Source organism: Hyperolius riggenbachi, chromosome 1, assembly GCF_040937935.1.
Source record: "Hyperolius riggenbachi isolate aHypRig1 chromosome 1, aHypRig1.pri, whole genome shotgun sequence".
NCBI classification, from domain to species: Eukaryota; Metazoa; Chordata; class Amphibia; order Anura; family Hyperoliidae; genus Hyperolius; species Hyperolius riggenbachi.
This window is the reverse complement of record NC_090646.1, coordinates 257,958,914-258,031,002: the sequence shown is the minus strand read 5'-3', so window position 1 is coordinate 258,031,002 and position 72,089 is coordinate 257,958,914. Positions and strand designations below refer to the sequence as shown.

At 43.8% G+C, this 72,089-nt stretch overlaps 2 protein-coding genes across 2 annotated transcripts in view; both read left to right on the top strand.

Annotated features, from left to right (window-relative positions):
* The window catches only part of JCHAIN (joining chain of multimeric IgA and IgM), a 19,244-nt gene extending 11,322 nt beyond the window's left edge, over positions 1–7,922 (top strand). The window contains exons 2-4 of the mRNA XM_068271119.1: positions 1,269–1,398; positions 6,141–6,221; positions 7,586–7,922. Coding sequence (XP_068127220.1) covers positions 1,269–1,398; positions 6,141–6,221; positions 7,586–7,784 — 410 coding nt within the window. The 3' untranslated portion in view covers positions 7,785–7,922. The remainder of the gene's footprint in view (positions 1–1,268; positions 1,399–6,140; positions 6,222–7,585) is intronic.
* A 33,912-nt stretch (positions 7,923–41,834) lies between these two features.
* Positions 41,835–49,891, top strand: LOC137547781 (permeability factor 2-like). The gene is made up of 4 exons (XM_068271118.1): positions 41,835–41,926; positions 42,042–42,165; positions 46,858–46,950; positions 47,591–49,891. Exons 1-4 carry the CDS (start codon positions 41,869–41,871, stop codon positions 47,637–47,639), a joined length of 324 nt encoding a protein of 107 aa, XP_068127219.1. The 5' UTR covers positions 41,835–41,868; the 3' UTR covers positions 47,640–49,891.
* The last annotated feature ends 22,198 nt before the right edge of the window (positions 49,892–72,089 follow it).

Here is a 72,089-nt window from a genome sequence, read left to right as displayed (position 1 = left end):
GTGTGCAAGTGATTAGGGAGGCCGGCTGGTATCTTACTATTTTGGCAGTTAAACTGCTGTTCAGGAAACGCTGTTGAAAACATAGAAAACCAGGGAACACACTTGACTTTCAGTTTTCCGCGTGCGTTTTTCTGCATACTATTTCTGCACACCAAGTGTGTTTCCATGCAGGAAAACGCATGCGTTTTTTTCACAGCAGCTGATGTAAATGATAGTGGAAACTGCCAAAATGTGCAGAGTCATCATGCAGAATGTCAGTTTTTTTTCTGCACGCGAACAACACAGTAAGTGTGCACTAGCACATTGATTAACATGAGTTCTCAGTTTTTCTGTGCAGAAAACGTGCACGAAAACAGTCAAGTGTGTTCCCTGCCTGAGAATCCCCTATAAGGAAATGGACTGGCCCAAAACCTGTCAGTTCTGTCAGGCTTTAACTGCCTACTTTTTTCATGCTAGTGGTCCTTTAACCCTCTTCTCGCACGACAACTTATAAACCTACCCCCCCCCCCCCCCATCGCCGCAATCTCTGCCAATATTAGTACTGCCTTCAGACATTAGATACTCCCTCTGCCGATATCTGTGCTGCCTATTACCAATATTTATTAAGTGCCGCCAGCGCCCAAATTTCACATTGGGCATGGCAATAGCTACGGTTAACATTGTGGTTTATTCGTCGCCCATTTTACCGAACAGTCGATGGTGCCAAAAAACCTGTTTTGTTTCCGGCAGTTCAGTCTCTCATCTGCCAGTCATCGAGTGCCTTCTGGCACTTTATTGCATCCAAATGGCAATGTTGGTAACATGTCAGAAAAGTTAACTTGATGGTGATTCTCTTGCCTATCCTACATACTACATATATAGGCTTTATTTGTTGCTGGTTTTGATCCAGTTAGAGAGTTATTCACTTCCTGAAATGGAGACAAATTCTTCCACATAGAGACACAGACATAAGTAAAAACTCATAAAAGACTTTAACCTCTTGAATCCTTCTAATCCATACATTTTCAATATAGTTATAATAAACTACATTCCATGTAGCATTATTCTTAACCTCATTTACGGGACTTAGATGACTAGTTTAGGCGGGAGAACGACAAGTGAATTTAGCTGTTTTCACTTCTCTTTTCTTTGAATGCACTGTATTGATATAAAAGCACTTTTTTCTTTAATTCTCTAGCCAGAAAGTCCACTGGGAATTGAAAATGAACCATATCGCCTATGCTTGTGAATTTCTATGGAAGTAAATGTTAAAAATGTTATATTTGCAGGTTATTTTTATGGTGATCCTGAATATGTTCTGGTGGATAATAAATGCAAGTGTGTTAAGGTGACCTCAAGATTTGTCCCATCAGAAGACAACCCAAATGAAGAAGTTTTACAAAGGAATATTGTAATAACGTAAGTTTTAGATGTGTGTAAAAAAAATGTTGTGTGACTAGTGAAAAAATACAAAAACTAGCCTGATGTTTTACGTGTCTGGTACAGAGTAAAACATCGGAAGAACATTAGGTCGGAAGAACATTGTTTAGTAGTGACTAAAAAGGGGAAATAATGAGAAGGCTGAAGAGGAACACTGAGATCATAGCACCAGAAGCCACAAATAACTTGACAACTGTGTTGTGCAGGAAAGCAGACCAGAACAAAGTCTGATTATTAAGAACTCAACTGAGTTTGAAGGATTTTTTTCCTTGAAATTACTTTGGTCCTCAGAAAGTCCCCAGTAGTGTCACAAAATATCTTTTTACTGTGTTAAGCAATAAAATAACTTATTCTTTCACTTTCAAACATGAACAGGTCATACCTTCTCGGCGGCTGCTTCCTCTACAACAGCCCCCATCTCCCTTTCATGCCACCACCGCTCACCGCTACAGAGATCTCATATCAGAGCAACATACTGTGCCCCTGTGACAGGACAGCGGCTCCCATAGCAGCGCATATACAGGAAGTAATTAGGGAGGAGAGGGAGGGAGGAGCAGGCACTGGAGGCCACTATACTACCTATTCTGGGGCAACTATACTACCTATACTGGGAGCAACTGTACTACCTATACTGGGGCAGCTATGCTAGCTACCTACCTATTGTAACAAACCTACCTAGTGTGGTCTCTGCAAGCTGCTCTGATAGTTTGGAGCAGCTGGAGCAAGCTTCCTCTTTGATCAAAAGCATCCCCTGCTTTCCATAGACGTGAATCAGAATGATGGCATCCCCGGCTCCCCAATAGATTTTGGTCGGCGTGTTGGTTCTGGCGGGAGGCGCGCAGCTCAGAGCTGTCTTTATAGGCTGAGGAGGCGTGTCTGATGGGGTGTCAGCGGTCATATCATCAGTTGACACCTTTTTGCAGGAGGTGCTGTCATTTCTGGGGGCTGGGCTTGTGCTCTGCCTCCTGTTTAATTAAGGCCAGAGTATTCACTTGCTCATTGGCCTTGATACTAATCAGTTCACTGGTTCTTGGCCTAGCTAGTGAGATTCGAGAGCTACATTAATATATTGTGTAGACGCACAATATATATGTACTCTAGTTAGTCAGTCTTGTATTTTGTAGTTATATTATATATTATCGTAATATATTGAAGTAACATCTTATTGTATATTTATCTGTGTACTGACTTTTGCCTGCCTCTTGACCTCGCTCTTGTTTTGTTCTTCTGTACCACTGCCATCTGATACACGTGTTTGACTAGGCCTGTCCCTGACTTCGTTATTGCCTGATCCTTACAATACGACTGACATCTGACTTATGTGTATGACCCTGCCTGTTTATTGACTACGATATTGCCTTGCTACTCTGTACCTCGATACCTCTGACTTTGTGTACGACTACGGCCTGATCCTGACTACGCTTTACGTACTACTGTTTGTGTATACACTTGTACGTTACCTCATCACGTATCAGCGTGATACCTATACTGGGGCAACTATAATAGCTACTTACCTATACTGGGGCAACTATACTAGCTATACTGGAGCCAACTATATTAGCTACCTATACTGGGAAAATGATACTACATATACTGGGGCAACTATAATAGCTACCTACCTATACTGGAGCAACTATACTACCTATACTGGGACAACTATACTAGCTACCTATACAGGGGCAACTATACTGGGGGCACCTATGCTAGCTACCTATACTGGGACAACTATACTACCTATACTGGGGGCAACTATACTAGCTACCTATACTGGGGCAGCAAAAAGTCTAGAACTGGCTCTGACAGTGTGTACACCAGGCATTTAGCTACTTTATGAACTGCACTTCTGCTGCAAATCCCATAGTTCAATGCAGAAAAAAAACCCAGAATGCACACACTTAATTGAGGATGTTTGCCACGACCCAGATACTGCATGTAGCATTCTTTCAGCTAGCCTCCAATGTGCTGCCCTTAACCTTGAACTCGACTTGCCTAATCTCCATGCTCCCATCCAGTGACTGACTAAGCATTACCTTGTATTCATACTGTGCTGCATGATCTGGTTTTTCTTGTATTCCTGTATTGTCATATTGCTGTATGTCACCCCTAAATATTGTCTGTAACCTTAACTAATGTCCAGCGCTGCGTAATATGTTGGTGCTTTATAAATACAATAAATAAATAATAAGTAAATAAATAACCTCAGATATGTGTAGGGTACCATAGGTTAACACACTAGCTATTTTAGAGGGTGGTAAATTGCTGCCTCAAAACTGTTCATGTAAATTAGTACATTATCATTATAAAAGTCCCCAGACCTGGTGAGTGATAACTTGGCTTTGTTGTTCTCTATGAATATTATTGTGAGAAAACGCGGAAAAGCCGCCGCGTGTACTGACAGCAAGGCGGCTGTTTCCGCGTCCAACGCGGCGGTTTGCACGCAGCAGTGTGTGTCTGGTGTGGCTGGCTCTGTTAGTGTACCTGGATGGAGAGCTACGCCCGCCAGAAGTCAGGACCTTTATACCAGTTGGAGATGGATCAGCTGATCAGGACGATCAGCTGATTCCTGCTGGACTCCTGATTGGCTGAGTGGCTCGGGCGGGGCGGCAGAGTCCTGCAACTATATATACAGCTTGCTTGCCAGTTGCTGGTTGTCTGCCATTGCGAACACTTACGTGGAAGCACTCAGACCATAGTCAGATCCTACAGTGTGTTTGAACCAGGTGGACCTGGGAATTCACACTGAGCCAGATTACTTTTGTTTATCATTTGTGTTATACTCCAGACTAGTTCCAGGTTGCTGAGACCACGGACCTCGCACCCAAGACTAGGGAACTGTATTATCATTTGTGTTATACTCCAGACTAGTTCCAGGGTGCTGAGACCACGGACCTCGCACCCAAGACTAGGGAACTGTATTATCATTTGTGTTATACTCCAGACTAGTTCCAGGGTGCTGAGACCACGGACCTCGCACCCAAGACTAGGGCACTGTATTATCATTTGTGTTATACTCCAGACTAGTTCCAGGGTGTAGAGACCACGGACCTCACACCCAGACTAGGCATTGTTTGATATCTGTTATGACTTTTGCGTTCCTGACTACTCCTCTGTCCTCTGATTCGGTACCTCGCATATCTGATACTCCGTTGCCAAACCCTGCTTGCCTTGGATACCGAATCAGTCTTCTGTCTTTGTACTTTGTCTGTCCGTGTGTTGCCGACCTGGCTTGCCCGACCTCGAGAGCTATCTCTCCCATTAAGAGATAGTCTCCAGATCAGTCAGTGACATCCACCGTCAGGTGTCACTCACTCTCTGGTCCTTCCTACTTCCAGCCTGACTCCACCCCTTGGAGAGTCTCAGGCTACTGGAAGGTTTCTGTACTCTCAAGTGCAGTATTGCTCATACTGCCTTCAATCACCTGCTCCACAGGTGCATTACTCAAAGTATTACTGTTACACCAAGCACTCACACATTTATAGGTGTCCAGAGGTTAGCAATATATCTGTATTATCGGTGATTCTGCAGATCATCAATAATCAGGTATATATCTGCATTCTTGGTGATACTGCAGATCACCAATAATCAGATTCTCTCTGCGTGCTGACACCGATCGTTACAATTATCTTTAATATTGTGCACAGGCATTTTTCCTTTTGTATCTGTTCTTCTAGCATTCTGTTTGTAAAATGTATTATTTTCGGGGCTAAAAGAAAATCTACTTTATAGTATAAGAGTAAAACTAACAAACAAATAAACAAAACAAAAGGGACACAACACTATACCTTTGATTCAATAATATGGACTTGTTTTTTTAAACATAATATTTATTTATAACACTATTTATGTAGCATTTTACAGAGAGCATTCACATTAATGTCAGTTGAAAAGTGACTTTGAGTATTAACTAGATAATTTAAAGTGGACACATTAAAACATCCTGTTTGCCCCTTCTTTATGGCAACAGGACATTTTAATGCGTCGCTTGCCACTGCCACTGCCGTGCATTAATGCGCCCCCCGCTTGCACCCACTGAGACTCACACATCTCAGATTGGTGAATGGGAACATGTGTTGCCTGCGCCAGTAAAAGTGCCTGTAAGTCAAAAGGATCATGAAGTCAAGAGAAGCCAGTGATCTCTCCTGTAACAAAATACACAAACACTGCCTGTGTGCTCTGAATTCTGAATAAAGAACGTGGGGGACATCTATTGGTAAAACAAAAACAAAACAAAAAAAATACTGGTACACACTTTACAAAACTTAAATTAAGTAAAACTACATTAATCCCTTCTTCCACCCTTCCCCACCCACCAAGTAAGAGCATTTAAAAAGTTAAATAAATGAGAATGTTTTACAGACAGTACTGAACATTTTAATTTCCCTCAACTCTGCAACTAAATTAGTATTTATTCAACTTATTGAAAATAGTTTTGTTTATTCATCAGCATTCATAAGTGGCCCATGACACTCTTTCTCAATATTATTCCAGTGGTGTCATATGTACATTTTCATAGCAATTACCTAAATAATTAAAAAGGGTTTAGTACCATTAGTAGCCATTCAGTTATCATGCTGCAGCATAATTTAGCTTCATCAGTCTGATAAAGGCAGATAATAAAACAAAAACACATTTAAACTTTAATGGTAAACTAAACATGAATACTAAGAAAATGCATGCTAAAGTATGACTGAAATATAACTCTGTGTTTTATTTTTTTACAGGGTTCCACTGAAGAGCAGAATTAACATTTCAGACCCTACATCACCACTAAGAACGCATTTTGTATATAACTTTTTGGACCTGTAAGTTCCAGTTGTTCTAAAAGAAAAAAAAGGAAAATAACCTTGTATTTATATCATAGGAAAAGAAATAAATGATGCAGTAGAAAATATCGAGGCCCCTTAAAATATCGAGGCCCTTATCCAATTACTGTAACATTTCTCTTGAGTTTTCTTCCTTAAGATAATTTTTCATCTTATCTAAAAAATACATATTCAGCAATTGAAAAAGTACTAAAAAGTAGGTACAAAATTAATAACAAGTTTATTTTGAGTAATTTCTTGTTTGGTGGGATATATAAAGGTATTTTATTGGCAAATGGCAAGGTTTGAAAGTATCTCCTTGGAGAAAACTCAGGAGAAAAATTAATAGCATATGGGCCATAATGCGCATCAAGTTTTTGAAAAGTGACTTTTTATCATAGTTCAAATACCTGCACAGGTGAGAAAGGGTACTTGGCACTGTGCGGTTTTGTTGCTGCTCTAATTGCTGTCAGTGTTCACTAGAATGGCCCTTGAATAACACTTGAATTGTTAAATCCCTATTCCTCACATCTTTTTTATTTATGTTTGCGTGGAATATATCCTAATTTGCACTGCACAATGTTTTCTGTATTGCACATATACCATTTTTACATTTTTTATTGTTATAATAATCTGGCCGCAGAGAAAGAAACTTGCACTTTGTTGTAAGATCTATACTAGAGATTTCTGAGTCATATGACTGACTTTTCAAAGAGAATTTCCCTGGAACAGCTGCATCAAATATAAGCACTGTGTAAAGTGTGAGTAATAGCAAAGTTTCCAATTCACTTTTGCTAACAATGAAACGTATAAGAGGTGAACTAGCATTTTAAAGCTGTCAAAAAGATTTAGCTGCAAAAGTTTTAAATATTCTCAAAGCATTTCACTAGCTAATTGTCTAACCAAAGTTAGGCAAACACTATTAGATCAGTTAAATGATCAATATGTCTCCTAGCACCTTGCATTACTTGATATTAGATCAGATCTTAGTAGAGATCTGTTGTAATATTATTTACTGCACTGCAAGCTTTACACTGCCTGATGAAGTGCAAAGCTAATAAGCCATCACTTGCATACCACTCTACCTGTCTCCGCACCCTTGCTTCAAATACCTTGACCTCCAGAAGGTATGGCCTTTGTCAATCAATGTTTAATCCTTAACCTGATGGAACATTAATGAAGAGGGACTTAATTACTTTGCATTAGGGTAATGTTTTTTGTAAATCTAGCATCCAATCTTTGAATAATGTCTACAAGGGTATGCCTCCTTTAATTATAAGCTATCACCGAAAAAAAAAAGCATTGTGCTATCTCTGAAATTTTGAATATATCTTGGATATCTGATATGTGTATTTTTATTCTAGGTGCCGAAAATGTGATCCTGTAGAAATTGAAATTGGTGGTGAACCTGTTCTGGTGTCTCAGGACAACTGTGAGAAATCCGAGGATGTCTGCTACACGTATGACCGAAACAAGTGTTACACAAGTGAACTTACCTTCAGAAACAATGGGATGTTAATAAAGAAGAAAGTGCCTTTAAATCCTGAATCATGCTATGAATAAACGTAGAACATGCAAGGCTGTTGATTAATGCTATTTCTTTAAATATGCTTCACTGTGTTCGCTTTGTATTTTGTTTCTACAAGAACATTTGATTTATTTTAGGCTGGAATAAATCAATTTACATGCTATGCAAATAAATGTAGTAATCTACTCCATTATTTCATCAGGGACTGTGAATTCACGTTTAACATGTCAATGGCTTAAAATGTGTTAAGCCCCATCTACACTATACGATTATTTGTGCGATTCGATTAAGATTCTATTTACGATCCGATTAAATCAGACATATCCGATAGGGATTCGATTTGATTCAATCCGATTTGCCATTGCATAACAATGGCAAATCGAATTGAATCGAATCAAATGCCGATCGAACATGTCGGATTTAATCGTATCGTAAATAGAATCGTAATCGAATCGCACAAAGAATCGTATCGTGTAGATTGGGCTTTAGATTAAATACTGTAAAATGAGTTCCATTGTTTGCAGGAAGTGATAACAGAATTACACCCCAGCAAAGCATTTAAATTGGGAGCACGCTAGCTTCAGATATCAGATTTAGGTCAATTAATCAGGGCTCAGCTATTATATAGTCAAGCTCTAGATAGTGCAGTACAGACTAGGATTAGTTTTAGGGTTTTATGCTGGGCATAGACGGTGCGTTTGCTTGTTATCAATCGAGCCGCTGATGGCTCGATTGATAATTTCCGACAGGTCCGAATTAGCAGGGAACATTGTTCCATGCAGAGACATGAAGCAGAGCTCCGTGATTAGCCTGCCAGCTGCGATCTGGCTGACAGGCTGTTAGGAAGAGAAAGGGGAAAAAAACCCTTTGTTTACATCTGTACAGCAGTGCGATCTAGCGCAGCACTGTACAGGGGACACTTAGCTGTCCCTCCGAGTTGCTCTCAATCAAGTCCTTCTCATAGGCTGATGTCTATGAGAGGAGGTTACAAGTATGGATCGCAGCCTAGGGCCAATTTAGGGGGGAAAAAAAATCTAACGATCGCAGCAGCAATCAGAGGCCACCAAAAGAAAGACCTCCTAGTGGCATGAAATGAGGCAAGATTCATTTGTGTGCTAAGCTGTACGGCCCTGCAGCGAACTTTTAAAGCTGCAGAGTGCTCAGTTGTGAAAAATTGTCTGGTCACTATGGGGGGTGTAAACCTGCGGTCCTCAAGTGGTTAAAAAAGGTGTACAAAGTGTACCGAAACACGGGCAGTGGCATGGTGGAGGTGGATCATGAGCAAAATATTCCACAAAAATTACGTATGTTACACATTCCACAAAAATTACGTATGTTACACATTCCACAAAAATTACGTATGTTACACAGAGGCTTTTTTTCATCCATAAATGCCAAAAATCCCATATAGTTTCAAAATGTTTTCAAATAAAATCTTTAGTATGGCCACCACAGTTACCTGCCTAAAAAAATTGTTATATGCAGCCACTTTTGCAGAGACCAGAAATGCATGTCATTACACATTTATCTATTACATTTTGAAAGTTTTTGTGGCCTAAAATTTCAACATTTCAAATATTTCAACTGAACGTGCCACGTTACCAATGACTTTACCCTACATAGTTTGCCTCACCATCCTTCCTGCCCGATGTAAAAGAGCACCAGTCCTCAGAGATGCCTTACGAAAGTGTCATTCATTTGCAAATATATGTATTACATTTTTTTTAAATTGTATGTCATCAAAAATTTGTATTTCAAACATGTCATGTCAAATGTTATACATTACACATTGTAATTGCCTCCACTGTAGGCCTGAAAAATGTGTGGTGCGAGAAACGCCACTCTACAGCCATACCATCCTTTCTGCCCAATGGAAAAGAACGCCAGTATTCAGAGGAGCATGAAATATGTGTGTTTTTTATGGCCAATTTATGACATGTATCCACTCTAATGACACATTAGTGTCAGGCACTGTAGCATGGACCAGGAGAATGTGGCAGGCACATTCAAATCATAGTATACAGCACTCAATGAAAAATAAACAGTGCTAGTAACTTTATATAAAAAGTCCTTGGCCTGAAAAACACCATATACCTCCGGCGGTGCACTCCACTGAGATATGTGTTATATCTACTCAATCGAAATAGCAGGAAATGGCAGCGCTCTATATCAGTCCATGCAATATAACAATAATGGAGACTTCAAATTAGGTTTCCCCACTATGTGTAGTGACTCACCAAATGTTGCAGCCAGTCGGCCCGTTGTCTCCTCTGGGGTATGTGGCCACCCCACTGCCCTCTGTTACAACCTCCATCACTTCTGTGCGTAAAACTACAGGTAGCCCCCGACTTACGAATGCCCGACTTACGAATGACCTGCCGATACGAACGCCATGGATTCTCTGTTTCCATGGGAACAAGTCAATTTTTTTTTTTCTAATTGGACTTGTAGTTTTTGAGAGAATCGATTCTAAAAAATCAAACAAAAAATGGCGTTTAAACTTGTATAAACAAGTACAAAGGGCAGAGGTGACACAGAGGGGGACGTTGGAGGCACAGGGGGGCACAGAGGTGGTACAGGGGACAGAGATGGCACAATGTTCTGACTTAAGAACAAGTTCAGGTTAAGGACGAACCTACAGTCCCTATCTCATTTGTTAACCGGGGACTACCTGTATCTCAAAACAACTTTAATAAAAGTATGGTGACATACACCTTTAAAAACAGGTGCTAGCTAGAACGGTGATGCAGCCAGCCACAAACTACATTGTACAGAGGTGTTGTGTTGCTACAACACACCTCACACCACAATACAAAATATTGGTACAGTGCACAGCAGACTCAGTGTTAGTACACAAAATTACTTTTGTGGTCAGGATTAGTGTTGGGCGAACAGTGTTCGCCACTGTTCGGGTTCTGCAGAACATCACCCTGTTCGGGTGATGTTCGAGTTCGGCCGAACACCTGACGGTGCTCGGCCAAACCGTTCGGCCATATGGCCGAACTAAGAGCGCATGGCCGAACGTTCCCCGAACGTTCGGCTAGCGCTGTGATTGGCCGAACGGGTCACGTGGTTCGGACCCGAACGCGCTCTGATTGGCCGAACTGTCACGTGGTTCGGGTAAATAAATACCCGAACCACGTCATATCTCCGCCATTTGTCTGTGGGTTTAGCTTTGGGTAGGCAGGCAGGGTAGTTCGCGCTCCAGCCACGCTAGCCAGGGTCCCCCCCAGTCATTGTGTGTCGCTGCTGGGAATAGTAGTACACCGCTCGCTCAGCATTCTGTTTACTGCCACTCTGTGTACCTCGCTCAGCCACACTATATAGCATTCTGTTTACTGCCACTCTGTGTCTGCTGGGAATAGTAGTACACCGCTTGCACAGCCACACTATATAGCATTCTGTTTACTGCCACTCTGTGTACCTCGCTCAGCCACACTATATAGCATTCTGTTTACTGCCACTCTGTGTCTGCTGGGAATAGTGGTACACCGCTCGCTCAGCCACACTATATAGCATTCTGTTCACTGTTCTGTGTCTGCTTGGAATAGTGGTACACCGCTCGTTCAGCCACACTATATAGCATTCTGTGTACTGTTCTGTGTCTGCTGGGAACAGTAGTACACCGCTCGTTCAGCCACACTATATAGCATTCTGTGTACTGTTCTGTGTCTGCTGGGAACAGTAGTACACCGCTCGCTCAGCCACACTATATAGCATTCTGTTCACTGTTCTGTGTCTGCTGGGAATAGTGGTACACCGCTCGCTCAGCCACACTATATAGCATTCTGTTCACTGTTCTGTGTCTGCTGGGAATAGTGGTACACCGCTCGCTCAGCCACACTATATAGCATTCTGTTTACTGTTCTGTGTCTGCTGGGAATAGTGGTACACCGCTCGCTCATCCACACTATATAGCATTCTGTTCACTGTTCTGTGTCTGCTGGGAATAGTGGTACACCGCTCGCTCAGCCACACTATATAGCATTCTGTTCACTGTTCTGTGTCTGCTGGGAATAGTGGTACACCGCTCGCTCAGCCACACTATATAGCATTCTGTTCACTGTTCTGTGTCTGCTGGGAATAGTGGTACACCGCTCGCTCAGCCACACTATATAGCATTCTGTTCACTGTTCTGTGTCTGCTGGGAATAGTGGTACACCGCTCGCTCAGCCACACTATATAGCATTCTGTTCACTGTTCTGTGTCTGCTGGGAATAGTGGTACACCGCTCGCTCAGCCACACTATATAGCATTCTGTTTACTGTTCTGTGTCTGCTGGGAATAGTGGTACACCGCTCGCTCATCCACACTATATAGCATTCTGTTCACTGTTCTGTGTCTGCTGGGAATAGTGGTACACCGCTCGCTCAGCCACACTATATAGCATTCTGTTCACTGTTCTGTGTCTGCTGGGAATAGTGGTACACCGCTCGCTCAGCCACACTATATAGCATTCTGTTCACTGTTCTGTGTCTGCTGGGAACAGTGGTACACCGCTCGTTCAGCCACACTATATAGCATTCTGTGTACTGTTCTGTGTCTGCTGGGAACAGTAGTACACCGCTCGTTCAGCCACACTATATAGCATTCTGTGTACTGTTCTGTGTCTGCTGGGAACAGTAGTACACCGCTCGTTCAGCCACACTATATAGCATTCTGTTCACTGTTCTGTGTCTGCTGGGAATAGTGGTACACCGCTCGCTCAGCCACACTATATAGCATTCTGTTCACTGTTCTGTGTCTGCTGGGAACAGTAGTACACCGCTCGTTCAGCCACACTATATAGCATTCTGTGTACTGTTCTGTGTCTGCTGGGAACAGTAGTACACCGCTCGTTCAGCCACACTATATAGCATTCTGTTCACTGTTCTGTGTCTGCTGGGAATAGTGGTACACCGCTCGCTCAGCCACACTATATAGCATTCTGTGTACTGTTCTGTGTCTGCTGGGAACAGTAGTACACCGCTCGTTCAGCCACACTATATAGCATTCTGTTCACTGTTCTGTGTCTGCTGGGAATAGTGGTACACCGCTCGCTCAGCCACACTATATAGCATTCTGTTCACTGTTCTGTGTCTGCTGGGAATAGTGGTACACCGCTCACCCGTCACTGTATAGCATTGTGCTCTGTGTCGCTGCTGGGAATAGTGGTACTGTATAGCATTTCTGTACTGCCACTGTACTGCTGCCAGTCAGCGTGTACTGTAAGGATAAGTGAAATGAGGAAGAAATCCGGTGAAAGAGGGAGGGGCAAGGGAAGAGGTGTTTCCCCTGACGGTTCACGTACAGGCCACAGGGGAGCACCCAAGAAAACCCACTCAATACCACCCATGTTGTCCAGGACAACAACCCTCACAAATCCAAAAGAACAGGACCAGATAATTACTTGGATGACCTCTCAAGCGTCCAGCAGTGGGTTAAGCAGCACCAGCACATCACGCACGAGGTCCGAGTCCTCAGCCAGTTACAAGGAGCCAGTGGGCACAAAGCTGACACAACCGGCAGCGACACCACGCACACAACTGCCAGATAACCAGTCCGATGAATTACCTCAGGACACAATGGGGTATTCGCAGGAGCTATTCCCAGCCCAACAAACTTCCACCTTTCAAAGGTCAATGGAGGAACAGCCAGAAATGTTGTGCCTGGATTCACAACCGTTAACTGTGGGAAATGTACCGCGCACTGAAATACGAGGCGAGTCCGAAGAGGACTCGGAAACCCAAATCCCAGAGCAATTTGGGCAGGAGGGGTTGCAATTGCAGGAGGTCGGCCGACAAGATCTGGAAGACGACGTTGGAGTGTGCTGCGCAGAGGTTGTTGTGGGGAGCTCTACTCCACGGCGGTGGCCCACAATGACATATGACGAGTTTGAGGAGATGGAAGAGGAGGGTATGGACAATGTGGACAGAGACCCAGATTTTGTTTGTGAACGAGAACATCGCCGTCGTAGCAGCAGCACAGATGAGTCTGTTGAAGAACACACTGCTGCACGAGTTCGCCTTGTGCCACAAGGTAGGCGGCGCGCAATTTCAGGCACCACAAGCGTGGAAGTTCAAGTGAGAGGCAAAAGAGGAGCAAACAGAAATCGCCAGCAAGGAGGCAGGTGCTCCAAAGTCTGGGCTTTCTTTGAAGACTGCACTGAGGATGTTACCATGGCGATTTGCAAGGTGTGCAAGACCCGCCTGAGCAGGGGGAAAAATATTAACAACCTCTCCACCACCAGCATGAGCCGTCACATGCTATCCAAACATCCCACTCTTTGGGCAAACGCGTCAGGACAGGGTACCAGAAACAACACTGCCTCCCTTGGGTTCACCAGACCCGCCTCAGCAGCAGCAGTAGCCCAGCCATTGCGTGGTTCACAACATTCACAAACATCAGACGACGCTGACACTGTCACTTTCCGGAGTAGTGCTCTTGAGGTCTCCCAGTGTTCATCAAACACAACAACCAACAGCCCTTCCGTGTGCAGCGCTACGGTTCAGTTGTCTGTGTCGGAGATGTTTGAGCGCAAGAGGAAATTGCCAGCAAATGACCCCCGGGCCGTGGCAGTAACAGCCAGCATAGCCAAGCTTCTGGCCTGCGAAATGCTGCCATATCGATTGGTGGAGACAAACAGCTTCAAGGGCATGATGTCAGTGGCCATCCCACGTTACGTGGTTCCCAGCCGCTACCACTTTGCACGCTCTGCAGTGCCTGAGTTGCATGAGCACGTGGTCAGCAAAATAACCCGAAGCTTGAAGAATGCCGTTGCCTGCAAGGTTCACCTCACCACTGACACCTGGACGAGTGCGTTCGGCCAGGGTAGATACATCTCCCTTACCGCGCACTGGGTGAACCTTGTGGAGCCTGGCAGCGATTCCTCACCTGCTACGGCACGGGTGTTGCCCACGCCACAAACAGCTGCACCGCCGTCCCTCCCACTGGATAACAGCAGCACCTACCTCTCTGACTCCTTCTCCTCCAACGCATCTCAAAGCTGTACCTCATCCGGAAACGCTAACCCAGCAGCAGTAGGATCGTGGAAGCAGTGCAGCACAGCTGTTGGCATGCGTCAGCAAGCGTTGCTGAAGCTAATCTGCCTTGGGGATAAGCAGCACACAGGGGAGGAAATTTGGAGGGGAATAAAGGAACAGACGGATTTGTGGCTGGCACCGCTGGACCTGAAACCGGGCATGGTTGTGTGTGATAATGGGAGTAATCTCATTCGCGCTTTAAGGTTGGCTAAGCTGACACACATCCCTTGCCTGGCGCACGTGATGAACCTAGTAGTTCAGCGGTTCCTGAGGACATACCCAGGCGTGCCCGATCTGCTGTTGAAGGTGCGTCGAGTGTCCAAACATTGTAGAAATTCCAGTACTGCTTCGGGGGCACTCGCCAAGATGCAGGAGCGCTTCAATCTCCCCCACCATCGCTTGCTGTGTGATGTCCCTACGCGCTGGAATTCTACGCTGCACATGCTAGCCCGCTTTTGCGAGCAGAAGAGTGCAGTGGTCCAGTACATGACGGCGCAGTACCGAGGCGCATCCGGCCAGCTGCCAAGCTTCTGTGGATCCGATTGGGCCAACATGTTGGACCTCTGCCAAGTCCTCCAAAATTTTGAGCAATCCACGTTGCTTGTGAGCAGTGACAACTCTTCAGTCAGCATTACCATACCACTGCTGTGTTTACTGAAGAGGTCGATGTTAAAAATCAAGGAAACAGCTGTCATGATGCAACTGGGGGAATCTGAAGGAGAAAACGATCAGCGTGATGGTACCAACATCAGGCCATCCGCCTCAGGGAACGCTGGCCCCAGCAGCTATGACGAAGAAGAGGAGGAGGAACAGCTGGAGTTGGAGCAGGAATTTCATGCCACCACTGACGAGGGCCAGAGCGGTGCACGTTGGACTTCCACAATTCAACGCGAATGGTCAGCAGAAGCAGACCAGGAGGAAGGTGACGACTATGATGCATCACAACAACTATCACAACGCTCACAAGAGGATGATGAGGATTCTGGTAGGACTCTGGCACACATGGCTCAATTCATGCTAGACTGCATTGAACGTGACCCACGCATTGTGCGCATTCTGGACAACACCAATTACTGGGTTTATACCCTTCTGGATCCACGGTACAAACACAATGTTCCAAAACTGCTTGAAGAAAGAGTCAGACAGGTCAAAATGGAAGAATACCAGCAGGCCCTTGTGGAGACTTTAGAGAGGAGATTGACATCCTCCCCCTCCTCTAGCCAGTTGTACGCAGACAGACTGACTTCCGCAAACCCAGGACGACCAGGAGGGCAGCAAACAACGCAAGCCGCAGCTAGTACCCAAAAGGGAATGGTATCGGCAGTGTCCTTGGAGTGGGAAAATTTTCTGACACCCATGCAGCCGCAGCCCACTGAACAGCAAGCGTGCAGATCCACCTCCAACACCGATCGCCTGGAGAAGATGGTCAAGGACTACATGTCAGATGGCGTAGCTGTGTCGAACCATCCATCTGCACCCTTCAACTATTGGGTATCGAAGCTAGACACCTGGCACGAACTGGCAATGTACGCAATAGAGGTGCTGGCTTGCCCGGCAGCCAGCGTTATGTCGGAACGCTGTTTCAGTGCTGCCGGAGGCATCGTCACAGATCGGCGTATCCGCCTCTCTACAGACAATGCAGACCGTCTGACTCAAATTAAAATGAATCAATCCTGGATTGGAAATGACTACGCAACACTCCAGGACCCCAACCAAGTAACATGACCAATGAACATCTGGGATGGTGTTGCGTTTCCGGGCCCTGTTTATTGAACCTCTCATCTGTATTACATTTATGACTGCATGGCGGCAAAAAGCATTGCTGCTATATCCGCACGCTTTTTGTCCACATGCAAGGCCTGGGTTGTTGTGTCTCACAAAGCGTGGCCTTCTCCTCCTGCGCCTGCTCCTGTTCCATCACGTCTGCTGCTGCTGGGTTAGCGTTGCCGCGTGGTCCCTGTTTATTGAACCACTTATCTTTATTACATTTATGACTGCATGGCGGTACAAAGCATGCTATCCGCACGCTTCTTGCCCTCATGCAAGGCCTGGGTTGTTGTGTCTCACAAAGCGTGGCCTTCTCCTCCTGCGCCTCCTCCTGTTCCATCACGTCTGCTGCTGCTGGGTTAGCGTTGCCGCGTGGTCCCTGTTTATTGAACCACTTATCTTTATTACATTTATGACTGCATGGCCGTACAAAGCCTGCTATCCGCACGCTTCTTGCCCTCATGCAAGGCCTGGGTTGTTGTGTCTCACAAAGCGTGGCCTTCTCCTCCTGCGCCTGCTCCTGTTCCATCACGTCTGCTGCTGCTGGGTTAGCGTTGCCGCGTGGTCCCTGTTTATTGAACCACTTATCTTTATTACATTTATGACTGCATGGCGGTACAAAGCCTGCTATCCGCACGCTTCTTGCCCTCATGCAAGGCCGGGGTTGTTGTGTCTCACAAAGCGTGGCCTTCTTCTCCTCCTGCGCCACCCTCCTCCTGTTCCATCACGTGTGCTGCTGCTGGGTTAGCGTTACCGGTCCCTTTTCCTGGAACCTCTTATATGTATTACATTTATGACTGCATGCCGACAAAAAACATGTTACCTGTGCAAAGAAAACAGACATTTCCCGCATTTAAAAGACAGTTTTCCCTTTGAAACTTTAAAATCGATTTTCTCAAAAACTATAAGCTCTTTTTGCTAATTTTTTTTCCCTCTTGTACCCACTCCCAAGGTGCACATACCCTGCAAATTTGGGGTATGTAGCATGTAAGGAGGCTTTACAAACCACAAAAGTTCGGGTCCCCATTGACTTCCATTATGTTCGGAGTTCGGGTCGAACACCCGAACATCGCGGCCATGTTCGGCCTGTTCGGCCCGAACCCGAACATCTAGATGTTCGCCCAACACTAGTCAGGATGAGTTCTCAAAAGGACTATTGGGGGTTCCTAGCTGGTGCACTACAAGTAGCATGCACCTAGGAAGCAGCTACAAAACACAATATAAATACAGTCTATCTAGTCAAGACGATTCCTCAAAAGTACTATTGGGGGTCCCTAGCTGGTGTACTACGAGTAGCAGAGCACATAGGAAGCAGCTACACAGCACAATATAACAATACAGCCTATCTAACACTGTCCCGGTATCTGCAGCACAACAAACGGCACCTCCACTCCCTACACTGACTACAGGCAGGAGTGAAAATGGCTGCCTGGATCAGGGGGTGTAACTAGAAATCACTGGCCCCCTGTGAAAATTTGGATGAGCACGCTTAGGTCGTTTTGGGGGGCAGGAGGGGTTGCAGCATGAGGGGAGAGCATGGCCACCTACATCGGCGGCAGGGACGGATTTCCCATAAGGCACTCTAGGCACGTGCCTATAGGCGGGCTTATAGGACAGGGGCGGGTCCTGAATGTGCCCCTACGCAGAGAAAGAGCTGCAGAGCAGTGAGCGCAGGAGATAATTAATCGGCCCACCCGCATCACGTCAGTTCACAGCGAGCGTCCACTGTATAAATTACTACACACAGGGAGTGAGGGAGTCAGGACGCAGCATTGCCTTTCAGCTGCGAGCAAGCTACAGGCGGGGGTGTCAGGGAGATGAGGGCGGCTCTGTGCACTGTGTCTCAGCTGGCTTTATTTATTTTGCACGCTCTGTAGCAGCCGGAAGCTATTAGGGGAGAAAGTTTGTTACTTCAAAGTGTGTAGGGGGGAGGGAGGAAGAGAAATCAGAGCTAGACACAAAAAGCTCCGTCCCCCCTCCTTCTCACATGGTGCAGGGCAGGCTAAGGTCTGGTTAGTAACGTGACAGCCGAGTGGTGGGAGAGCAGCACGGAATGCTCATGCTGCAAACAAATGTATTTAGGATGATTGCTGCAGGCTACAGCTCTGCCCCCATTGGTTCAGCCTGTGCCCGGGACATTTGAAGATGCCAGTGCTACTATGCTATTCCTATCACAGGACAGCGTACAGCTACACAGACCTGCGTTGCAGCCAGTGAGATCTGCATCCAGGTACAGGGACAAAGTGAGTGACTGATCATGCAGAGAGACTGAGAGAGGCTTGGGACCCTAATTGATCCTCCTCCCTCCTTTTCCTAGCTGACACTGTAATGCTCCCCCCTGCCTCCCCCCCCCCCTTTCTGAACAGTATCCCCCTGCTGAGACAATCCTGTGATGCTTTCCAGTGTTTCCATAGGGTGACACCTCAGCTATGTCCAGTTGTCACCTGACCTGATCAGATGTCATTGCTGCTGTAATCAGGTCAGGTAACAGCTGGCCGGTGCTGAAGTGTTGCCCTATGGAAACGCTGCTGAAGGCCAGGTTGTAGGTGTCAGATGGGGAGGGAGGCCACTTGAAAGAGTAAAGGGAAGCATAGGATTGCCTCATTAGGGGACATGGTTCAGAAGGGGGGAGTAATGTAGTCACTCAGCTAGAGAAGTGGGGATATCAGTGGTTAGTGAGGGTTAAAGAAAATATCAGGTATTTTAAAGAAAATGTGATCTACTTACCTGTTGCTTCCTCCAGCCCCTGGAAGACCGTGTCCCTCACCGCAGCTCTGCTCCCAGCCGGTCTCCCGGGGTCACCTCGGTTGCAGATGCCGACCCGGCGAGGTCGGTATTTTCTGCACCTGCGAGATCACGCTCACGTAGCTGGGAGCGTTCTGTGCAGGCGCAGAAGATACCGACCTCGCCAGGTCAGCATCTGCAACCGAGGTGACCCCGGGAGACCGGCTGAGAGCGGAGCTGCGGTGAGGGACACAGTCTTCCAGGGGCTGGAGGAAGCAACAGGAAGCAAATGCCTGATATTTCCTTTAAACGATACATTGGTCCGAAACATATCCTCAAATTGAGGCTCTGTGTGTGAGGGGAGTTGTACATATGCTTACTGCACCTCCCGGCGTCTGCCTCTGTTTGCTTGTTTCCCTCCCCATTCTAAGGGCTCAACACACACCATACAATCTTGATTGTTCAATCTTACCACTTTCATGTAGTATAAGAGCTTATCCAATCAATCATTCCAGGTGTTTTCAATCTGTTGGCCCTTATACTACATAGATTTGGTAATTCTGTACAACCAAGATTGTATGGTGTGTGTTGAGCTTTAGTGTCCTGGTCGGTATCCTCTGACCCAGACATACTACACTGTGTATGCACAGTATGTCTGCTTGAGCGTCTTGTGACCACGCTTGCTGGGAAGTGGAACCCCAAGTGCTTTACGTGCGCACTCCCAAACCAAAACGTACCCGGCCCGGCGGACACACTGCACATGCACAGCATAGTATGTGAGGGTCACAGGGTGCCGATCAGGACCCTTTGAATGGGGAGGATAACGGGCAAACAGATGCAGACACTGGGAGATGCTGTAAGCATATGCTCAACTCTCTCTCTCTCTCTCTCTCTCTCTCTCTCATATGATATGTTTAGGATTAAGGTATAGTTTGAGGACTGATGTGTCTCCTATTAAAATAAGTGTAATAAGTGTCACCCATAAGGATTAGGCCCCATTTACACTTAATCAGTTGCACTCAGTTAAAACTGAAAGGTCAACTGATTTTCAAAGTAATGCCCATGTTTTCCTATGGCTCAGTTCACACTATACACATTTTAACTGAAAGATTTTTCATAATGCACTGCTATGGAGAAGAAAAAAAAATGTGTACCAACTGATTAAGTGTAAACGGGGCCTCAAGCTCAGTCCTTATTGCGACATCACTTGAACAGTGTGCTGTTTCTATGTGGGGAGGCATGACACAGCTGCTTTCCACTAGCTGGGAGGAGGGGAAGCATGCACCAATGTACTGCCTGCCTGCAACTAGAACCGACCAATTTCTGTCTGCCAGTCACTACAATCAACCAACCAACCTCTACCAGCCTAGCACTAGGTTCAACGAATCACTGCCTGTCTGCCACTAGGTTTGACTGATCACCACCAGCCAGGCACTAAGAATGTCGATCACTCTATGTCTGTCACCAGATTTGACTGATCACTACCAGTCTGGCGCTAGGATTAACCGAATACTACCAGCCCGCCACAAAAATCAACCAAACACTGTCAGCCTGCCAATATATTAGACCGATCAGTACCTTCTGGCCCTTAGAATTGCTAGCGCTCTGTAGTGGTGCCGCACAACTCAGCCTCTGGTCTGAAAGAGGCCACACCGATTTAAATTTGACCAATCAAATACCCCTGCAACTGATTTTGATTTGGCTCACTTTCAACATGCAGACTAATTGTAACCAAATTTGCAACAACTCACAGGCCATCCATATTGCCTACCACCACCTTCCTATCAATAGAATCTACCCATCACTAAAATCTACATCTGCTTGTTGCTGGTAGTAGCCTACATTTGGTAAATTCTTCATGTCATTGGCAATATCTGCATATTGTTGGTATTCTCTAATTGCCTTTGTTAATATTTATATTAGCTTGCGTAAGAAAAGGGGGCGTGAGTTGGGGGTGTGGCCGGTGCTGATGGGTGGGGCTTAGGGCGCCAGAACATCAGTGCCTATAGGCTCCTGAGCTGTAAATCCGGCCCTGATCGGCGGGGAGGGGGGCCACTCCCCCCCTCCCTCACCTCGTGCTCTCCCCTCAGCATTCCCCCTCCAGCATTCAATAGGTGGCAGCAATGGCGGGCAGTAACACAGGCATACCTCTATGCATTCCAAAACGGCCCAGGGCGGGCCCCAGAGGGGCCCCGCCCCCCCGCGAGTGCAGGGGCTGAAGCCCCTATTGTTACGCCACTGGCTGGGATAGTGCCTTTTATAGGAGGGGAAGTGGCCCGGGGGGTGATAAGGTCAGATTTGCTTTCCTGTCCCACCTTACTTTATGGCAAAGGGTCAAAACAGGGCACTACGGGAAAGTATAGGGTGGGCGCAAATTGCCCATACTGTTCACATCTAATGCAAGCTGGCGAACGACAACAGTTCTCCTGGAAAGGCGAATGGTTCTGTCATCAATACCCATCACCTGGTGGCCAATTTAACTAGCAGCTATTATAAATGTAACACTACTACATATCTTATTGGTGCCTTTCTGTGGCATCAGTTCCTACTGAGCCCCACAGAAGTTACACTTGGTTGAAACTTTTGCAATGTCAATTGGCTAATGAAATAAACTGCTACTTTGGCAAGAACTTGTAAAATTCAAAATACACATATTTGCCGCTATGTATACTACTTTTTTTTTTCTTCTAATGCTTTTGAAAATGTAGAAAACCTTGCACGTTGAGAATCTCCCATTATGAGGCTTACTGTGATATACTGGTCCAAAACCTGTATGCATGAGGTTCTAAGCCATCAATATAACAGCCATAAAAGAGTCAAATAATTACTGTTCATTTAATCTGGGACTTATGTATGCACAATATGTGTGCATATGTATCTTACATTTCACTTTTTTTTTTTTGCAGTAGTAGCTCTATTTTACCTGGAACCCTTTTGCAAGTAAAATGAATATCTGAATATCCAAACTCCCATTGTCCCACTGTCCCACATACATATTTTGATTGCACAGCTACAGCTCCTTTCAAAAATATTGATCTCTTCCACTGAGGACAAGACACAAAACATTATATTGGACTTTGCTCCTGGCGGATTCAAAGTACTTTAGGTATGCAGCCACTTAGGGCACCGCCCACGGGCAACCAGGAAAAAGCTAAAATTGTTTGGTTTTATCATGACTGCATGTCTGAGTGCTTTCATATTTTATCTATCCAGGTTCAAACCTACTAGTTTCACATACAGTATCTACCAATCGACCACTAGATGGAAGTCTTTTCCCACAGTCATCCTTTCTGCTTGCAAAAAGTAGATGTTTTATTATATGTATCCCCTTTGTGTCCCCTTTCAGTTATTCTATACCTGATGTACATTGAAGTGGCAAGAAATCCTCATAACCTGCTTTTTTCAAGTTGCCTATTAAATTTGTTAGAGGGAAGATCTGAAGAAAAAACAAACATGTAATGCTCTTACCTGCTAATGGTTCCAGCGAGGGCTCAGGCAGCACTGGGCTGCTGCAGGTAGCTTCCTCTTCCCATTTCTGCAGTGGCATCCCCAGCACCCCTGCGGCTGTGACTCAGCATGTACATTCCTCCAGCCTCCCCAGGGGGACGCGCCCATCCCAGAGCAGTTCTTATAGGTTGAGGGTCTATTGGGTGTCAGCTGACACACTGGTCAGCTGACACTTTTCTGCTGGAACCTTTGCTGACTGGCCAGTTCCTTTTCTGGGCTGGTCTGTGATCTTTTCCACCTGTATATAAGCTCTGTTCATTCGGTTGCTCACTGACCTCGATAGCGATCAGTACGCTGGTTTTGCTGGGCACTTAATCACTCCGTGATAATCATATTGTATTTCAATGCGACTTTCCTTATTGTATTTCAATGTGACTGCCAAACTGACTTAGATACGACCTTAGCTTTCCTGACCACTCTATGTCTAGCCCTTTGTACTGCAGCCATCTGATCTAACGTGTATGACCTTAGACTGTTACCGACTCCGATTCTGCCTAGCCCTTTGTACTGCAGCCATCTGATCTAACGTGTATGACCCTAGCCTGTTATTGACTCCGATTCTGCCTAGCTCACAGTACTGCAACCAGCTGATATTGTGTATTAGTCCACATAGCACGTAGCGTGATAAAACAAGTTCTATTTACCCAATGGCTTCCTCCAGCCCCTAGCATCCAATATGTCCCTCACCACAGCTCCTGGGGTCCCCTCCGTTGCAGATGCCTTGCCAGGTCGGCATCGTCTGCGTAAGCACGGCCGCGCTGCTCGCAATTGCACTCACGTGGCTTGGAGCTATCTGCACAGGTGCAGAAGTACTGCGCAGAATGCTCCAGAACACGGGAGCACAATCATGAGCAGCACATCCACATGCTCACGCAGCCGAATAAGATGCCATCCTGGCAAGGTCGGCATCTGCAATGGAGGGGACCCCGGGACACCGGAGCTGTGGTGAGTGACATATCGGTTGCCAGGGGCTGGAGGAAGCCTGGGTAAGTAGAACTTTTTTTTTTTACCTCGGATCTTCCCATTAAGGATTATGTTTACTTAAGATTTATTGAATTAAATTTGACACACACACAACATGAAGAAAAAGAATGTACAATTGCATATAAACTCTAGGAATACAGATACAGTAAAACTCCTGTTATCCAGAACTCAGTTAACCAGCAATCTTAAAGAGAACCCGAGGCGTTTTTTTTTAAATCTTAAGAGGACACAGAGGCATGTTCTGTGCATAATCACATGCCTCTGTGTCTATCTATTGCTGCCACTAGTCCCCCCCCCCCTTCCCTGAGTCTGCTGTGCCCCCCTGAAAATATTGCCAGGCTAGCAACAAGCAGCTTCTGTATACCTGAAGCTTGTCAATCATCATCGGCTCCCCTGGTACTTCCTGGGTCGCGGCTTAGCTTCCGATTGGAGGAAGCATACAGAGGCGGGGACCAAAGGGGGCAGAGGCAGGGGGAGCCAATGATGATTGACGACCTTCAGGTATACAGAAGGATAGTGACAAGAGGATTGTTGCTAGCCTGGCGATATTTTCAGGGGAGCACAGCAGACCCGGGGGGGGGGGGGTGGGTTTGGGGTCTAGCAGCGGCAATAGAGAGACACAGAGGCATGTCCTCTTCAGATTTAAAAAACCCGCCTCGGGTTAAGCAACCAGAAAGATGCATAAATCTATACTTTAACACTTCTTTGTACATTAATAAACCTCTGTTACATCAAGTTCAATATGTTGTCCTTTGTCTTAATTTGTTTTCAATTACTGTATGTCAACATTAGTACAGAGTTTATGGTGAGTGTGTGGGGTATAGTACTGGATTAGCTAGGCCTATGTTTAACATTGACTCTCAGGCAACCAGAAACTACACTTATTTGGCATCAGCCAGACCCCATAAGTGCTGGATAATGGGGGTTTTACTGTAATAATAACAATATAAGAATAATTGATGTTACTAGGAAACAGCTTATTGTAAGGGCTAGCAGAAGTGCCGCCGCCACGGTAAGCAACATGGCGGCGGTCTCTGCATCTCAGCCGGCGGTATCCACCGCACAGTCATTTCCCAGCACAGCGCCTGTGTCGCAGGGCAGCAGGGACACCGCCGCCGCGGCCGGCGACATGGCGGCGGTTCCCGCAACCCAGCCGGCCGCCTTTAACACACATTTACATTCTGACATTGTGCATAGACTTTCTGACACACAGAGGCTGAGGGTCACGCGCGCACGCGCAAGGCGACAGGACCTTTATGCAAGTAGAAGGGCAGTCAGCTGACCAGCCGGTCAGCTGACTCCAGCCGCCCTTCTGATTGGTTGAGTGAATGGGGTGGAGCTAAGGAGTGCTCCAAGTATATATAGACCCTGCCTGTACGACAATTCTCCTGTGTGCTGATTCTGCTGATACGTGTCTGTATATATTGCATTATTATTGCTATTGTATATATAGTGTGATCCGTGTTCATGTGTGCTACTATTGTATATATTGTGTGACCCGTGTCTTTGCATATTTCTTGTAAATATTAGCTACTTAGTCAGGGTGACATTTGGGCACTGCTGTACGATTGCATGCAAATTGTTTGTATGTGTATATATGTTAATTTGCACTTCTGTAAATAAACACATTCATTCACCTTTAAATCCAATCTGTGCAGACCTCAGTATTTCCTTACAAGTGATCTCTATTTCTTGTTTTGCCTTGATAAGGATCTGTATGCACATCCTTACACATGCAGACCTATTCTGCAACGCTACTGATCACTGTGAAAAGGCCCTGAAGAAATTAATCCAAACCATACTTCGGCAATTACAGTACATGAATAATCCTCCTTAAAGAGAATCTGTATTGTTAAAATCGCACAAAAGTAAACATACCAGTGCGTTAGGGGACATCTCCTATTACCCTCTGTCACAATTTCGCCGCTCCTCGCCGCATTAAAAGTGGTTAAAACCAGTTTTAAAAAGTTTGTTTATAAACAAACAAAATGGCCACCAAAACAGGAAGTAGATTGATGTACAGTATGTCCACACATAGAAAATACAATCATACACAAGCAGGCTGTATACACCCTTCCTTTTGAATCTCAAGAGATCATTTGTGTGTTTCTTTCCCCCTGCAGCTATCTTCCACTGAAGTGTCAGGCTGTTTCTTCCTGCAGAGTGCAGACAGCTCTGCCTGTATGTAATTCCTCAGTATGTGAAAGCCCAGCCAGCTCAGAGGAGGATTTATCCAGCTTGTAAAAGATAAGAGAGAAGAGAGCAGCTGCCCTAATCTAAATAATACACAGGCAGTGTTCAGAGAGGGGGCTGGAGGGGGGAGATGCATCACAGAACCACAACACTGAAGAACTTGGCAGCCTTCCAGACACAGGCTGACAAGTCTGACAAGAGAGAGATAAGTTGATTTATTACAGAGATGGTGATAGTAAAACGTGCTGCAGTAAGCCAGAACACATTAGAATAGCTTTTGGAACTTGTAGGATGATAAAAAACAGGATGCAATTTTTGTTACGGAGTCTCTTTAAAGGACTTACGAGGCCAAAAATCTAAAATTTGAACATTACCTGTTTAATATTTGAATCCATAGGGGAGTTCCTCCGCGCCCTCCGTTCTATTCCGCCACAAAAGTATTCTTTTTATTGCCCCCAGGCTGCGACCCGACCCCACAGCACGGGTCGTATCCTATGCCACACTCAAGATGGCCGCCGCAAAGATCCGCGGCTGCGAGTACACATGGCGGAGAGTGCGGCTGCGCAGCTCTCCGCCCTCACCCAGCTGTCACACTAGGACACTGACAGCGAGTACGCGGCTGGGCGAGGGCGGAGAGCTGCGCAGCCGCACTCTCCGCCATGCGTACTGAGCAGCCGCGGATCTTTGCGGCGGCCATCTTGAGTGTGGCATAGGAGACGACCCGTGCTGTGGGGTCGGGTCGCAGCCTGGGGGCAATAAAAAGAATACTTTTGCGGCGGAATAGAACGGAGGACGCGGAGGAACTCCCCTATGGATTCAAATATTAAACAGGTAATTATCAAATTTCCGATTTTTGGCCTCGTAAGTCCTTTAAGAAACAAAAACTTTTTTTTTTTTTAGAAAAATAACAAGCCTTTTAAATTACCGTAATATTCTGTATTTTTTGGCAGCATTTTTCAAGTTAATCAAATAAAATGACACTTTACATTGTTAATGTTTTTTTATAACTAGGTTTCTAAGTCCCACTACATGCGCAAAACAGTGCTGCCCATTCATACATTCACATACGCATACCCTGACACACACATGCCACTTCCAGCTTAGGACAAGGTAGTCCTGCAAGGTATATACAGAGAGGAAGCAGACTGCTCAGCAACCTTACAATGAAAGCATGTGATGCGTATCTTCACCACTAGGTGGCACCAAAGACAAAGTGGTTGTGGAGAGAAGTGACCTGGCCAGGTAGAGGCCATTATTATTATTATTATTTAGTATTTATATAGAGCCGACATATTACGCAGCGCTGTACAGTGTATATATATTGTCACTAACTGTCCCTCAAAGGAGCTCACAATCTAATCCCTACCATTGTCATATGTCTATATTATGTAGTGTAAGTACTGTAGTCTAGGGCCAATTTTAGGGGGAGCCAATTAACTTATCCGTATGTTTTTGAAATGTGGGAGGAAACCGGAGTGCCCGGAGGAAACTCACGCAGACACGGAGAGAACATACAAACTCTTTGCAGATAGTGCCCTGGCTGGGATTCGAACCAGGGACCCAGCGCTGCAAGGCGAGAGAGCTAACCACTACGTCACCGTGCTGCCCACGTTTTCATGGAATATTAAATCATTATTTAATAAGCTTGACTTCTGCTGTACTAAACTAACACTCATAGCCTAGAAGAGACTGAAGTGTAACCGTGTATAAGTTTCATGCCTAATTGTACGCTTAAGCAACACTACCGTATGAGATTGTAATTGCATTGTCTGTATGAGGCACTTCTGTGCTCGACAGCCGAGTGGGAAGTCTAACAGTTTCGTTCGGAACGACTGTTAGTGGTTTTGCTGCACGACAGTGTAACTTGCATTACAAATCAGTGCCTGATTGTGCTGTGTTACTGTACAACTGTACCACTGTGTGTGGGTGCGTGGCGTTCCCGTATTCGGCCTAAGCGCAAAGCTGACCCAAATACGAAAACGCAGATTGCGCGTTGAGCCCTCGACAGCTGAGTGGACGTGTCTAGCAACGGCTAGTGGTGGCAGTGGGAAGTGTTTGAGGGGTACCAGCCTTGTTTGTAGCTTAAATAAGGCTGTTCCCCGCTTAATCTGGTCAAACCCGCAGTCGGGAACCGTATACGCAGGCGTGCCGCGGGCCGGTTCCTGACATAATTGTCATGACATGAGCTCAGACGTCTCAGTTTGACATGCCACGTGTAATCTTACCAGGGCTTTCTAATATTATGGAAAATGGAAAATGTTGAACATTCTGACAAATGGGAGATCTGTGGCCTCCAGGTTGAGAGTGCTGGTGTCTGGGCACTTACCTATTTATGTCAGTGATCTATGCATGCCATAGTTTTTCCTATAATAAAATGACAGAGCTCTGAGGTTAAGATAGTAATGACTCATGTTGAGGTACTTCCTCATTCTTACAGCCATTATACAAAGACATCTCTATTTTGATTGCAGCATTAAACTTTTGTTACAAAACCACCACAATCACATAAGTTGCAACCACTTACTTACATGCAGTAATTGTGGACTTTCAGCATCGTGATAGACTGAGGCTTGTATACAACTGGATTACATCAGGCTGTCTTGAACTTTATTGAAGTAAAATTTATTTTAGCACTTTTTTATTTCTTATTTGGTGCATTTGCTTGCTACTAAATAGTTACTGCTGTAATGTGTATTTATGGCCACTTGTCCCTAGGGGGCAGTGAGAGACAATAACAGAGGACTTCTGCTTTCAGTCTCTGTATTTTCTGCTAGCAGAGGGAGAGATCAAAGCATTCCAAGAAGTTACAGCATAACAAGCTACTTTAAAATGCTTTTGTGTGACTTTAATGTCTTTCAGTTAAAATTACTTATAAGGGCAACAATAAATCACATTGTATGCTACTTACAGAAAAGGAAAATTAAACAAAAAGTAGCAAAACTCATAGAAAGCATTTTACTGAAGGAAGCACTAAAATAATAAACAGGCCAATTATTGCTAGTTATCTAGATTTCGAAAGAATGGCAAGAAAGTAAAAAAGCAAATTTATTACTACACTTAATATCTTAGTATAAAAATGTTCATCAATAGTCCCCCAAATTGGTCATTTCATATAATCTATTACATCCTAGTAATCCCTATCAAGATTAAAAAAAATATTGAATAACATGAAGAAAGGCGCCTATGAGCACAAAAACTGCAACATTACAAATGTCACAAATATTTACAGATGATAGCATTGGTAGTGTCATGGTAAATGTTTCAAGGCACCCCTGAGTATATAAGTACAACAGGTGTTTGTCTCATCGTTTAAAGGAACACTATCAATACCCAAGTGTTCTAAAATGACAATGTACAAATAATGTCTAAGTTGCTGTGTACACATTTTCCTACTTTTCATGTTAAATATCAGAGCCAAAAGCTTTAATTCATTGTGTGTATGATTTAGCTCTATTGGGACAAATCATTCGCACAAGGAGTGTCTGCTTCAATGCACAGCCAGTGTTGGTTTTTTTGCATATCAGACTACAGAGTATTTTTCTCTTAAAGCAAAAAAAGTATGAAAAGCTGTGGAGTCACATACAAATACAAATGTTTATAACAAGTTACATTTCCTCTGCTCTCCTGCAGACAGCTCAGAAACAGGCATCTTCTGAGAGCTTACTCTCACACACAGAGTTACACACAGAGTTAACAGAAGCACTGTGAGGGAATTCTCCCTCCCCTCATTATTCACTGTCCTGTCAGAATTGAGCAGACTGCGGTCAGGTCAGAGTGAAAGGAATTTGACACAGTAAACAAAAGAGATAAGCAAATTAAATGTATACATCATTATTTACCCGCACTTCAGGAACTGTCTCAAACCCAGGTTAAAAAAATATGTTAATTGATAGTGTTCCTTTAAGTAGTTCCCCTCCCATTGCGGTACTCCTCTCCCACCTCCCATAGTAATACCTTCATCATAGGGCTCACTATAGTGTTTTCATCTTTATTACACCTCCATTTAGTGTTCACTGGTAGTTTTGTACTTATTATAGTACCCCTGTTAATGCATCTTTTATTATAGTGCCACATAATAGTATTTTCCATTAGTTCCACTCCCACTATAATGCCCCACTCATTACTGTTCCCTGCACTATAATACCTCTTGTTAGTTGTCCCTCCAATGCAGTACTTACAGTTAGTATCCCCTACATTACATAAAGACTGCAGACAATGATTGTAGACATAGCATTCTGCGCTGGGAAGAACTGTCCATTCCATTTACAGCACAATTTTAAGTGAACGATCGATTGATAAGCTTTTGGCTAATAAGCTAATAAGCCTTCTTCTGATTCTGTCCTTGTATGCTGAAAAAATGTGAGAAAACACAGCTTTATTGGTGGCTAACACAGTACAATACTCTACTGCTACTGGTTTTTATACAAGAGCTTTTTGATGCAGTCAAAGTCTTACATTGCATCAAAGAGTGACGCTTACAACCAAAATTATACTGACACAAGGATATGGTACTTAAGTGTGAAAAAGGAAGCTTGGACATTCCCTTTCACCCAGTAGGGGAAATTAGAATGTTCCTTTACAAAGCATGACTTCTTTGTTTTGGTCTTTCCAAAACTAAAATAACAAGAGTTTCACTTTGCAACATCCTTCCGGCTATACAGCTCTTGCATACATCTGACCACACGGCAGACAGCAGACAGTGTTGTGTTTGAGTGCCTTAATTACTATAAGAATCTGTCCATTTGCACATACTAATCCTACAAAATTACTCTGGACTCCAATAAAAATTGGATCTGAAATTCATATTACATTTTTAGGTTTACAAGTATCATTGTTATTGTCAAATGGAATAGGGATTGACTTTTTATTCATATATTTATGTTCCACTAAATTAGGGCTTCGTATTTATTACGGTCTGTAAATGATTTACAGTACCACTTCAATATACATGCCAATGTTGGTAAAATTGCAGGCCCTATATGACTATCCTAATCCATCCATGTATCTTGCTTTCTAAACCGTTTCATAAGTAAAACAGAATGTATTATTGTTTTCCACCATCTCCATTCACCTCTTTGCTGAATGTCAATTATATTCTTTTTACATTTGGCTCTTCAAGGATAGCGCTTATAGATTCTACTCTGTCATTTAAATCTAACACTAACGTTCTAACCACCTCCTGTCATTTTCAAGGGACCCTGAACGCTAAATAAAAACAAAATTTGGACTTACCTGGGACTTCCTCCAGCACCCCCGTAGCCCCCAAGGTCCTCCGGCATCCTCTTCTCCCCTCTCCTGGTCCTGCTGGCGGCTCCTGTAATCAGGAATCCCTGGGCGCCTAACTGATGAGTGATGTCACCTAACCAAAGCCTATTGGAGCTGACTAGTTTCAAAAGACACACCTCCCTTATTCAGAGTTCATTGTCTGGAAAAATAATTGGTATTGGGCACAAGAAAGTTATGGTCCGCACCACTTTTCAAAAAAAACATAATTTTTATTGCAGAGTACCACTAAAATACATGCTGTCAGGCAATTACAGCCCACTGTTTCAGGTCTATTGCCCTTTTACGAGCCACCCAGCAAGTAAAACACACAATAACAACATGTATATATACACAGAGTCCAACCTGCATCATCCAATCAGCTGTACGCCTACCAGGCGGTGGACCTGATGGAGACCTCTTTCAAACTCACAGGACCACTCCCATAGAACCACCCGCCCATTTTGATAGGCTGCTGGTATTTCAGAAAAATCCATGTGACGCTGCATTACTCAATGGCCCGGAGAAGAGCAGGCCTGAGGAAAACCTGAGGTAAAATAAACTATCAATACAATATTTTCAACATTTTGCATAATGTTGGAAAAGAGGATTGGTATAAACAAAAGCTTCCTCGTATAAACAAATAAAAAGGTTAGCATAGGCCGAATCCATATTCATCCCCATCACCCCCCCCCCTCCCCCCACTGCACATAAAAATTGCCATCAACATAAAAATAATTTTAACGCAACACAACATTCAAAAGTTTAAGAACCCTCTCTGTCTCGCATCAAAATCCGAATACATGAAATAATGGTATTCAACCGCCTCTACGAACCCATCATGAGGGATAGAGATGTAGAGGCTCTCCACATCCAAAGTTACGAACAACCACTGGTCTTCAACTACTTTAAAACTCCCAATCACCTCCAAGAACATTAAGAAAAAGTTAGTATCTTTCAAATAAGAGGCCAGGCTAATAAAATGAGGTTGTAGGATACGGTCAAGGAACTGGGCAATGGGAGTAAAGATGGGGTTCCAGGCTGCCACAATGGGCCTGCCTGGGGTCTATGTAAAATTTTGTGCTTCTTGGGTAAACTATATAACAAAGAGGTAACAGGGTGATCCTTCACCAGGAATTTCTCAAGATCATCACCTATGAGACCCTCCCCATAAGCTGACTCAACCATCTCTTTAATATTTCTTGGACTATACTACCAGCTATGTGTTTGGGTGGCAAAGAACCCCAACCGGGAACAATACATCTCAATTCTGAGGCTGTAACAGTTGACCCAAAAACAAGCCTAATGCTGGGCATACACGGGTCGATCCGGTGGCCGATTAGCCGCCGGAACGACTCCCGCCGCATCCCTGCTCATCCACGCGTGCGCCTGGACCGATTCCCGCTCGTCCCCGCCGGCGCTTCTTATCTTCCGCCCGATTCGCCGCTATTGTCCGCCCGCGGGTATCGATCGCGGAATCAATCCCCGCGGTGATCGGAAACGTCGGGCATTATCATTCGACCCATCATGCTCGATTGATAAGCCTCCCTCGACGCCGTGTATGCCCAGCATAAGAATCAAAAGAAGAAAAACCAAGCTAACAGAAATCCCAATAATCCAGACACAACTATGTCAAATGTAGGTGCCCATTGTGGCAGCCCAGGACTCCATCTTTATTCCCATTGCCTAATATCTTGACCATATCTTGCAACCCTATGTTGTTAGCCTGACCTCTTACAATATTTGAAAGATATGTTCTTGCAGGTGATTGGTAGTTTTGGAGTAGTTAAAGACCAGTGGTTGTGGCGACGTTGGATGTGAAAAGCATCTACACCTCCATCCCTCATGATGGGGGTGTAGAGAGGGGGCGAATACAATTTGTTCACGTATTCATATTTTGATTTTAATGGCAATTTTTATCTGCAGTGTAAGGAGATGGCTATCGGGTCGAATGTGGCTTCGGTCTATGCTAAAATTTGTAGGTGTTTATACAAGGAAGCTTTTGTTTCTACCCATGCTCTGTTCCTAAAGTATGTGAAATGTTGGAAACATTGGATTTTTTTTTTTGCAAATGGGCTGGGCCACATTCGACCCTTGAGGAGTTTGTCTCCACCTGTGCTGCAGTGCCATTAGATTGACCATTAATGTAAACACAATGTGCCATTTTTGGACACAATAATATACAAGGATAGTGGCAGATTGTTGATCGATCTGTAAACCATGGAGACCGATCGTAATTCCATTTTGCATTATATAAGTTTACACCCCTGCCATGTAGTCACTAATATTCCTGGGTGCCAATTTGAGAGATTACATAGGATTATTTCAGAACCCAGTATAGATAGAACAAATGGCCAATAAGTTTAAAGCACATGGCTAACCCCCCCCCCCCCCCCCCCATCCTGTGAAGTGATTAAAGATCAACTCGCCAAAGACATTTAAAGAGGAATCCCATTTGTCTCTACCTTTACTGTGATTAGTCTTGAAGTAGAGAGAAGTTTAGGGCAACACCGAGTCCCTCTTATGTGTGTATATATATATAGATATAGATATATATATATATATAGAGAGAGAGATACTGTATATATATATATATGTATATATACATATATACATATATATATAAACATACATATATACAGTGGGATGCGACAGTTTGGGCAACCTTGTTAATTGTCATGATTTTCCTGTATAAATCGTTGGTTGTTACGATAAAAAATGTCAGTTAAATATATCATATAGGAGACACACACAGTGATATTTGAGAATTGAAATGAAGTTTATTGGATTTACAGAAAGTGTGCAATAATTGTTTAAATAAAATTAAGCAGGTGTATAAATTTGGGCACTGTTGTCATTTTATTAATTCCAAAACCTTTAGAACTAATTATTGGAACTCAAAATTGGCTTGGTAAGCTCAGTGACTCCTGACCTACATACACAGGTGAATCCAATTATGAAAAAGAGTATTTTAGGGGATCAATTGTAAGTTTCCCTCCTTAATTTTCTCTGAAGAGTAGCAACATGGGGATCTCAAAACAACTCTCAAATGACCTGAAGACAAAGATTGTTCACCTTCATGGTTTAGTGGAAGGATACAGAAAGCTGTCTCAGAGAATTCAGCTGCCTGTTTCCACAGTTAGGAACATATTGAGGAAATGGAAGACCACAGGCTCAGTTCAAGTTAAGGCTCAAAGTGGCAGACCAAGAAAAATCTCGGATAGACAGAAGTAACGAATGGATAGAACAGTCTGAGTCAGCCCACAGACCAGCACCAAAGACCTACAACATCATCTTGCTGCAGATGGAGTCACTGTGCATCATTCAACCATTTGGCGCACTTTACACAGGGAGATGCTGTAAGCGAGAAGAAGCCTTTTTTCTGCCCACAGCACAAACAGAGCCACTTGAGGTATGCTAAAGCACATTTGGACAAGCCAGTTTAATTTTGGAATAAGGTGCTGTGGACTGATGAAACAAAAATTTAGTTATTTGGGCATAACAAGGGGCATTATGCATGGAGGAAAAACAACACAACATTCCAAGAAAAACACCTGCTACCTACAGTAAAATATGGCGGAGGTTCCATCATGCTGTAGGGCTGTGTGGCCAGTGCAGGGACTGGAAATCTTGTCAAAGTTGAGGGACGCATGGATTCCACTCAGTATCAGCAGATTCTGGAGACCAATGCCTAGGAATCAGTGACATAGCTGAAGCTGCACCGAGGCTGGATCTTTCAATAAGACAACAACCCTAAACACTGCTCAAAATCTCAAAACCTGTCTAATTTTGTTTAAACAATTATTGCACACTTTCTGTAAATCCAATAAACTTCATTTCACTTCTCAAATATCACTGTGTTTGTCTCCTATATGATATATTTAACTGACATTTTTTATCGGAACAACCAACGATTTGTACAGGAAAATCATGATGATTAACAAGGTTGCCCAAACTTTCGCATCCCACTGTATAGGAGATTCATTTGTACAACCCACCAGGTGTAAGAAATACAATATTAAACAAAGCTACACATGCGACTTAACCTGGGTGGTCTACTTAATTAAATGTCCCAGTTGGAAATGTTATGTTGGCAGAATATAACAGGAATTATGGAAACAACTCTCATCTCAAAAATGAACAATATGTAGTGAAAACTTAGAACAGGCTGTGTCTGAACAGCTCTTTCAGACAACTGTATGTGTAAGTCATTGATTCAGTCAAGATGGATTAGGGAACTTGATGCTATTAAGTCTGACGTTAATAAGGAATATGATCTTAGTTTCAATTGGGCTGGCAAGGCGGTAGATGCAGCATCACAAGGCTGATTCCAGATCAATTTTAGAATTTCGTAAATCGGCTTGCAGTGTATGGGCAGCCGATAGATCTCTCTCTAATCAGATACTACTACGGTACTATGGATGCAGCAGCAGCCTGAGCCATGACGCTGATGGAGGAGACCATGTGATTTTGTGTTTACTCACGTGTTCTCCGTATATGCCATTGTGCCTCCTACATTCAGCGGCCATTAGACACACAGAGCTGGAAATTAATAAGATTAGCCAGCATCTTTTTAATATATTCATAACAGCATATAGAGGGTGCGATGACCAACTGCAGTGGGAGGTGTGACTGTGGGAGTTACCTGTGATGTGCGGTCAGGTTTCCCATCAGGACCTCTCTCCTCTTGGCCATTGAGTAGGGTGTTGTTACTATGGAATATTTTTTCAAATACCAGCAGCCTATCAAAATGGGCGAGTGGCTTTGTGGGAGTGGTCCTGTGAGTTTGGCAGAGGTCTCCCATCAGGTCTGCCACCTGGTAGGTGTACAGCTGATTGGATGATGCAGGCTGGTAAAAAGGCAATAGACCTGAAACAGCGGGCTGTAGCTGCCTGACAGCATGTATTTTAGTAGTACTCTGCAATTAAAATTGTGTTTTTTTGGAAAAGTGGTGTGGACCATAAATTTCTATTGCTGGATTAACCCTATGCTCACATAGCTCACTACTTATAACAAGCTTCATGAGTGCTGTTCTAAACCCCAAAAGTTGCTATTGGGCACAAACATAGCAAAATCTAAATAGTTATTTCTGCTGGACCAGCCTCATGCAGCTACCTTACCATTTTCCAAGACCATGCACGTCATTAGGCCGATAGATCTGGGACAATACCCTGAATCTATTGCAGGGGACAGTTGCCCTGCCACAGTGTAGTATGTTGGGGATGCCAGAGTGGCGTTTAGCCCCATGTGACATCTGCTGCCATAAGTGTAATGCATCTGTAGCTCCGCCCCTGCATGCCTCAGTCACGTGTATGCTTCTTCCCACAGCATGCTGGGTAATGACTTCTGTGCACCACGTGCCACCAACCAGCCTAACATCACGACCAGCCAGCATCACCACCAACCAGCCCAGAATCACCACCAGCTAGCCTAGCATCACCACCAGCCAGCCTAGCATCACCACCAGTCAGCACAGCGTCAACACCAGCCAGGCCAGCCAGACCAGCATCATCATCATCACCAGCCAGCCAGACCAGCATCACCACTAGCCTGGCCAGCCAGACCAACATCAACACCAGCCAACATCACCACTAGCCTGGCCAGCCAGACCAACATCAACACCAGCCAACATCACCACCAGCCAGCCCAGCATCACCACCAGCCAGGTTTGCCAGACCAGCATTACTACCAGCTAGTCTAGCATCACCACCAGCCAGCCAAGCATCACCACCAGCCAGGCCAGCCAGACCAGGATCAGCACCAGCCAGCCCATCATGATCACCACCAGGCCAGCAAGACTAGCATCACCAGCCAGGCCAGTCACACCATCATCACCACCAACCAGCTCATCCTCATCACTGCCAGGCTATCAAGACCAACATCACCAACAGCCAGACCAGCATCATCACCACCAGCCAGCCCAGAATCACCACCATCAAGCACAGAATCACCACCAGCCAGCCCAGCATTACTACCAGCCAGGCCATGCCAGACTAGCATCACCACCAGCCAGCCCAGCATCACTACCATCTAGGCCAACAAGACCAACATCATCATCATCATCATCATCATCATCATCACCACCACCAGCCCAGCATCACCTCCAGCAAGGCCAGCCAGACCCAGACCTACATCTCCCCCAACACCAGCCAGCCAGTCCATCCCCAGCAACACCACCAGCCAACCCATCTTCACTACCAGCCAGCCACCCCAGCATCACCACCAGCTGTTTTTGTTTTTAAACAGATCTCATTAGTAATCAAAGTAATAAAGACAATGCTATTAAAAATGTATTGCAATAACTAATATAACAGAAGAAGTACTTTTATTTACTGCATTCAGGAGTTCTTTAAAACAACATTGGTTCTTATTCAATTTGCTTTTTCTCATTAGTTTTCTCCTAAGAGATCATTTTTCATCTTCTGTTTAAAATACGTTTTCAATACTGCATTTGAAAAAAATGCCAAAAAAGTAGGTGAAAAAGTACTGTTAAAATTACTCTGAGTATTTTTTTGCTTACTGGTGGCTTAAAGGGTATTTTTTTATCACCTAGGAGAAAACTTTGGTGAAAAAGTGAATTAATCAGGGGCCACTGTGTGGTTTTTTATTGGAGACAAAATTGCAACAAAGCTGTAATTAAAATACTGTGGTCACAAAATGTACTTGTATTGCAAATACATTGCTTATACAGTACTTATACTTATTGCTTATACTTAGCAAAAACATGCTCTATACACCCGTTGGATGACTTCCTCTCTAAAATTATTTAGCTTGTACAAACATTTGAGTGTGTGTGGAATTTCCTTCTCGGGATATTCATTGTTAAAGGTGACCTGTTTGCAGCTGCTGTGCAAGCAGACTGTGCAGAGAAATGAGAGGGATGATTGTTAGGAGAAGGGAAACTGAAAGTCTAGGTTCCGGGAAACATACTTGCTCTGGCTTCTGCACAGTCTGGCATTTATAGGAACAAACAAGCGTTCAATTTTACAGCAAGAGAAAACTGTGTTGGTAAAGTCCTTTGGAAAATCCCTATATTAAATGTACAGTATATGCTTATCAAAGATTAAATCTCTGCATTGCAATTAAACTTTAAAGGAAAGGACCATGAAAATGCTATTGCCGTAGTTCTATTTTACAGAAGAACTGTAGTGAAACGTAACATATAACGTAATGACTAAAATATATACAGTATATATATTTTTTTACAATATCAATTTATAAATTATTTAGACAGTGTTTGCCCATTGTAAAATCTTTCCTCACTCTGACATTCCGAAATGTATCACACACAAGCAATAGAACACAGCAGTACATGCATCCAGCTACATTTGAAATTGGTCAGCAGGTGCTCGTCAGCCAATCAGGATGCACTGTCATACACCCTTTACCTGCCATACCACATCTAGCAGCCATTAGCATTCAGGTGGGAGGCTTCAGTTGGACACCATCGCAAGATTGCGTCGCTAGCAGGACCGCCCCGTGCAGGCATCCCTCCCACAGGGGTCCCTCCCTATCCGCTCACCTGTCCGCCATGTCCTAGAGCTGAAAGAAAACGTTTAAAAACACACGATTGGTTCACACGATGGCCCCTGGCCATCGTGTAAACCATTCCGAAATGTATCTCAGGTGCTGGCATCTTTAGTCCTGTCAGGTGCAGCTCTGTGAAATGTTTGTTTCTGAGAATTCTGTAGCCAGTAAAAATAATTCCTGGCTTTACAAAATGGTCTGGAAGGTGAATTCCATATAGCTAAACAGCCTAGGCTAAGTAATACTAGGAGGGAACAGCTACAAACGAATATATAGCAGTATATAAATATAGGAAGTGTTTCTGATGCTGAAACCAGGAAAATTACCTTAAAGAGGGTGCATTCTACTCTATGTCACTACAATTTCTCTTTAGGAGTCATGCTGCCTGGGACATTCATAACTTATGATGCCTCCTCCACATCAGAGCACAAGGATGACTACCTACCTTCTTTACAATTACAATTCTCAACTACAGTTCAATTCTCAACATTTTGGAATGATTGTTTCTTAATATTCCGGACTGTTTGGCTTTTAACATTCTGAAATGTTTGAATCTCAACGTTACAGAATGTTTGGTTCTTAACATTTCAGAATGTTTTGTTTCTCAAAATTCTATAATTGGAAAGTTTGATCCACAACATTTCAGAATGTTTAGTCTCAACAGTCTGAAATGTTTCATTTTCAACATTCCGATATGTTTGGTTCTCAACATTATAGAATTTTTGTTTCTCAACATTCTGGAATTTTTGGTTCTCTACATTCCAGAATTTTTGTATCTCAACCTTTCTGTTCGGTTCTCAACATTCCAGAATGTTTTGTTCTCAGCATTCTGGAATCATAATGTACAGTTTTAAACATTCCAGAATGTTCTATACTCAACATTCCATAATGTTAAAGAGGAGCTGTCAGCCATACTATATCAGAACCCTCCCCCCCCCCCATATATAGTTAGTTAGATAAATACTTGCTCTACTTACATAACATATGTATTGTACTGTCCACATTTTGATTTTAGTGATTTTTCTGTAATAAAAAAAGAGAAAATCATTCTTAAGATTTTCCATCTTAACTGTGTCTCTTTTGAAGCCAATCCTGATGCAATTTCCTCCCTTACTCTCCTCAGCCTGATTGTGTATGCATTTCCGCCCTCCTCCCAGTCTTCAGGCACTCCCACCCAGCTTTCCAGGATTGGAATTTTTTAAATCTCAACATTCTGGAATGTTTGGTTCTTTGGTTCTCATTCCGGTATGTTTGGTTTTAAACTTTTTTCAGCGTTCTAAAATGATTATTTCTCAACATTCCAAAATGATTGTTTCTCAGCATTCCAGAATATTTCGCTCTCAACATCCCTGTTTGGTTCTCAGCATTCCAGAATGTTCAGTTTTCAATATTCTAAATCAGCCAAGCAGTGCTGACATTTCTCCAAAATGTAAAGCGCCAGCTCCTAACCTCTGCCACGTTATATGGTATTGTCCATGGTAGCTGGCTTCTGATAAAAGATAATCACATTTCTGCATGACAAAATGGGATACCTAGTAACCCTTCTCTGTGCTTGTTGGGTAAAATAAGTAATGATGATTTCAGTGCTCCCCTTAAAACATGTGTGTCTGGATTGCTGATTGCAGCAAGACAGGAGGTGGTGTGCAGATGGCATGCACCCACGCTGCCATCGATGGATCAATGGATTAACGTTCCATTCCAACAATTAATTTATATGCAGAGGGGCTACCAGGAAATTTCACTTAACCTGGGACAAGTGGAGAAACAGATGACTCCCAAATGTGTCTATTAGCTTCTTTTACGTTGATGCAATGCCTTGGTAGTATACGCTGTGTACTTTTTTTCAGGTCTCTCTGAGGTCTATCATTCTTTTCTATTCAGCAGAAAGGATGGTGTAGCTGTAAAGTGGAGTTTCTCACACCACACATTTTTCAGACCTACAGTGCATGCAATTACAATGTTGTACACAGAGCCAGGACAAGGTCCTCCAGCACCCCAGGCTGAGACACCAAAGTGCGCCCCTCCATCCCAGCCATCACACACTGATTGTTATTAGACTAAGAGGTGCCCCAGGGCCCCCAACCCCTCTTCCGCCAACACCTTAATCTCTAGTTATCTGGCTTTCAGTCAGTGCCATGTATCTCCTTTTCTTATTTCTCTCTGCTTTAAAAACAACAGGGGAATGATAGCTGAATGAGTTGTATGCCCCCCTCCTACACTGCGCCCTGAGGCTGGAGCCTCTCTTGCCTCTGCCTTGGCCTGGCCCTGGTTGTACATCAGTTGACATTACATATTTAAAATAAAACATTTTGAAGATGACATCATTTTAAAAAATGTAACACATAAATTTGTAAAACCACATATTTCAGGCCTCTTTGTTTTTTTGTCAGGCAGGAAGGATGTTGTGACTGTAGAGTGAAGTCGTTGGCAACGTGGCACGTTCACTTGAAATATTTGAGAATGTTAGGTCACACAAGGTTTCAAAATGTAATAGATACATTTGTAATGACAGGCATTTCTGATCTCTGCGGAAGTAGCTGCAAATAACAATTTTTAGGCAGGTAACAGCATCATTCATACTAAAGACCTTTATTTGGATCATCTAGAAACAATGTGATTTTTGGCATTTGCGCATGAAAAAAGCCTCTACAGAATCTTTGCTAACAAGAAGGGGTTGATTAAATATACATATAAATTAGAATACAAGTACATCAGAAAGTAACTTGGAACACAGATGTGTTTAATTAGCATTTTATTAAATTAACTTGTATTTCATAAACAATTTTCAGATTGTGTATCGGTTACTTGGATTCCTCCACGTCTGCATTTTACGTGTGTATTAGCAGGTGTTATACAGCGAATAGTAGTAACATGTTTTAATTAAGAAGATATAGTTACTGGATTATATTTTATTGCATTTGCTGATCTTACACTTTCACTTTCACAGGAATTCCCTCTCAAACCATATTTGGCCTTAAAGAGAATTTCTGGGAGCCTGGACTTCCCCAGATCCACCTCTAGGCAGTATGCAGTTCAGCTTACTAGTAGTATAAATACAGAGAAGCACAGTGACTTCTCCAAACAGCTGTTCTAGCCACTAGCAAGGAAGAACATTACTTCCAGTAACATCATCATGAACTGCTGTGGTATTGCCATCCTCTGCATTGTGCTCTCTGCTGCTCTCATAGAAGGTACAGTCACATACATTACATGTTTTAAGTATACACAGTCCTTTAATAATACCCACATGCTACATTTATACCTACTTTAATGTGATTGCATGCACTTGTTTATTTTTTCTCCTAGGCTTTGCAGCTCCAAAAGGAGAGCGATGCTCATGTAGAGTCATTTCCAACAAGCTGAACTTAAAGAAAACATTGCAGCTAGATATCTACTCACCAGGACCCAACTGTCCAAGAGAGGAATATCTGTAAGTATACTGCAATATACTTCACATAATATATGTACATTATATGACTGTTTACTGTGGACAAAGATACCATCCCCATGATACATCTCCCTGCAGCAGAATGCCAAAGTGAGATTGCATATAGAAATTATTCTCAAGTTTCGGCTAGGTTCACAATGGGTCACTGTGGTATGGCGTAATGACTGTATTGTAACGTGGCTTTCCATACTGCAGTGAAAAACCAGTGCGACGTGCAACATTCCTACACACTGCATACAGTGCGTTACAAGTGACTGCCCGCGTTAACAGTGACAGTAAAGTATACTCTTCATTGACTGTATGCTTCACCGCATGCTACACAGTGGCATCATTTTCCATTCTAATGTGTTCCTGCTTTTACATGGAACACGACACCCACTGTAAACCTAGCCTTACTGCTGGAAAAGCCAAAGGTCCTCTGTAATACATGCAAACTCCAACACTGCATGTTTGCATTTATACACATACACACACATAGACATAATATTTAAAGGACAACCGAGGTGACATATGACATGATGAGATAGATGTGTGTATGTACAGTGCTAAGCACACAAATAACTAGGCTGTGTTCCTTTTTTTCTTTCTGAAAGAGTTGAACATCAGGTATGCAAGAGACATTTTCTATCCGGGTCAGGACCGGGATGCACTGGGTCAGACCATAGTATAACCCTTGCTGATAAGTAATTACAGCCATAAAACACTTTCCTGTCAGTAAATTGCTTCTGAAAAGAGGTAAAAAGGGTCAATAATTAATAGATTTGAGCTCTGGCATACTTCAATGAAGGTGTCATTGAGCAGAGACAATAAAATAAAAAGTAAAAAATAGATTTAAATAGGAAATACAACTGTGGGATAGCTAAAAAAGTAATTTGTAGGAGAAGGAGGATAGATACAATAGTTTTTCTCATCAGTTTATTTTCACTTCCGATGTCCTTTAAATATATATATATATATATATATATATATTTGTGTTAGATGACGATGTGTGTAAAGTAGGAATATTTGAATAGAAATATTTTTTTAAAAAGTGCAAGTTTTAAGGTTATTATTAATTTCCTTTACTAGTTAGTGAGTCACGGGACTAGAACAAGTATATAGGTGATACCTCAAGGTTTTGTTGCTGGTCAGTATCTCACTAAATAGTGCAGTAAGTTTAACAATGATATGCCTTAAAGGACAATTGAAACAAGAGGGACATGGAGGCTGCACTGTTTATTTCCTTTTAAGCAATACTAGTTGCCTGGCTGCCCTGCTGATCCTTTGCCTCTAATACTTTTAGCCATAGACCCTGAACAAGCATATGCAGTTTAGGTCTTTCTGACATTATTTTCAAATCTGACAAGATTAGCCACATGCTTTTTTTCTGGTTTTATTCAGACACCACTTGCAGCTAAATAGATCAGCAGGGCTGCCAGGCAACTGGTAGTGTTTAAAAGGAAATAAATATGACAGCCTCCATATTCTTCCCACTAAAGTTGCCCTTCAAGCTTGGTCACACTATGTGCATTGCAGGATGCCTACGCTACAATGCATACTTCATAGCAGGAATAACTGCAATGTAACATGGGTTATCGTACATTATCCAGAAACTTACATTGCATTTGGATAGCATGGTTTATTACAACCAAGGAATGTAAACAAGCCCCACATAAATCAAAATAAGATTTGGCCATATAACCAGGGGTCGAGTCCTGCGTGAACGCGGGGGAACGGCGTCCACTTACTTTTTTTGGACAGTGGACGCCGTCCCCCCTAGCACCCTGGAGGGGAGCAGCGCAGCAGAGAGGAGCATTGTGTGCAGCGTGGGGAAGGGCGGACGTTTCCCCCCCCCATCCCTCACCTTGGGGCTCCTCTACCTGGCTCTCTCCTCCATAAAGATGCGGCGGCGGTGGCGGTGACTGGCAGCGGCATCAGTGGGCGGGACTTACCTCCTCCAGTGTTCCGGGTGGACGCTGTGCGTGCAGCTACTCTGGTCTAGCGAAGACCAGAGCAGCGGCACGCACAGCGTCCACCCGGAACACTGGTGGAGGTAAGTCCCGCCCACTGATGCCGCTGCCAGTCACCGCCGCCAGCCACCGCCGCATCTTTATGGAGGGGAGAGCCAGGGAGAGGAGCCCCAAGGTGAGGGATGGGGGGGAAACGTCCGCCCTTCCCCACGCTGCACACAATGCTCCTCTCTGCTGCGCTGCTCCCCTCCCCGGGGGGGTTTGGACACTACTGGCTACATATACTTGGGGCCACTATACACCTGGCTACATATACTGGGGGCCACTAAACACCTGGCTACATATACTGGGGGCCACTAAACACCTGGCTACATATACTGGGGGCCACTATACACCTGGCTACATATACTGGGGGCCACTAAACACCTGGCTACATATACTTGGGGCCACTATACACCTGGCTACATATACTGGGGGCCACTAAACACCTGGCTACATATACTGGGGGCCACTAAACACCTGGCTACATATACTGGGGGCCACTAAACACCTGGCTACATATACTGGGGGCCACTAAACACCTGGCTACATATACTGGGGGCCACTAAACACCTGGCTACATATACTGGGGGCCACTATACACCTGGCTACATATACTGGGGGCCACTAAACACCTGGCTACATATACTGGGGGCCACTAAACACCTGGCTACATATACTGGGGGCCACTAAACACCTGGCTACATATACTGGGGGCCACTAAACACCTGGCTACATATACTGGGGGCCACTAAACACCTGGCTACATATACTGGGGGCCACTATACACCTGGCTACATATACTGGGGGCCACTAAACACCTGGCTACATATACTGGGGGCCACTAAACACCTGGCTACATATACTGGGGGCCACTAAACACCTGGCTACATATACTAGGGGCCACTAAACACCTGGCTACATATACTGGGGGCCACTAAACACCTGGCTACATATACTGGGGGCCACTAAACACCTGGCTACATATACTGGGGGCCACTATACACCTGGCTACATATACTGGGGGCCACTATACACCTGGCTACATATACTGGGGGCCACTATACACCTGGCTACATATACTGGGGGCCACTAAACACCTGGCTACATATACTGGGGGCCACTATACACCTGGCTACATATACTGGGGGCCACTATACACCTGGCTACATATAGTGGGCACATATACCCCTGGCTACATATACTGGGCACATATACACCTGGCTACATATATTGGGGCCACCTAAACACCTGGCTATACTTGGGGCACCTATACACCTGGCTACATATACTGGGGCCACCTATACACCTGGCTATACTCGGGACACCTATACACCTGGCTACATATACTGGGGACACCTATACACCTGGCTATACTGGGGACTCCTATACACCTGGCTATACTGGGGACACCTGAACACCTGGTTAGATATACTGGGGACACCTGGCTATACTGGGGACACCTATAGACCTGGCTACCTATTCTGGGGACATCTATACACTTGGCCACCTATTCTGGGAATATCTTTACACCTGACCACCTATTCTAAGGACAGCTATACACCTGGCTACCTATTCTGGTGACATCTCTACATATGATCTGGCCACCTATTCTGGGGACAACTATACACATGGATACTTATACTGGGGACACATATAGACCTGGCTAGCTATACTGGGGGTACCTATTTTGGGAGAACTGCTGTCAGATCTGTATTTTTGGGGAACGGCTGATGCCAGATTACGTGTATTTTGGGGAACCGCTGCCAGATTGTGTATGTTGGGGACCACTACTGCCAGATTACATGTATTTTGGGTGTTACGTGTATTCTGGGTGATCCACTACCAGGTTTCACGTATTTGGGGTAACTGCTTCCAGATTATGTGTATGTTGGGGGAACTGCTGCTGCCACATTATCTATTTTGGGGGAACCACTGCCATATTATCTGTATTTTGGAGGTACCTCTGTCAGATTATGTGTATTTTTGGTGAAATGCTGTCAGATTACATCTACTTTTTGGGGATACACTACGACAGAGCTCAAACTTCCCCTGGCAGACCTTTTATACCACTGCTAAGGCCATGTATATTTGGCCCCACCCATGACCACGCCCGCGCTATGCTTAACCACGCCCATTTTTGGGCGCGCCGCGCTACGCGCGGCGCAGAGGATTTTAGGGTGGGTCCACTCACTTCTTTTTACAGGACTAGACCCCTGCATATAACATATATTGCTACACAATAGTACACAAATGTTTTCAAGCTATTTGCTCTTCCTCAGGTGTACAAGCCCACTTAGTTGCATGGACAGTGCATTCCCATGCAGCAATGCAGCACAAAGCAATGCACATAGTGTGATACCCAAAAACAATTATTCTAAAATAAACTGCACACAGATAATTTTCAAAGCAAGTTTTGACAAATACATATAGAGAATATTTGTATTTGCTCAGTGTAAAATCATACTAACAGCTGAAGAGCTAACCGACAACTTCACAGTCAGATGAGAAGTGACAGGAAAGGCATGACTTTGATCTTTGCCATACAAGATTTTTTTTTTACAGATCCCTTTTTGGAATTGATTAGATCACATAGGAATATAATACTTTTGTAGTACTCTTGAAAATTAATTGTAGGTGTTAAAAATGTGCAGTATATATCAATGTTGGATCTGTGTCTTCACAGTGTGACTGTCCAAGAGAAAAAGGGTAAACAGAAGAGGAGATGTGTCAGTCCAGCCATCAAAGAAGTTAAAAGTATACTCAAAGGAAAGGCTACGTAAGTATGACTCATTTTTCAAAATCTAAAGTTCCCTTTACAATGGAGTTGAATTAACTTTGTTACGGATGATACAAATCCTGCAATAAATCTGCAGTGTGTCTACATACTGCTTTCATGGAAGCAGACATATTGTAAACATTCTGTGTGTACATATTAGCTGCTCTGCTGTGGCAGAGGAGATTGCTGAGCTGACAGCTGAGAAATCAAATTACGGTGGTGATTAGTCACAGATGAGGGGAAATTATACAGGCTAAACTCTCTAAATACACACAGGATGCATTTCTCTGTGTTTTTCTTCTGTCCTGTACAAGAGTTCAAGTCCACTTTAACAAAGATAAATGTTCGTTTCCAGCCTAAAGATAACATTAGGGTTTTATATACCGTATATATAATGCAAATATCCTGTTTGCTCAGTTATCTAGTGATGACACATTCAGATGAATGACTTGCCCAGCTGGCTAGGGAGAGTGTTAAATACTTCTACAGCTAATAATTTTGGAAAAACGTTTTTTAATAAGCTATAAATTGCAAATGTTATCTAGTGCTTCGTCCAATGACACTTTATGAGATTCTGCTTTAACTCATAGTGTACAGTTAATATTTACTGTATGTTAACATCTAGTATTATTTATCCTAGGAACAAGCAAGGAAAGAAAATACAAGTAATCAGGCATGGCTCAGCGTAAGGAGAATGAACAGAATGAGAAGCTTTTCTGGCAATGATCATGTTCTGACCCCTGTAGCATTAATAGGGGATCACTGAGCGACCGTCGTTGGATATGGACAGGGATTCATGGAAATCTATATGTTCCCATTTTTAACAAGCGGTTTCTATGTTTTCCTTTGAACTAACATATAGAATATGTCTGTATCGCTCAGTTCACATGATTTTAACTTTTCAACCTGCTTTGCTGGTTTATGACAATGAACTGATTGCTGCCTTGGAAAAAAAAGTCTGCAAATTATGTAGCAAATGGGCATTACAACAATGCTGGGAACAGGATAGGAATAGCTTAGATTTTATATGTGAAGTCACATGAACCTGTCACAGTAATTTCACTTATTGGTGACTAAATAGCTAGAGTGCTGTGCAATCTTGCAAATCCAGTAAGTTCTTTGCTGAGGAAGACATATTAAGTAAGGGCACACAGTTCATGTAACACCACTCTCGTAGGTAGCTGAGGCTGGAAGCCTTGACCTGATACCCAGGTGATCATAAACACATGCTATTCCCACTACAGTTTTTTATGTAACACACCTTCAAATATGCATGCATTTTCTAAGGCTGGCCATAGAGATGAGATATGGATCCCATGATTTGGCTGCTTGAAGTTCATTTCTGCAGTCATTCCATGCCCACAGATGATTCCACTGGAGGGGATACAAGTTATTTAATAAGTTTGACCCACAGACAAGCCAATGGGCAGCTGTCTGCAAGGGCATCCATATACTAATTTCTCCTTACATGTAAGGACCCATTTGGCTTAGGTCAATTGTAGTAAAGTTCATGTAGGATCTCTCTCTTATGTTCATGGGCTCCTGCATCCTGTTCCTGAAAAAGATGGGCGCGCATAGTAACCATAATGTGCTAAATTGGACAAAGGGCTTCCCGGAGTCCGGACCGTAGCCAGAGTCACTGGAAAGTTAGTGAGTTAGTGATTGTATGAATGTGACCATGTGCATACACCGGCAGGTGGAACTTTTTCTAATACATAGTGGCCCTTATTCAACTCACATTTTCGCATTCGTTTTCAGCTGGGTGATATTTTGATGCCTTTTTAATAAAATACCTTTTAAGCCACCAGCAAACAAGAAAATATTCAGAATAATTTTAACAGTATTTTTTCGCCTCCTGTTTGGTACTTTTTCAAATCAAGAGTACTGAAAAGTTATTTTAAAACAGAAGATGAAAAATTATCTCCTAGGAGTAAACTTAGGAGAAAAAGGAATCGAATAAGGGGCTCTGGGCCATATGCATCTTTGGCTCATATGCAATTAACGTTTTCTCCTAGGATATAATTTTTCATCTTCTATTTAAATTAATTTTCCTGCACTTTGCAATTGAAAAAGTGCCAAAAAGTTGGTGAAAAAGTACCGTCTAAAGTATTTTGAGTATTTTCTTGCTTGCTGGTGGTTTAAAATGATTTTATTATCAAGTTGTGACATTTTCACCTAGGAGAAAACTCATTACAAAATGTGAATTGCATGTGGGCCTTTTTCTCCTGAGTTTTCTCCTAGGAGATATTTTCACAACTCTGATTTAGAAAAACTTCTCAGCACTTTGCAATGGAAAAATAATCAACAAGTAGGTGAAAAAGTTATATCAAAATCTTGCTTGCTGGTGGATTAGAAGGCATTTTATTGACAAGTTTGAAGATATCAACTATGAGAAAACTCAGGAGAAAAATGAATTGAATAAGGGCCCCTAACTCTTAAAGTGCCCATTAACGGTACCATTTTTTTTACCAAATGCAATCTTTTGATGCAATTTTTCCATTCTAAAATAATCTGAAGGTAATCATCGATTGTTCACATTTACTGAACGATTATATTTCAAATTCGATCATAAAATCCAACTTTCAGATCTATTTTATCCTATTTAGCAATTGACCAAAGAATCGTACCTTATAGATTGCGTTCATAAATGTGAATTTTCTATAAAATATAAAATTGCATCAAAAGATCGCATTTGGTGAAGAAATTGTACCACTAATGGGCACCTTTAGGATTACTTTTAGTAAATCTGATTTACGGTGTAGCTACTGCTTACAGTTGTAATGGCAACTGATAAATCCCATTGCATACCAATCTGCAATGTACAGTACATATCAGAGGCATGCATTTCCCACTAATACAGTGTCTCTGTGCCACTTATAATAATATGAAATGGAATGTATTTTGTAAATATGTACATATAAATATTGTGCAATTTTGTATATATGGCTTTGCTATGTCATTCATTGTAAATTATTTTTTTAATTTGTATAATTTTGGTATTATTATTTTTTTATTTAAATTAAACTGTTGAAATTCCTTCTTAGAACTGCTGTGAGAGAATCATTTAAAAATGTATTGAAGTTGTTCACATTACTAAATCTACACTTGCTCAGTTCAGCTAAGCAAGAAACGAATCACATGGTGCATTTAGCTGAAGAGTGCTTCAGGGCAGTAAAAGAGTAAATTATTTAAAGGACTTATCATAACAGCATTTCAATATAAAATCTATAGCATACTATGCGCTGCCTCACAGTCCACTAATGATACGGGAAAGTTCCAAGTTCCACAGTGCCCAGGTCCTCTTCAATCTCCACGTACTCATACAAGAAAGGAAACAGAAAAACAGAAGATCCTCATCGCATAGGCTGCCAAACAATCGATCAACCTCCACCGACTATGGCCCGTACATCATCCTAGCAGGTATCACCAGTCACTGTGCACACCACCACCAGGGGTAACCGCACTCACCCTGCAATGTGGCTGCCCAGACCCACAGACAGCTACTATCGCATATGACTCCACACACGATCATATCTTCCTATTCCAATCCGATTTACAGGTAAATCTCCCAAAAAAGAACAAATAGGCAAATCATTGTGCAGGCTGCAAAGCTGGTATATAATGGGAAGGCCCACTAGCCAGGAATTGTCACCGTGCTTGTTTAGGGGGCCACCAATAACAGACTGTGTACCCCCACCTCCTGGGATTTGTGCTCACCTGATTTCCAGGCTGCCCAAACAACAGACAGCTCAACAGCGTGTGTGCACAATCCTGTGACTCCCAGCAAACTTTATCAGCCTGTTGTTAGACCTCCTCAGCTCCCAGCCAAATAACACAGCCCACTGCAACTTAAAAGCTTCATATAGCATAAAACCTTTTACTTGAAATAGATAAAAAACAGTAGCGCTACTCACAAACATATGTAAAAATCAGCATGTATCATTCAAAAGTCCAGGACGTCTCCTTCATGCACTGCCACTTCCTGCCCGCTTAGCCATGCCCTACGCGTTTCGTCTTATGACTCATCAGGGGCTCTGGGTCAGGATTGGCTGGCAGTGTTTATATACCCACCCCTCATACATATGCAACATCCCTTATCATACCCACATTAGTAACCCCATAAACACCATAATAAAATCAATCATATAGTGCTCAACCCTGCACGCTTCCTGCGCACATCCACTGATGTATATATATATTTTTATATCTGCGTATTTAAATTGCGCGCACCCTCATAGCCTAAATCCCTCAGGTCCCGCGAGACTTTGATGCATCCGCATCATTTCCGCGTTCCACCGCGGACCGCACATAGCCATAGATCCCCGGCTCCTTCACATATCTCGCGCGAACGCTGGGAGGATACATTACCACTCCCCTCGTTCAAACACGGGAACATCATAGGGCGCCTGCGCTAGCTACTATGTTACCATGGTAACCCGCATCTACCTTTATACTCTTCCAGGATACATGCAGAGTTAACTCACCATTAACAACTGCAGTAACCCCTCACGAATATACACTTATCCCCAGACCCTCCCCCCCACTGTCAACCAAAATCTCTACCTCATACTAACTTATATACATATCGTACCCAAATTTAATCATTATAACACCATTAGTGCCCTATAATATGTCCTACAACACCAGTCCGTATCTCTAAACGGAATATCTCACTCCAATCTAAATCATTATATTAAATACCATATTTATCATTGTCATGTGCCATATATACCCCATTATATGTCCCTATGTGCAAAAACTTGATATGTGCCTCCAGCACTAATTCATTAATACCTCCTAACCCAACATCACACTGCACACTATTGATACTATAACATGCTAGTACCCATTGGTAACACCCCCCCCCCCCCACACACACCCACTTTCTTTAACAGTGATGTAACAGTAAGTGAACGAGGTTATGACAACCAATATAAACTTGTGTATGTAATAAATTAAATTTAAAGTGATAATGTGCATTGTGACCTACCTCCCTACCTCATTATTAATCATCAGATATAAAACAATTGATATCCACTTCTATATTTAAACCCATGGGGTGAAGTGTCTTCATTTTATAGATCCACTCTGTTTCCAGTTTCGACACCTCCCTAACCTTATGGCAACCTCGCCACTTGAGTGGCAATTTCTGTAGTGCCGTAAAACGTAACAAAGTGGGATCTCTATTATGCAACAAATTAAAATGTTTGGAGAGACTATGCCCCTCTACCCCTTTTTCAATATTTCTAATATGTTCTGACATTCTTTCTACTCAATTTTCTAGTAGTACGTCCAATATACTGAATCCCGCAAGGACACCAGGCCAGATAAACCACATGGGTGGAATTACAAGTAATACATTCACGAATCTTATGATTCCTTCCAGTTGTATGAGAGCTCACCATGTTTCTTCTTCCTGATCTAGTTTTACACCTGGCCCAGCAAATCCCTATTATTACTTTTAGGGCCATCAATAAAGGTGGGGACAATCAAACTTTGAAGATTCTGCGCTTTTTTATATATAAAATTGGGTCTAGGTGGCAGGTGGTTTGCTAAAATGTGATCCCTCAACAAGACATTCCAGTGTCGTTTTATAATTCTCTCCACTTGTTTATGCTGGGCATTATAGTCCAGCAACACTGCATAGCCATGTCGCTTTTCCACTCCCTCCCCCTTCCCCCTATCCCTCAACGTAAGGGACCGATCCATTTGCTGTACTTTTTGCAATTCTCCAAAGAGTTGTTCCCTCATGTAACCCTTCTCCTCAAATCTATTCACTAACACATTACTTTGTTCAAGAAAATCACTGTCCCTTGTACAATTTCTTTTCATACGCACAAATTGCCCCCTCGGTATGTTACGCAGCCACCTCTCATGGTGGCAACTATTAGCTGGTATGTAACCATTGCGGTCAGTTTTTTTTAAAAACGTTTTGGTACCTATCCCCATTCCATCTCTATACAATGTCAGGTCTAGGTAATCAATAGTATCCACATCCCACTTGGCATCCAACCGGATCCCCAATGTATTCTTGTTCAAATTATCCACATACTGTATCAGGTGATCCTCCTTCCCCTCCCACACCCACAGCAAATCATCAATGTAACGCCACCATTGTTTAATGGGCCCACTCTCCTCCAACTCCAGTACACCTTTCTCCCATTTCCCCATAAAGATATTTGCATAACTGGGGGCAAACTTTGCCCCCATAGCGCATCCCACCTTCTGTCTGAAATAATGGCCCCCATACCAGAAATAATTATGATCTAAACAGAATTCAAGTAATTCCAAAATGAACTCTATTTGCTGGGTGCCCAACTCATTTTGTTCCGCCAGAGCCTCCCTCATTGCTCCCATCCCCTCATTATGGGGGATGATAGTGTACAGGGAGGACACATCCGCCGTAACAAGCAGTTGCCCCCCCCCAAACACTACGGGGATAAGTGTATATTCGTGAGGGGTTACTGTAGTTGTTAATGGTGAGTTTACTCTGCACGTATCCTGGAAGAGTATAAAGGTAGATGCGGGTTACCATGGTAACATAGTAGCTAGCGCAGGCGCCCTATGATGTTCCCGTGTTTGAACGAGGGGAGTGGTAATGTATCCTCCCAGCGTTCGCGCGAGATATGTGAAGGAGCCGGGGATCTATGGCTATGTGCGGTCCGCGGTGGAACGTGGAAATGATGCGGATGCATCAAAGTCTCGCGGGACCTGAGGGATTTAGGCTATGAGGGTGCGCGCAATTTAAATACGCAGATATAAAAATATATATATACATCAGTGGATGTGCGCAGGAAGCGTGCAGGGTTGAGCACTATATGATTGATTTTATTATGGTGTTTATGGGGTTACTAATGTGGGTATGATAAGGGATGTTGCATATGTATGAGGGGTGGGTATATAAACACTGCCAGCCAATCCTGACCCAGAGCCCCTGATGAGTCATAAGACGAAACGCGTAGGGCATGGCTAAGCGGGCAGGAAGTGGCTGTGCATGAAGGAGACGTCCTGGACTTTTGAATGATACATGCTGATTTTTACATATGTTTGTGAGTAGCGCTACTGTTTTTTATCTATTTCAAGTAAAAGGTTTTATGCTATATGAAGCTTTTAAGTTGCAGTGGGCTGTGTTATTTGGCTGGGAGCTGAGGAGGTCTAACAACAGGCTGATAAAGTTTGCTGGGAGTCACAGGATTGTGCACACACGCTGTTGAGCTGTCTGTTGTTTGGGCAGCCTGGAAATCAGGTGAGCACAAATCCCAGGAGGTGGGGGTACACAGTCTGTTATTGGTGGCCCCCTAAACAAGCACGGTGACAATTCCTGGCTAGTGGGCCTTCCCATTATATACCAGCTTTGCAGCCTGCACAATGATTTGCCTATTTGTTCTTTTTTGGGAGATTTACCTGTAAATCGGATTGGAATAGGAAGATATGATCGTGTGTGGAGTCATATGCGATAGTAGCTGTCTGTGGGTCTGGGCAGCCACATTGCAGGGTGAGTGCGGTTACCCCTGGTGGTGGTGTGCACAGTGACTGGTGATACCTGCTAGGATGATGCACGGGCCATAGTCGGTGGAGGTTGATCGATTGTTTGGCAGCCTATGCGATGAGGATCTTCTGTTTTTCTGTTTCCTTTCTTGTATGAGTACGTGGAGATTGAAGAGGACCTGGGCACTGTGGAACTTGGAACTTTCCCGTATCATTAGTGGACTGTGAGGCAGCGCATAGTATGCTATAAATTTTGTTAATATATATGTTGGTGCAACATTTGGAACTATTGCAGCATACCCACAGTGGACATTAGGATATAGGTGTAGGAGGTGGAGCTCGCTAAGTGTTTCTGATATATATAGCATTTCAATATAGACAACATTATGTGCAAATTGTGGTTATTATGGGGTTCAAGTAATCAGATTTTACAGGTCTGTCACTTTAAAGTGTTACGCCTAGTACCCATGATGCAATTTTCCATCTGATTGACAGTGAAATCGATTATTTCCGACAGGTCCAATCAGAATTGTTATTGTTTTTCTGTTTGATTTTCCGATCACTTGTATACAAAATCAATCATAAAAAAAATCAGAAATCAGATCGGACCTGTCAGAAATAATTAGTCTGTCAATCTGATAGAAAGTTGCACGGTATGTACTAGGCATCATGTGTGGGGATAATTAAAGGGGAAACTGAAGTCCTTAAAGGGATTCCGAGGTGAGAGACATATGGAGGCTGACGTATTTATTTCATTTTAAAGAATGCACATTGCCTGGCTGTCCTGCAGATCCTCTGACTCCAATATGTTTAGCCAAAGACCCATAGAGCATGCAGAATTCTGAAAAGGAGTGTTATGGACTGATGAAGTCAAGTTTAACCTGTATCAGAGTGATAACAAGAGGAACAAATAGAGACAAAAAGGAATTGCTCAACATCCAAAGCATACCAGATCGTCTGTTACATATGGTGATGACTGTGCTATGGCTTTGGTATGTATGGCTGCTTGCTAACGTCTTGCAGGGCAGTTTGGCTGCTGAATTACACTGCAAGTTTGTGCATCACAGTGGCAGCCTTCCAATTCATGACATCACCACAGAGAGATCAGAGAGACCTGCCTATCCAGCTCTCTGCACTGGCGTGTCCAGGGCGGTGACATCACCGTGTATGGTGAGTGAGCAGGCAGGGGGAGGGGTAGAGGGGTGCTGGGGTGCTTGCAGGGCACGGTTTGGGGGGGAGGGAGATCAGCGTTTGGGGACATGTGAGTTTATGAACCCTCAAATCCAGACATTAACATGGATTGGTGAGTCCGTTTGCAGCAGCAAGGCACCATTTCAGATGGTTGCTATAGGTACTGCATACATATCGTTAATGATTATGGTACTGCTTATGGCAGTTACATAGTGAATTCTGAGGTGTATAGAATCATCTTATCTGCTCAAGTGGTACAGACTAACCAGCAAGGTCATGGTGAACCAGAACTCATTGGAGTGTGTGAGGGGCTACAATGGTCCTAAAAGCCCCCTTATTAAAATACTAAAGAAAACAAGAGTTTTCTTTCTTAAAACAGAAAAAAATTGCAATAATTCAGGTTGGAGTGAGCTTGAGATGTCTCCCAGTGCATCACTGCTGAATATATGCAAATTAACCATTGTTGCCCGTAGAAGCTAAACACACCTCCAGAACCGCTGGAATGCAATGATGTGTCAGCTTGACAATGGTTAATTTGCATATATTCAGCAGTGATGCACTGGGAGACATCTCAAGCTCACTCCAACCTGAATTATCGCAAATTCTTTCTGTTTTAGGAAAGCACCATTGTAGCCCCTCACACACTCCAATGAGTTCTGGTTCACCATAAGCTTGCTGGTTAGTCTGTACCTCTCGGTGTTACAAGCCCTACTCCATAGAGCCAAATTAATCCATGCCATGCACTGATGAGGATCAAACATTCCGAAACAGTCTGTATGCATGTTGGATTATTATGGCTCTGTACAAATTAACAAGCTGACACATCATTGCATTCCAGCGGTTCTGGAGGTGTGTTTAGCTTCTAAGGGCAACAATGGTTAATTTTAATATATTCAGCAGTGATGTACTGGAGACATCTAAAGCTCACGCCAACCTGAATGATCGCAAATTCTTTCTGTTTTAAGAAAGCAAACTCTTGTTTTCCTTTTTATCTGCTCAAGTTCTACTAAAAGTCTTCAAACTCATTGGATGGCGATTCATTCTGCACCAAGAGAATGATTCCAAGCATACTGCTGATACAACATAGTTTCCCCTATGTTATAGCACTCTCATTATTGTTTTACAGCTTTTATTACCATCATAAATGTTCCCTTCACTGTAGCACCCCACCTGTGTAGAGTATCTATTGCAGAGGAACATGATGGCTGTAGGGCCGGCTCTAAAGTTTGTGCCACCTAGTGTGCACTCTACATAATCAAATTGGACACTGCATCATAATTTCTCCACACCTTGTTTTGAAGGAGGGTGGCAGCACTTATGGGGGAAATAGGCAGCACAACCTGATCCATCATGTTCCTCAGCAAGAGATACTCTGTACTGGTGGGGTGCTGCAGTGAGGGGAGTATTTATGAGGGTAATAAAAAAGTTACAATACAATATGACAAGTTTTTATGGGTATGTAAGAGGTCCAGTGCAAAGGAGGAGTGGACATGGCGATAGAACAGATGAGCTGCAGATGTTGGCGCTGCCCCCTAAATGTTGCTGCCTGCATCACATGATTCAGGTGGGTTAAACGATACATCAGGCGACCTAAAAAATATAAAGTTTTACACATCTGAGGCTTCTTTTAGCCCGTAGAAGTCTCTGTGTCCCTTGGCCCTGCTGTGCAGCCACCAACTTGTCAGCTGTTCCCTCCGTAATGGCCGGCGACCCAGAGGGATCTGCTTCTTCTGCACATACGTGGGTGTGTGCATGGGCTAATCGTGGTCACAGCTGACAAGTGGGGGACTCCGCAGCTGTGCCAAGGGACAGAAACTTCCTTTAATGGTAGGGTCAGAGCAGGATGGATGGGTATATACATGGATCCACACTCCCTTATAGTCATTTTCCAATTGTGCGCACTGCCATTAATCTTTACAGTCACACTTATAATCAAGTCGGTGTCATTCAGAAAAATGGAGGCAGTGTGCATGGTATGGCAAACAGATGTGGCAGTGAGCACTTGTGAGCTATTCAGAAAATTGGTGACAGTGTGCACGGTAGGGCCAACACAGGTGGCAGTGAGCACATGTGAGCCATTCAGAAAATTGGTGACAGTGTGCATGGTATGGCCAACACAGGTGGCAGTGAGCACATGTGAATATTACCAAACAGCAAGCTCTGCCAAAAGTGCTGCGGCAATCATTCACTTGCAAAATTTTCATTTTATCCTTTATATGTACAGGATCCAAGGCAGGATCATCCACCAGGCAACCAAGGCAGGTGCCAGGGGCCTAAAGGGAGTTAAGGGGCCCACCTGCCACCTCCTTTGACTGCTTCAGCTTAACAGAAGGACAGCAAGGGGCCCCAAATCTACTACCTTGCCTAGGCACACATTACATCTTAACCCATCTCTAAATGGATCAGTAAAGAATGTTATTTAACTCCTAGCCAACTGTTCCACGCCAATGGACGTGAGGGCGGCAGCAGCCCCAGGACTGTTGAACGCCAATTGGCGTCCTGGTTTTGCAGGAGATCACGCTCGCCGATGCGTGTGTATCTCCGCTTGAAAAAGCTCCGCTCCGTCATCAGTCTCCCAGCAGTGATCGCCCCTAGGAAATTGTTAGACAACGAAACTGCCATCTATTTACAGTGTACATCGCTGCGATCTAAGGCAGCGCTGTACTGGGGACAGCCGTGTGACACGGCTGTCTCCCTGGGAGGCACAGAAGCAATCGGCATTCATAGGCTGATGCCTATGACAGCCGAATGCTGTGATTGGCTGGCGGGGGGAGGAAGGGAGGCAGGGAAAAAAAATAATTAAAATAAAGGGAAAATGTATTTAAAGTGAACCTCCAGACTAAAAATTGACTCAGCAGCACTGAAAAGGCTTAGTGTTTCTTTAACAGTTTCACAGCATCAGAACTTTGTTTCTCTTATACAAGCCTAATTTTTAGCTGCACAGAAAAAAACTGCCCGGGCATTTTTCCCCTGATGCTGTGCAAAGCATGATGGGATTTCTGATCTTGTTCTCGTTCTGCTGTTTTGGTGCAATTTTTTTATTTATTTTTTTTACATTTTGAATTTGTCATTTGAAGCCTAGCATGCAGCTGGGAGGGGTAATCAGGACACAGGACAGTTGGAACTGTGTCTCCTGCTCCTTGTCACCTCCTTTCAACCAAAAAGATGGCTGCCCCCATGAATCACAAACATTTGCCTGTTCTTTTAAAACAGGGTGGGTTAGAGATTATATTACCTATCTATTCTAATTAACATAACTAATGTAACTTAATGACAGTATGTTTGTTTAGGCTGAAGTTCCCCTTTAAAAACAAATGACAAATAAATAAATAAATAAATAAACATGCTGGCAAGAATCAGAAATTTGCGCTGGAAATTCGTGATTCGGTTGTGATTGGGCGAAAATGGGCAGAAATGACATCCCTGGGCCAATCAGAAGCCCCCAGCCAGGCCCTAGCAACCAATCATAGGAGGGGGGCCATTTCCAGAGCTCCATTCTTGCTAGACTCTGTGGCACTGAGAGGATCATCTCCAGGCCATATCTGCATAAGCAAGAGCGTTTTCAGTCCTTACATTGCCCTTATACTGTATCTGATACTTGTATTCAGCTAGCTAGACAATGAGTGATTACTTAAAGCGGATCCGAGATGAAAAACTAACTATAACAAGTAACTTGTCTATATATCTTATCTAAAGTTTAGATAGTTTACACAGCAAATCTAGCTGCAAACAGATTCAAAAGTTTATGATTATTTATCCCTGTGATACAATGAGGGCAGCCATGTTCTGTTTGTCACATTGTCACAGGCTGAGGGCTGGAGATGCTATCAGTTTACTTTGTGTGTAAATTCAGTCTCCTCTCCTCCTCCCTCCTCCCCTCTGCCTCTGAAATCAATGGCTAGTAACCTCCTCCTCCTCCTGCCCTGACTGAGCTCCCATAAGCCCTTGCTACAGTGCCAAGGCACAAAAGGAGCTGTGGGTGAGGCTTGTTTAGTTTATAGGGAATTAGCGTATTAAAACAAAACAAAAAAGTATTTGGCTTGAGGAATGCCCTATAAACTATATGAAAGGAACACAATTATGCAATGAGTAGAAGTTTATCTCGGATCCACTTTAAGTTATCTGTAGTCAGTGTAGTTGTCACTGAGAGAGTGTACTGATTGCTGTGCTTACTGCAGGCAGATTCAGTGATTCTACTGCTCTATTACTGACTGTATACTTGTATTTAGCTAGCCAGTAAATGATTAACTTAAGTTAGCTTTAGTCAGTGTAGTAGTTAGTGACAGTGTCCTGATTTGCTGTGCTTAGTGCAGGCAGGTTCAACTTCACACTGATTCTACTGCTCTATTACTGTATACTTGTTAGCTAGCTAAGCCAGCCAGCCAGTGATCAACTTCAGTTAGTTGCAGTCACTGCCACTGGTCTGTCACTAAATTTAGTCAGTGACGTTGTACTTTGCTACTAGCGTGCAGCCGGTTAGTTTGCTTTACTCACAGTGCAGGCAGACTGCAGCGCTGTCCACTGATTTTTGTGTTCTATTACTGTATTCACCTTGAAATCTTGTGCATACAATATGTTTGGCAGGGGTTGTGGTAGGAGAGGGAGTGCCATTGCCTCCGCCACTTCTGGGACTGGTCCACGGCCAGGGAGAGGACGCTCAGCTGTAGGGGGTGCAGCAGAGAGGCGTCTATCAGCAGCACAACCTGGGCCAAGTCAGTCGGCGCTGGTGGCACCCATTTTCAGCACCTTGGGTCGCCGTGTGGTCATTCAGGAGAGTCACTCACAGGCATTGATGGAAATGATGACGGAGGTACAGCCCATCATGACTTTATCCCAGACCTCCGCTGTGAGCAGCACTCCCAGCAGAAGCAGCAGCAGCACACGTCTCCTCCTGCTGTGGTGCCATGGTCTTTCTGTGCTGCTGCACTGACCACTTTAGTCCTCATCCTGCTACCGCTGAGTTTCACCGCCAGGAGCCACAGATGCATGTAATTTTAGATACCTACAACCTCAGACCTAATGGACTGACTGGGTGTCAAAGATGGTGGATGGAGCTTGTAGAAGTGTTCTGTGGTGAGAGGACTGCTTTTCTTCTTCCCTTGTTCTTAGACAACCAAGCATGCATTTCCATATAAATACCAGTTAGGATATACTGGACTGATAATAAGCTTATGTCCGTATCTATTGTTATGCCTGTCTTAGTTTTGCACTGCAAGTTCACTAAAATACTGACTAACCACTTATCACGTTTACAAAATAACAAATTAAATTTCTCAGAAATCTTGAATCCATGTTTGCCATTCTGATAGTTCACTGGTTGTTTAAATACATATTTTAACCTTTATCAATCCCAAAAGGGGATTTCAGCCACATAAAAACTGACAATAAGAACAGGAAGAAAACAATCAAAAGGGGAAGTTTCCATAAACAAAACTTGACTTGACAGCTGTGTCCAGAGGTAGCTGCTTTGTGGTGTCTACTTCTGCTACCGGTTGCAGTGAAACTAAAATTCTGGTTTCCTTAGAATGGACAGTTTTTTTCTTAATGCTCACTGTTCTCAGAAGGTGAAACCAGCCTTTAGTTTCCCAGGAAGCAGCGTCATTTGATTCAGTCTGAAAAAAAATCATCATGGAAAACTTTCTTTTCCAAACTAATCAGTCTCTACAATGAATGTTATTATGAGTATAGAATAGACACTATCTTATAATAATTTTAATCATAATAATTAAAATGTAACTGCACAGCACATATAATACATCAAACTATTGTATATCAGTGCTATAGTCGCTTTCAGTTATACACCATCACCATAACACAAACAGAGGCTTACTTAATCCTGATTAGGGACATGTGAGAATTCGCTTAGCTGCCTGCGCAGGCAGGCAACTTTTTAACCACTGTTCAGGTCTGCATTCTGCAGGTCTCTGGAAGAGACGCCGTTGTGTGTTCGCCGTTGCTGGGTGGCGACTAGTTTTGTGGGCACACATTGGTTCTGTCCCTTTGCTCTGTTCCCTGTGGGCTATCCAGCCCTACCTGATTGTACCTTGTCCTGGATCTGTACAATTCCCATTTGGCATCTGTGGCTGTGCAGCGGCTGTGTTCGCCTGCACTCCACAGCGCCATCTGCCGGTGGGAATTGCCCTCTGCGGGTGCATAGCACCTAGCCTGGGTGTCCTCAATTATACGCTTGTGGAGGAAATCCGCCGCGTCAGCGCACGTTTGGTGCGCTGACCACGGAGACGATTCCACAATCGTTACAGAATGACCAGCCAAACCAAAATTCCCAGGGCAGAGGGAACCTTTGATTTGCTTCAGATGTCATTGGTAGGATCGCATGCTATATTAAAGCAGTTAAAAAATCTGTACTCGTTCCTGATCCCCACCCATATGGAGATTATCTAGATACCGGGTTGTTTGAACCACCATTCGCCTCATGGGAAATCGGGGCCTTGGTGGAAGAATTTGATTTTGATTGGAAAACCTTTTGCGATTTTTACATCGCAAAAAGCGAAGATGTCTTGAATGATTGTCTTGACTCTATGTACCTTTTGATTGATTCTGATGAATGTGACGAGTGTGTTGTGGATCTGGTGATGTTTGTATGGCAGAACATTTTGGATGAATTACACACACGTCAATCAATTGATCCCAATAAAGAGGTAAAAGTTTCCCGTTCTGTTCCTGCTCCAGTTCCATCTGTAGACTGTGCGCACTATGATTGTTCATCCTTTGTTAAGTGTGCATGGGAGCCCCCGTTTGATAAATGGGAGATCGAGCTCCTGGTCTATGAATTGGAAGGTGATTGGAGATCGTTTTGCAATCATTACCTTTCTAAAAATGAAGCAGTTTTGTATGCGTGCATTGAGTCTGCGTGCACTTTAACCTATTTTGGTTCCTGGACGTAGAAACTACGTTCAGGAACCATGCGCGCTACCGCGCGCTCCCGCGGCCGATTGCGCGCGTGCACGCGCACTCCCGGCCGCGGATTCGGTAGCCAAGGAATCAATGTATCGGGCTATGGTGCCCGATCACTGATTCCTCTCCCCCGCTAAAAAAGCGACAGCTTCTCTCGGAAGCTGCGCCTTTTCTGGCCGTTCCCTCCCCGATGAGTCACTCTAAGCGTGTGTTATGCTTAGAGTGACGTCATATAAACCTACTCATGGCCGCCATCTTGTGGCCAAAAAGTAAAACTACAACTAAAATAAAAAAAAGTTAAACATAACACACAATTACATTATAAAACTATACTTTACATTCCACCCTCCCAAAAATACCCAAATAAAATGTTTAATATAAAAAAAAAAACATTACAATAAAAAAACAAAAGAACATGTAAATATTTACCTAAGGGTCCAAACTTTTTAAATATCAATGTAAAGATGAAATATTTCTATATTTTTTTTATTTTAAACTTGTTAATAGTGATGGATGCAAAACGGAAAAAATGCACCTTTATTTCCAAATAAAATATTGATGCTATACATTGTAATAGGGACATAATTTTAACGGTGTAATAACCGGGACATATGGGCAAATACAAAACGTGAGTTTTAATTATAGAGGCATGTATTATTTTAAAACTATAATGGCTGAAAACTGAGAAACAATGATTTTTTCCGTTTTTTTCTTATTCTTCCTGTTAAAATGCATTTACAGTAAAGTGGCTCTTAGCAAAATGTACCCCCCAAAGAAAGCCTAATTGGTGGCGGAAAAAACAAGATATAGATCAGTTCATTGTGATAAGTAGTGATAAAGTTATAGGCTAATGAATGGGAGGTGAACATTTCTCAAGTGAAAACGACGGAACCTGAATGGGTTAATCAAGACTGGTGGATGTATCTCTGACTTTGTGACTCCGCTGTTTGACGTGTGGAGAATGATTTTGGATGAACTACATGCGCTTCAATCTGCTAATTCTTGTAAAAACACATTGTCAACGGACGATTGTTCCAATCCTCTGGATTTAAAGAAAGTGAGTTTTGAATGCATTTCCTTTCCCAAAGCTACTGAGTGTTTGAAGCCTGAGTGCAAGTCGTTCAGAGCAGTTGCTTGTGTGGAAGTTGAACCAGTGCGGTCTGATGTCACCACCGCACGTATGGCTGCAAAAGGTCTGTGTGGTCCTTTGTCTAAGAAAGACAGATATTTTCCCTCAGGTTCTCTGAGATCGTCCATTTATGAACCTGCTATGGGGAAAATTCCTAAGTTATGCAACTTTAAGAAAATTATTGATGTGTCTAATAAAGTTTCTTCTGTTGTTGTCGCCACTTCTTTTGCAAATGAATCTATGTCTTATTCTGTTCACACCTGTGAAGGCCTGTTGCCTAATGACAGTTGCTCCAGTGTTTCTGTCCTAGATGCCTTGCAGTCTGCTCCGCAGATCGCGGAGGTTTGCGCTATGGAAGCATCAGTTTCGCAACCTAAAGCGATCTTGGATCCCCAAATTTTGCGTTCTGTCTCCTCGGATTCAACATCGTTAGCCGAGTCTAAGAGTGAGACAGCACTTTGGTTTTACGGATCTGACTCTGAAGCATCTTTGCTGGGTCCAGAGAAGGTTTCTCTGAGCCTGCCCTGTACCATGAATAACAATATGATGTCCAATCACACTGACATTTGGGAACCCCTTTCTTGCTTTGAAGAAAGTTCTGACTCTCCACCCTGTACTCTGGATGAGTCAATATTGCCTTGTACAATATCTCCTGCAGTGCCCCTAGAGGCTCATCTAGGTATTGCTGCTATTTTCACCTGTTTTTCTGCACTTTTGGAATTGGAAGCTAGTTTGACTGCTACGCAGAATTCTGGGTACAGTGAGAATGAAGTTAGGGAGTCAGTGTGTGTTCCAGTAAATATTCCTATACATCCCGCTAATTATGATGAAGTTCGGTCTCAGTTTATGGTGGAACCTTCCCTGGGACATCTGCCCTGTCCACAAAATAAAGTTCCAGTTTTGCCCTGTAACTTGGATAGTTCAGAATCCTTCTTAGAAAACCTGGAAAATGATGTTCTGGAGGTCTCCGAGTTCCTCCCAAAGGGAGCAGAACTTGTAGGAGATGTCTCCTGCCCCCCAAGTCCTTCTGAGGTGTTGCCAACTTCAGTAGGCATTGCTGTTGTGCTGACTACCTTTGCAGCTCTGGTGGAGCTTCACTCATATGTAGTCAATGATGATATTACAGTCACAGAAAATTCTGAATTTATGTCCGAGTCTTCTTTTGAAAGACCAGTACCTGTGACCTCCACTCATGATGATTCTCTGCCCGGTACTGGTTTTGGTCTTGTCGTGCCGGACTCTGAGGTTGGCAGTTCCCCGACATGTCCTGAGGTTTCTCCTGTGCTGGTGTACCCCAGTGTGCTCTGTGACCCAGAAAGCCAAAGTGTGCCTCGGTTACCAGCGTACTCAGATGCTTCCTCGGTGGAGACATGTTCTGATTTAGCCTGCCTTCTTGCATGCCCAGAAGTGGTCCCTGAAAGTCCTGATCCTGAGGTTCCATGGGGGTGCTTGGTAGCTCTCCATGTGAGCCTGGTGAGCGTTCTGGCTTCTTGGAATCTCTGCGGAGCTTCAAGGCGTTCTGGGAGATTCCGAGAGAAGTTTTGCTTGGTACCCTGAATACGATCAACAGCGGCTTTTGTTTTGAAAGAGACACTTCGAACAGGTTTTGTGGCAGATTTGGTATTTTCGGACACTCCTTGGAAGGTGGTGGGTATTGTCTGGAGGGTGTCGATGGCTTCTTCTCTGGGATCCACAGTCCTGATGGGGGTTACGCTGAGACTTGTAGTGCTGATGGGCATGTTTCGGTGGCTTCTGTTTCCGATGAGGTCGGTTTCGGGTGGACTGACTCTGGAATTGGACCTTGTCGGGCTGTCCCGACCTTCATGAGTCTTCTGTTAGAGTTGTTTGGAGATATCAGTTTTGAGGGTCGTCTGGAATTCGACCCTAGAAGGGGGGGGTACTGTGAGAATTCGCTTAGCTGCCTGCGCAGGCAGGCAGCTTTTTGACCACTGTTCAGGTCTGCATTCTGCAGGTCTCTGGAAGAGAGACCTTTTGTCAGTATTGCAGCTTGCTGCTGAGGAATTTGCATACATTCGTTATGCAAATCCCCTACCTGCCTCCTGTGATGACTGGCAGTATAAAGGTTGGGATTACCCACAGTCCTTTGCAGTTCATTCCTTCAGGGTTTGTAGTAAACACTCCTAGAGAGTGTCAGCCATGCTACTTTTTGTTGAAGTTATCTTAGAGTAATTCTGGGGACTGCACTAGGCAGTTTCTTTAGTGCCGTTAGGATTGCTTATCTGTTTGTTTGTCTGTTGCGACTGTCCTGTCCCAGCGGTGGTCGATAGGAAGTCGTTCTGTGTGTCTGGGTGCTAACCGGAACAGCGGTTGTTACTGGTAGCCCCTTCTGATCTGTCTTCCCTGGATCGCACTCGCCTTGAGCTAGTGCTGTGGATCCTTCTGTTCTGTCTACCTGGATCGCACTCGCCTTGAGCTAGTGCTGTGGATCCTTCTGTTCTGTCTACCTGGATCGCACTCGCCTTGAGCTAGTGCTGTGGATCCTTCTGATCTGTCTTCCTGGATCGCACTAGTCTCTGGAGCTGGTGCTGTGGATCCTTCTGATCTGTCTTCCTGGATCGCACTAACCGCTAGCGGTAGCCGCTGTGGATCTTTCTGATCTGTGTTTCTGCTTGGATCACACTTGCTCTGACGGAAGAGCGGTGGATCCTTTCTGCCTAGTTCCTGTTTCACGTTTGTCTGTCTTGTCAGATACGAACGCTTGCTGTAGGCTCGGTGAGGTAACCGTTAAGCAAGCGCTCGCGTTCTCTGTTTCGTGTTTGTCTGTCTTTGGTTAGTTAGGCGTGCTTGTCTCTGTTGTGCGTAACACGCGGAGACCGCGCACGAACGCGTGCACTGTTGCGAATGAGTGCGGTGTTCGCGTTCAGCTAGCGTTTGTTATTTTCCTTATCTTTCTCTTTGTATGATTTGCTGTGCCTTTGCTACCCTGGTGCTCTGTCCTGCTCAGTCTTGTGTCGCTATTGGCAATCACCATTCTTGCGATTGCTTTTCCTACTTCGTTTCCGCCGTTGTGTGTTCGCCGTTGCTGGGTGGCGACTAGTTTGGTGGGCACACATTGGTTCTGTCCCTTTGCTCTGTTCCCTGTGGGCTATCCAGCCCAGCCTGATTGTACCTTGTCCTGGATCTGTACAATTCCCATTTGGCATCTGTGGCTGTGTTCGCCTGCACTCCACAGCGCCATCTGCCGGTGGGAATTGCCCTCTGCGGGTGCATAGCACCTAGCCTGGGTGTCCTCAATTATACGCTTGTGGAGGAAATCCGCCGTGTCAGCGCACGTCTGGTGCGCTGACCACGGACACGATTCCACATTCGTTACAGGACAGCAACTTCACCAAGGATACCTTAACATACAAAACTGGAGCTTCGGACTTCCCGTTCCGGCGCCCGCATGTCTAGAAGCGCTTGAGAGAAGAAGCTCCAAGCGGCCATCTCTCACACAGTGGCTTGCCACACTTAAACACCCTCCGAAACTCACGAAGGGTTGCCCACAACCCACAGAAACTGAAAGAGGCACCCTATGGACCGTCGTCTATGGCCTACCAACAAAACGAATAAGGAGTATCTCGCACCCCACACATTCAATCTAAAATGGCGCCGCCGGAAATGAAGCAGACAAGATCGCTCCGAGATGACGGCGAATGGGGCACAGATTGAGATAAGTTTGAGGAGAGACCCCACACTCACATTAAAGATGCTGATCACCCCCGAATCTCCCCCGACCTGCAGTCAATAGTGGAGGCCGCGGTCACGCGATCTCTGGCAGCCATTAGCCAGACACTACAGCAACACTATGCTCAGATCCGGGAGGCAGAAACCAGACTTGAGCACTGCGAAGGTGACCTGCAGGCAGCTCAAAACACCATTAAGGTTCTTACAACGGAGAATCTCGGCTTCAAGAAAAAGTTAGATGATCTAGAAAATCGCTCCCGCCGGAATAATCTGAGAGTGATCGGAGTGCCAGAGTCTTGCAAACCGGGGGACCTGCAAAACCTGTGTGAAGCAGCCATACAAGGAGCCTTAAAGATTACAGGTTCATTAAGAGTTGAAAGAGTGCATAGAGTAGGACCCCCCCCCCAAAGTTAACAACCCCGAGCTATCACGGACAGTGATCGTCAGATACCTTACAACGACAAGATAAACATTTTAAATGCTTACAAAGATTTGAGAGAGCCACTTATATTGCTGGGATCCACAGTATGTATCTTTAATGATTATTCAGCTGAAGTCACCAAGAAACGTCAACTATTTGGAGCTGTTTGGATGGAACTCTACAATAGACAAATAAAATTTGCCCTGCTCTGCTCTACCCTGCGCTTCTCAAAGTTATGGAATCTGATGTTAACAAAGTGGGTAGCACAGGTCTTAGGGTCTCCAGCGATTGGGAAAAAGGCCAGTGTGCTAATTCTGATTAATAAATCACTTCGGGCAGAAATTCTCGACTCAGCCTCGGGTAGCGAGGGAAGATGGGCCTATGTCACCCTCCGTATTCCTTGGGAAACGTATACCTTGTTTAGAGTATATGGGCCAAATGCAAACTATAAAGCATTTATGCAAAAGTTAAAGTGGAAATTAACTGAAAAATCTTCTTTTAATCTAATAGTTGGAGGCGACTTTAATGATGTCATTATTGTGGCTGAACATAGATCCCACAAGTCTCGAGAGAGATCTCATCAAAAACCAACTCCTTTAGCCACGCTGATGACTGACTTAAGCCGGGTGCAATTGGCGCTTCTTGCACCCTTATGACCGAGAATTCAAGTTTTCACTCACAAGTACATGCCTCCTCTTCTCACATCGACTATCTTCTGTTGACCCCAAATTTAATGTGTAAATTACATGAAGCAACAATCCATGATATGATTATCTCAGATCATTCTCCCATTTCTATTTCAGTAGAGAAAAAAAATCCCCATGGTACTGATATTTTATGGAGATATCCGCAATATCTATATGGCGATGACAAATTTCACAAGGATCTTTTATACTGGTGGCAAGAATATTGTTTAACTTTAGACAATATGATACACAAACACCAACCACATCTTTTCTGGGATGCATCCAAGGCGGTCATAAGAGGCAGGATCATATCATATGTAGCAGCAAAAAAGAAGCAAAGTCTGCAGGAATATGAAAAACATGTGAAGCAGGTCAGACAAGCTTATACAGAATACTAAATGCCACCTAATGAGATAAATAGACAAAAATGGTTAGAAAAAAAAAAGGAAGTTGACCACTGGACTAAGATTCAACAATTTATAAGAAAATAATAAAACAATGCGGTAGTATGACTCCTCAGAGGGCAAGTTCGTTGTAGCAGAAATCAGATAACCAGAATAGGCACAAGACTGAACAATAAAATCTAAAACTACATACACACAGTCTAATTTAACCCACAGATAGATATACCTGTCCGGTAGAACAGATCGGTTTGATAGAAAGAGAATAGAGATGAAAGAGAAACAGAATGTCTTAAAATACAGTTCAAATACCGTTACTGGTAGTCCATGCGGCAAACGCAAGTCTGTGGCGGAAAATCCAAGATGGCGATTGCCATGCTTGTGAGAAATGTGAGAAATAATCCAAGGGATTTTGCCAGTGTCCAGCTGGCTGTCGGATGTTATAGACAAAGATTTCAGATGAAGGACTTTGGACCTTGGACCGCTGTGTCATTGGGGTTTTAATCCTCACTATAGATGGGAGGGGTCATGACACGTACAAGTCCAGCCTTGTGAAATTTGAATAGGGGCATTGTCCCATTAGACAGGGAGAGATTTTGGCCCAATTCATGTTTTGCCCGCTTTCTCCGTGCCCATAGGTCACATCAAGAAACAGCATGCATATACTTTTACAAATCATTTGATACTATACATGAGGACCATGGGAGACAAATAACACCGTTTGTTACTTACACCCTCTGTAGTACTGGTTCTGGAAGATCCAGATGGCTGAAAATCTCTCAAAACCAGTGTCACGTGAAGTCCAACACACTCTGCGAATTTGAAGGACCTGGTATCTTTGTAACATCAGAAATATTACAAATACAGAAGTCTATGGATTATCATAGACATTTAAGGTTTACAGCAGGTCATTTCTAGTTGAAGAACTCAGCTGGGGATCTTTGAAGCTAGGACAGCAGAGCTAAGTGTCAGCTCTGAGGTCGGTGCCAAGTAGTCCCAGCTCTCTCTCCTTTAAATTGGTTCTGTCAAGCTCATATCTGATTTCATCTGATGGATGAGCCATATACTTTCCAGGAATGCTATCAGTGATTGCTGGCAGAGCCAAGGAGTAGTGAAAAAAAAGTTGATTTAAAAAAATGAAATTTTTACTATTTTGCAATGGAATTTGCATTTGTGACTCAACTGGCGCGCACACGGTTTTCTCGGGAACTGTGTGAGTGTCACAGGCTCATATCTAGACTAGCTAAAACCCAATGCCCACCTACCAATATCCACTGTCTTAAATCAAATGATGGAAATCTGGTGCATCTCCCTGGGGATATTAACTGAGTATTTTATGAACACTACAAACATTTTTATGACTCTCCTGGAGACACTGACAGGCCATTGGGGGAATCATTTATACAAAAAGTCTCTCTGCACAAATTACCGTAACAGAAGCACATTTAGAGGAACTAAATAGTCCTATTACAGAACAGGAAGTCTTTGCCACTATCAAAGGATTGCATAATCACAAAGCTCCTGGGCCTGATGGTCTTTCCTCTGAATATTTAAAAATTTTGAAATCATAAATAGCACCCACTCTTACTTCCCTATATAACTCGATTTTACATGGTAAATCCATCCCAAACTCAGACAATGAAGCTCACATCAAGCTAATACACAAAACAGGTAAAGATCCAACTGATCTGGCTTCCTATAGGCCAATCTCCTTGATAAATCAAGATCTCAAAATCCTTACAAAGCTAATGGCAAACAGGTTGTCACAATTTGTTAAATTAATAATACACCCTAATCAAGTAGGGTTTGTCAGGAGAAGAGTCGCGGTGACAAATATAAGGAAACTCATGGCAGTACTAGAGCAAGTCAAAGCTTACCCCACAACATTTAACCTCCCTGGCGGTTATTTTTTTTTTTCAAATAGGAAAAGATCCTTTTTTTAAATTTTTTTTTTGTTTTGTTTCATGTAAAGCCACCAGAGTGGTAGCTACATGAAACACCACTAGAGGGCGCATGTGTCCCTCTAGTGCGATCGTCGCCGGCACTAATAGCAAACAGGGGAGCGCGTATATAACGCGTTTCCCTGTTTGGCTTCTCCTGTCGCCATGGCGACGATCGTAATGACGTCATGGACGTCAGCCGACGTCCTGACGTCAGGCGCACCCGATCCAGCCCATAGCGCTGCCCGGAACTCATTGGTCCGGGCAGCGCAGGGCTCTGGCGGGGGGGCCCTCTTTCGCCGCTGCGCGCGGCTAGCAAAGTGCTGGCTGCGCGCACAGCACTTTGAATGGGGCGAATCTCCCCAATAGAGCCGGAGAAATCCTCCTGCGCGGCATAGCCCGAGCTCAGCTCGGGCTTACCGCCAGGGAGGTTAAAAAGGTGGCAATACTTACCTTAGATGCGGAAAAAGTGTTTGGCGCTGTTCACTGGACTTGGTTGAATAAAGTCCCTATCAAAATGGGGTTTAAAGGGGAATATAAGCAATTTATCAATCTACTTTATGCAGCACCCACGGCTAGAATATATACCCCAGGTTTTTTATCCCCATCTTGAAGACTTTACAAGGGTACGAATCAAGGTTGCCCATTGTCACCGCTGCTCTTCAATATAGCTTTGGAACCACTTGCATCTTATTTTCTGTCAACACTAGAGGGCATACAAATAGGCGACCAAAAAGTCATCGCAGCACTTTTTGCTGATGATGTCTTATTATTTTTGAACAATCCACAAACACAAGTTCCACTGATACTTAAAATCATCAAGGAGATTGGCCAGGAATCTGGGTTTAAAATCAATAAACAGAATAGTAAACTTCTTTACTTGTCTAAACAACTACCTAAACAAGAGCACCTCCCCTTAGGGATCGAAGTAGCCAGTACAACCATCACATATTTAGGTCTTAAAATACATAGAGATCCTTCCTTTCTATATATTGATAATTTCTCACCACTAATTGCTAATATAATTCAACAACTAGACAAATAGTCTAATATACCCATGGGTCTAACAGGAAGATCAGCTTTAAATAAGGTGGTCAGTTTTGGTAAACTTTTTTACCCACTACAAACGCTCCCAATATTATTATGTCATAATGACATAAATAACCTTAATAGGGCCTTCTCCAAATTTCTCTGGAAAGGAAAGAGGGCTTGCATACAACTAAAACGTCTTCAAATACTCAAATTTCACAGAGGACTGAATTTGCCAGACATTAGAAGGTA

Bases quoted from the DNA above. Each gene is read 5' to 3' on its own strand.
- LOC137547781 (XM_068271118.1), top strand. From the start codon at position 41,869: ATGAACTGCTGTGGTATTGCCATCCTCTGCATTGTGCTCTCTGCTGCT. The intron at 41,927-42,041 runs GTACAGTCACAT...TTTTTCTCCTAG, and splicing joins CTCTGCTGCTCTCATAGAAG to GCTTTGCAGCTCCAAAAGGA. The intron at 46,951-47,590 runs GTAAGTATGACT...TATTTATCCTAG, and splicing joins ATACTCAAAGGAAAGGCTAC to GAACAAGCAAGGAAAGAAAA.